Source organism: Haliotis rubra, unplaced genomic scaffold (genome assembly GCF_003918875.1).
Source record: "Haliotis rubra isolate DU_JTF1 unplaced genomic scaffold, ASM391887v1 Scf1085, whole genome shotgun sequence".
Classification (NCBI taxonomy): Eukaryota; Metazoa; Mollusca; class Gastropoda; order Lepetellida; family Haliotidae; genus Haliotis; species Haliotis rubra.
Window position 1 is genome coordinate 114,439 of NW_025764987.1, and position 72,089 is coordinate 186,527.

At 41.6% G+C, this 72,089-nt stretch overlaps 2 protein-coding genes across 2 annotated transcripts; both read right to left on the minus strand.

Annotated features, from left to right (window-relative positions):
• Positions 1–10,838: 10,838 nt before the first annotated feature.
• LOC124282085 (beta-lactamase domain-containing protein 2-like) lies at positions 10,839–46,441 on the minus strand. Its single transcript, XM_046718061.1, has 8 exons — positions 46,180–46,441; positions 38,583–38,774; positions 36,493–36,592; positions 30,210–30,315; positions 29,127–29,249; positions 16,619–16,803; positions 14,764–15,024; positions 10,839–11,606 (listed from the first exon to the last, which is right to left on the minus strand). The coding sequence occupies exons 1-8, from the start codon at positions 46,302–46,304 to the stop codon at positions 11,394–11,396; spliced, it is 1,305 nt and encodes a 434-aa protein (XP_046574017.1). The 5' UTR covers positions 46,305–46,441; the 3' UTR covers positions 10,839–11,393.
• Positions 46,442–56,657: 10,216 nt separating this feature from the next.
• Positions 56,658–64,063, minus strand: LOC124282093. Its single transcript, XM_046718068.1, has 5 exons — positions 63,986–64,063; positions 61,892–62,032; positions 58,655–58,723; positions 57,576–57,777; positions 56,658–57,169 (listed from the first exon to the last, which is right to left on the minus strand). Exons 2-5 carry the CDS (start codon positions 62,010–62,012, stop codon positions 57,139–57,141), a joined length of 423 nt encoding a protein of 140 aa, XP_046574024.1. The 5' UTR covers positions 62,013–62,032; positions 63,986–64,063; the 3' UTR covers positions 56,658–57,138.
• Between the last annotated feature and the right edge of the window lie 8,026 nt (positions 64,064–72,089).

A 72,089-nucleotide genomic window follows, 5' to 3' on the forward strand; every position in this document is an offset into this window, starting at 1 on the left:
CCGTCTCACACTTTGGGTTTAATTTTCTCATAACAAAATACATGTATATATCATATACTGAGAGAAACAATTAAAGCATCACAGGAAAATTCCAGCATTTCTTTATTATTTTCCACTTTTTATCACCACAGCCCTATTCAAAGCTGGTGATAAAAACTGGAAAATATTAAAGGAACGCTTGAATTTTCCTGTGATCCTATATTTGTTTCTCTCAGTATATCAAGAATGTAAAAAACAGAGGAGCAACAAAACCACACAATCATATGACATGAAAATAGCACTCGATAGCACCTGGTGATTGTATGGAAGCATGTCCACTTTACATCCAAGGCTTGCATATTCGTACCTTGTAACTAATACCTTATATATCACAATCTTGAATTACCTGCCCTTGATTTCCATTAGGTGATTTGATTTGCTATTAGTCAGTTTAAGGTTCAAATAATGTGAGTTATAACCAGCTCTAATGTCAGGTTGGGGTAGCTATAACATGATACCAAGATCTACTGGTAAATAGGGATGCCACGATACATTGATACATCGATACTTTTTCTAAGATGATACAGTTATCGATACATTCAAAACCATATTGATATTTAGTTTTGAAAGTATCGGTTTAAATGTGTTTATGTATTGTTTACATTTTGCAATTGTATCATGTTTTTTGATGTTATGATAGTCATAAATGATTAATTTTCATGCACAAAGATGGGAAATTAGAATTTTTAAATCTCTGCGAATTAAAAATGTTGATCTTTTCATGGGCAATTATAAAATATGAAATATTAATGTTCAAAATGTAACTAAATTTACGCAATAATGCCACGGAAATAGGTATTGTGATACGAATCGAATCGTGACATGGGTATCGTGATACGTACCGGTATTGATTAATGATTCATGAAACTTATGTATCAAGACATCCCTACTGGTTCATATCCTTATAACAATAATAACCATTACCACACATTTGTAGATTGGCTAACGTCCACAGTAAAGTGAGTGAGTGACTTTAGTTTTACGCCGCACTCAGCAATATTCCAGCTATATGGCGGCGGTCTGTAAATAATCGAGTCTGGACCAGACAATCCAGTGATCAACAGCATGAGCATCGATCTGCGCAATTGGGAACCGATGACATGTGTCAACCAAGTCAGCGAAACTGACCACCCAATCCGCTTAGTCGCCTCTTACGACAAGATAGTCGCCTTTTTATGGCAAGCACATGGGTTGCTGAAGACCTCCACAGTAAAGAGGCTCAGTGCTTCTATCACAATGTTAAGAGTGAGTGAGTGAGTGAGTTTAGTTTTATGCCGCACTCAGCAATATTCCAGCTATATGGCGGCGGTCTGTAAATAATCGAGTCTGGACCAGACAATCCAGTGATCAACAGCATGAGCATCGATCTGTGCAATTGGGAACTGATGACATGTGTCAACCAAGTCAGCGAGCCTGACCACCCGATCCCGTTAGTCGCCTCATACGACAAGCAAAGTCGCCTTTTATGACAAGAATGGGTTGCTGAAGACCTATTCTACCCCGGATCTTCACGGGTCCACAATGTTAAAGAGTGCTAAAAACATTGTACACCCATTGATTGCTGGCTCAGACCAGTTCTACTGACATGTAGTGTCAAAGAGGTGATACTTTAAGTGGGACTTGAAAGTATCCTTGGAACAAATAGTTCTGATTTCTTTGGGCAGTGAGTTCCAAAGCTTATGGCTACAGAATGATTTGATGATTTTTATGGCAAGGCATGTACAATGTGCATGGCCCCTCCAAAATTTGTGTACAAAGTAAGTGACCCACCCTGCATGTCATGTACGAAATCAATGAATTGTTTTAATCATTTACATTACAACATTAAATAAAAAAGTTTGAATAAATTAATGTAACATTGCTTTAAATCGACTCTGGCGCCCTCTACTGGCCAAAAATTATTTTAAACGAACCCCATAGTTATGCCCGTTGGAGCGCTCTTTACGAATATCCTGTAACCACTAGGCTACCCCGCCACCCGGCATTGATACAAAGCTAAATTGAGTGCAAATGCCCCAATATATATAATACCAGAGGCCCATATAAGCTGCGTATCCGAGTAAAATATGCATAGAAAATTTCCAATTACGCATCAAAAAATAACTGTTGCGTACCAATTACGCATTTAAAATGTCAGATACGCAAAAAGTTTAAAACAAATGCGTACGGAATATATTTATAAAAATCGCTTGGGTAATGAAAAAGACATTGATTGCTATCAAGTTGTACTATATATATGAGTGATTTTTTATGAAATCATTTCCATTATATTTAAGTTGGTTTTCTTCGGTGACATATGGCAGAACATACCTGCTCAACTTACTCAATGACATAATACTTAGGTGAGTAAAATGACTGAAATACGAGAAATATGTGAAATACGCACATATTTGAAAGCAGTGGGTAACGGAAAATGAAATACCCACTCAAAATTCATAATACCCACTCCAAAATAATACAGTGGGTACAGTACCCACATGAGCAAAATCTTAGCTGGAGCGTTGTAATACAGGCCAAAATATTGTAGAAACAAGTGTGAAATTGTGCCTTTAAAAATGGGAAACAACAACTACAAACCCTGAAACAATTTTACCTGCTATGTTCTCATATCACAATCATGCATTTGTGTATTGCCACAAGAACAACTCGTTTGTAAATGTCAATTAAAAACATGAAAACATCAGTTCACCTGATGAAGGGACCTCGAATGGTCTCGAAACGTCGTGAGAGAAATTAAAAAAGAAGTTTAATCCATAAAAAAGATCTTGGACATCAATGTACAACTTCTAAATGCCACTGAAAGACAACATGGCATCAGTTAAAGCTTCACTATTGATATGGTTTAAAGTAACTGTGCAAATATTTTGTGAAAGTAGCATATGACTAGATCTAACTGTGAAAAGAACCAGTCAATCTTTGGTACCGGTATTTGAATCATTTTTGCTTGAATTCAATAGTCTGACAATCTGCCTTCTAATCATGATTTTGTATTTTAGATTTAGATTTTGAGATTTTTTCCCATGTATCTGAAAATAATACTTAGTAACGATATTCATAAACAAGAGTCATCAGAAGATGACATATCCCCCGCCCCCATATCTTTGAAAGAACAAATCATCTGACAGTTACTTAAAGTCCAGCTTGATTTTAGACTAATGCAAATCGCTTCCATGGAAATCATGAAAAAAATAAATGACAAAAATCTGCAAATAGCAAAAGGCACCACTTTGGGATCTGCCTCACATATCTGCCAAGTTTTGCTGAAAGATATTAAGAAGTTTTCGAGTTGTCCTCGAAACAAAACCTACCCCTCCTTTTGAGACTAAGTCCAAATTGTTTTCATGGAAACTGAGAAAATAATAAATCACAAATATCTGCAATAGCAAAAGGCACCACTTTGGCATCTGCCTGACATATCTGCCAAGTTTTGCTGAAAGATATTAAGAAGTTTTCCAGTTGTGTTCGAAACGAAACCCATCCCTTCCTTTTGAGACTAAGTCCGAATCATTTCCATGGAAACCGAGAAAATAATAAATCACAAATATCTGCAAATAGCAAAAGGCACCACTTCAAGATCTGCCTCACATATCTGCCAAGTTTTGTTGAAAGATATAGAGAGGTTTTTGAGTTGTGCTCGAAACTAAGCCCACCCCTCACTTTTGGGATTAAGTCCGAATCGTTTCCATGGAAACCGGAAAAATAAAATGCCAAAAATCTGCAAATAGCAAAAGGCACAACTTTAGGATCTGTTTGATATATCTACCAAGTTTTGTTGAAAAATATTATACGGTTTTTGAGTTGTGCTCCGGAAACGAAAGCAATCCTTACTTTTTGAGACTAAGTCCAAAATGTTTCCATGGAAACCAAGAAAAATAAAAATGCCAAAAATCTGCAAATAGCAAAAGGCACCACTTAAGGTTCTGTTTCATACATCTACCAAGTTTTGTTGAAAAATATTGAACGGTTCTTGAGTTATGCTCCGGAAACGAAGCCCACCCCTCACTTTTGGGATTAAGTCCGAATCGTTTCCATGGAAACCGGGAAAAATAAAAATACCAAAAATCTGCAAATAGCAAAAGGCACCACTTAAGGTTCTGTTTGATATATCTACCAAGTCTTGTTGAAAAATATTGAACGGTTCTTGAGTTATGCTCCGGAAACGAAGCCCACCCCTCACTTTTGGGATTAAGTCCGAATCGTTTCCATGGAAACCGGGAAAAATAAAAATGCCAAAAATCTGCAAATAGCAAAAGGCACAACTTTAGGATCTGTTTGATATATCTACCAAGTTTTGTTGAAAAATATTGAACGGTTTTTGAGTTGTGCTCCGGAAACGAAAGCAATCCTTACTTTTTGAGACTAAGTCCAAAATGTTTCCATGGAAACCAAGAAAAATAAAAATGCCAAAAATCTGCAAATAGCAAAAGGCACCACTTAAGGTTCTGTTTCATACATCTACCAAGTTTTGTTGAAAAATATTGAACGGTTCTTGAGTTATGCTCCGGAAACGAAGCCCACCCCTCACTTTTGGGATTAAGTCCGAATCGTTTCCATGGAAACCGGGAAAAATAAAAATGCCAAAAATCTGCAAATAGCAAAAGGCACAACTTTAGGATCTGTTTGATATATCTACCAAGTTTTGTTGAAAAATATTGAATGGTTTTTGAGTTATGCTCCGGAAACGAAAGCAATCCTTACTTTTTGAGACTAAGTCCAAAATGTTTCCATGGAAACCAAGAAAAATAAAAATGCCAAAAATCTGCAAATAGCAAAAGGCACCACTTAAGGTTCTGTTTCATACATCTACCAAGTTTTGTTGAAAAATATTGAACGGTTCTTGAGTTATGCTCCGGAAACGAAGCCCACCCCTCACTTTTGGGATTAAGTCCGAATCGTTTCCATGGAAACCGGGAAAAATAAAAATGCCAAAAATCTGCAAATAGCAAAAGGCACCACTTAAGGTTCTGTTTGATATATCTACCAAGTCTTGTTGAAAAATATTGAACGGTTCTTGAGTTATGCTCCGGAAACGAAGCCCACCCCTCACTTTTGGGACTAAGTCCGAATCATTTCCATGGAAACCGGGAAAAATAAAAATGCCAAAATCTGTAAATAGCAAAAGGCACAACTTTAGGATCTGTTTGATATATCTACCAAGTTTTGTTGAAAAATATTAATGGTTTTTGAGTTATGCTCCGGAAACGAAAAGCAATCCTTACTTTTGAGACTAAGTCCAAAATGTTTCCATGGAAACCAAGAAAAATAAAATGCCAAAATCTGCAAATAGCAAAAGGCACCACTTAAGGTTCTGTTTCATACATCTACCAAGTTTTGTTGAAAAATATTGAACGGTTCTTGAGTTATGCTCGAAACGGAAGCCCACCCTCACTTTTGGGATTAAGTCCGAATCGTTTCCATGGAAACCGGGAAAAATAAAAATGCCAAAAATCTGTAAATAGCAAAAGGCACAACTTTAGGATCTGTTTGATATATCTACCAAGTTTTGTTGAAAAATATTGAACGGTTTTGAGTTGTGTCTCGGAAACTTAAAAGCAATCCTTACTTTTTGAGACTAAGTCCAAAAATGTTTCCATGGAAACCAAGAAAATAAAATGCCAAAAATCTGCAAATAGCAAAAGGCACCACTTAAGGTTCTGTTTCATATATCTACCAAGTTTTGTTGAAAAATATTGAACGGTTCTTGAGTTATGTTCGAAACGGAAGCCCACCCCTCACTTTTGGGATTAAGTCCGAATCGTTTCCATGGAAACCGGAAAAATAAAAATGCCAAAAATCTGCAAATAGCAAAAGGCACAACTTTAGGATCTGTTTGATATATCTACCAAGTTTTGTTGAAAAATATTGAACGGTTTTTGAGTTATGCCCGAAACGAAAGCAATCCTTACTTTTTTGAGACTAAGTCCAAAATGTTTCCATGGAAACCAAGAAAAATAAAATGCCAAAAATCTGCAAATAGCAAAAGGCACCACTTAAGGTTCTGTTTCATACATCTACCAAGTTTTGTTGAAAAATATTGAACGGTTCTTGAGTTATGTCTCGAAACGGCTTAAACCCCACCCTCACTTTTGGGACTAAGTCCGAATCGTTTCCATGGAAACCGGGAAAAATAAAAATGCCAAAAATCTGCAAATAGCAAAAGGCACCACTTAAGGTTCTGTTTGATATATCTACCAAGTTTTGTTGAAAAATATTGAACGGTTCTTGAGTTATGCTCCGGAAACGAAGCCCACCCCTCACTTTTGGGACTAAGTCCGAATCGTTTCCATGGAAACCGGGAAAAATAAAAATGCCAAAAATCTGCAAATAGCAAAAGGCACAACTTTAGGATCTGTTTGATATATCTACCAAGTTTTGTTGAAAAATATTATACGGTTTTTGAGTTGTGCTCCGGAAACGAAAGCAATCCTTACTTTTTGAGACTAAGTCCAAAATGTTTCCATGGAAACCAAGAAAAATAAAAATGCCAAAAATCTGCAAATAGCAAAAGGCACCACTTAAGGTTCTGTTTGATACATCTACCAAGTTTTGTTGAAAAATATTGAACGGTTCTTGAGTTATGCTCCGGAAACGAAGCCCACCCCTCACTTTTGGGATTAAGTCCGAATCGTTTCCATGGAAACCGGGAAAAATAAAAATGCCAAAAATCTGCAAATAGCAAAAGGCACAACTTTAGGATCTGTTTGATATATCTACCAAGTTTTGTTGAAAAATATTGAATGGTTTTGAGTTGTGTCTCGAAACGAAAGCAATCCTTACTTTTGAGACTAAGTCCAAAATGTTTCCATGGAAACCAAGAAAAATAAAAATGCCAAAAATCTGCAAATAGCAAAAGGCACCACTTAAGGTTCTGTTTCATACATCTACCAAGTTTTGTTGAAAAATATTGAACGGTTCTTGAGTTATGCTCCGGAAACGAAGCCCACCCCTCACTTTTGGGACTAAGTCCGAATCGTTTCCATGGAAAACCGGAAAAATAAAAATGCCAAAAATCTGCAAATAGCAAAAGGCACCACTTTAAGGTTCTGTTTGATATATCTACCAAGTCTTGTTGAAAAATATTGAACGGTTCTTGAGTTATGCTCCGGAAACGAAGCCCACCCCTCACTTTTGGGATTAAGTCCGAATCATTTCCATGGAAACCGGGAAAAATAAAAATGCCAAAAATCTGTAAATAGCAAAAGGCACAACTTTAGGATCTGTTTGATATATCTACCAAGTTTTGTTGAAAAATATTATAATGGTTTTTGAGTTGTGCTCCGGAAACGAAAGCAATCCTTACTTTTTGAGACTAAGTCCAAAATGTTTCCATGGAAACCAAGAAAAATTAAAATGCCAAAAATCTGCAAATAGCAAAAGGCACCACTTAAGGTTCTGTTTCATACATCTACCAAGTTTTGTTGAAAAATATTGAACGGTTCTTGAGTTATGCTCGGAAACGAAGCCCACCCCTCACTTTTGGGACTAAGTCCGAATCGTTTCCATGGAAACCGGGAAAAATAAAAATGCCAAAAATCTGCAAATAGCAAAAGGCACCACTTAAGGTTCTGTTTGATATATCTACCAAGTCTTGTTGAAAAATATTGAACGGTTCTTGAGTTATGCTCCGGAAACGAAGCCCACCCCTCACTTTTGGGACTAAGTCCGAATCGTTTCCATGGAAACCGGGAAAATAAAAATGCCAAAAATCTGTAAATAGCAAAAGGCACAACTTTAGGATCTGTTTGATATATCTACCAAGTTTTGTTGAAAAATATTGAACGGTTTTTGAGTTATGCTCCGAAACGAAAAGCAATCCTTACTTTTTGAGACTAAGTCCAAAATGTTTCCATGGAAACCAAGAAAAATAAAAATGCCAAAAATCTGCAAATAGCAAAAGGCACCACTTAAGGTTCTGTTTCATACATCTACCAAGTTTTGTTGAAAAATATTGAACGGTTCTTGAGTTATGCTCTGGAAACGAAGCCCACCCCTCACTTTTGGGACTAAGTCCGAATCGTTTCCATGGAAACCGGGAAAATAAAAATGCCAAAAATCTGTAAATAGCAAAAGGCACAACTTTAGGATCTGTTTGATATATCTACCAAGTTTTGTTGAAAAATATTGAACGGTTTTTGAGTTATGTCTCGAAACGAAAAGCAATCCTTACTTTTGAGACTAAGTCCAAAATGTTTCCATGGAAACCAAGAAAAATAAAATGCCAAAAATCTGCAAATAGCAAAAGGCACCACTTAAGGTTCTGTTTCATACATCTACCAAGTTTTGTTGAAAAATATTGAACGGTTCTTGAGTTATGTTCGAAACGAAGCCCACCCCTCACTTTTGGGACTAAGTCCAAATCGTTTCCATGGAAACCGGGAAAATAAAAATGCCAAAAATCTGCAAATAGCAAAAGGCACAACTTTAGGATCTGTTTGATATATCTACCAAGTTTTGTTGAAAAATATTGAACGGTTTTTGAGTTATGCCCGAAACGAAAGCAATCCTTACTTTTGAGACTAAGTCCAAAATGTTTCCATGGAAACCAAGAAAAATAAAATGCCAAAAATCTGCAAATAGCAAAAGGCACCACTTAAGGTTCTGTTTCATACATCTACCAAGTTTTGTTGAAAAATATTGAACGGTTCTTGAGTTATGCTCTCGAAACAAGCCCACCCTCACTTTTGGGACTAAGTCCGAATCGTTTCCATGGAAACCGGAAAAATAAAATGCCAAAAATCTGCAAATAGCAAAAGGCACCAACTTAAGGTTCTGTTTGATATATCTACCAAGTTTTGTTGAAAAATATTGAACGGTTCTTGAGTTATGCTCGAAACTAAGCCCACCCTCACTTTTGGGATTAAGTCCGAATCGTTTCCATGGAAACCGGGAAAAATAAAATGCCAAAAATCTGTAAATAGCAAAAGGCACAACTTTAGGATCTGTTTGATATATCTACCAAGTTTTGTTGAAAAATATTGAACGGTTTTTGAGTTATGTCTCGAAACGAAAAGCAATCCTTACTTTTTGAGACTAAGTCCAAAATGTTTCCATGGAAACCGGAAAAATAAAATGCCAAAATCTGCAAATAGCAAAAGGCACCACTTAAGGTTCTGTTTCATACATCTACCAAGTTTTGTTGAAAAATATTGAACGGTTCTTGAGTTATGCTCTGGAAACTAAGCTTCCACCCCTCACTTTTGGGATTAAGTCCGAATCGTTTCCATGGAAACCGGAAAAATAAAATGCCAAAAATCTGCAAATAGCAAAAGGCACAACTTTAGGATCTGTTTGATATATCTACCAAGTTTTGTTGAAAAATATTGAATGGTTTTGAGTTATGTCCGAAACGAAAAGCAATCCTTACTTTTGAGACTAAGTCCAAAATGTTTCCATGGAAACCAAGAAAAATAAAATGCCAAAAATCTGCAAATAGCAAAAGGCACCACTTAAGGTTCTGTTTCATACATCTACCAAGTTTTGTTGAAAAATATTGAACGGTTCTTGAGTTATGCTCCGAAACGAAGCCCACCCTCACTTTTTGGGACTAAGTCCGAATCGTTTCCATGGAAACCGGGAAAAATAAAATGCCAAAAATCTGCAAATAGCAAAAGGCACCACTTTAGGATCTGTTTGATATATCTACCAAGTTTTGTTGAAAAATATTGAACGGTTCTTGAGTTATGTCTCGAAACGAAGCCCACCCTTCTTTAAGACTAAGTCCAAAACGCTTCCATGGAAACCGAGAAAAATAAAATGACAATTATCTGTAAATAGCAAAAGGCACCACCTTAGGTTAGTTTTGACATATCTACCAATTTTGGTTAAAAAATATCGAACGGTCTTTGAGTTATGGTCCGGAAACAAAATGATTACGGACGGACGGACGGACGGACGGGCGGACGGACGGACGGACAGACGGACGTGGCGACGACTATATCCCACCGCATTATATGCCGGTGGGATAAAAAGGAACCATCAAATTAAACATCAGAAAGTATGTTCCTTGTTGTAATGTTTGTCAAATCAAGACATAAACAACTGATGCAGTTTCCTGACTTGTGAAACTATTATGTAAACAATATCCCCACATGCTTGTCTCAAAAGGAAGCATCCTCAATTGTCTTGTTTGTGATATCAATCGATGCCTGTTTTTTTGCACAATGTTATGATTGTGTCCTGTTCTGTGGTGGTGTCTATGATTACAATCGATTATTGATTGACTACAGAGCTCCGATCATTGATCTTCATATTGTGTGTCATAACCAACACTACTGCCCTACAAAGCCTCATATTGGTTTCACAATAGTAATGGAAGGAGGATAAATGGTTCCTGTAATCTAAGATTAGTGACACTTTATTTCTTGTAGTAACTGCCAGTATTTTCCATACTCTATCATCAGGGATGAGAATGGGTGTGAGTGAAAAGGGATGACAATAAGCCGGGGGGTCTTGGGGGCCTCAGGTTTAGACAATTCACAAGAATGACCCCAGCGTGATCAAATCCACGGAATATCGCAAATCGACAGAAAATTCTCAACCCTGTATCATACATATTTTGGTTTTAAAATATATATAACTTGTTTGGGTCCAAAAAGATGCATGAATGGCATATTGTAAAAGAAATAATGAATAGCAATCCTTTCTTAACTTTGTTCACCAAGATAATTTTTTAAAACGTAATAAATTCACCAGATGAAGGGACCTGGAATGGTCTCGAAACGTCGTGAGAGAAATTACAAAGAAGTTTAATCCATAAAAAATATCTTGGACATCAATGTACAACTTCTAAATGCCACTGAAAGACGTAATAAATGATGATCAAAATAAACATGCAAAACATTTTTTCAAGTGATCTCTTTAAACTTTTGTTTGCAATTACTATGCAATTGTCTCCATGACATATTGAAGTTTATTGTCTTAAAGTATGAAATGACCGTAGTAGTATATTCAAGCTGAAATTAGGTCAATGCTCTATGATGAACTAGCACTCAGGCACCGTCCCTGTCATTGCTGTGGTAATAATTAGCAAAATATTAACTAAAACTGATCAATGAACAACACAGCAGGAGCTGGTAGAAAGAAAATATGAAATTTTACAAACACTTGTTAAAAACATTCAAATGCATGTACTTTCCATTCAACTACCTCTAAGTACCACTGAATTTTCAGAAATAGGATTATTAATTCCACAGAAATATACTGAGGAAAAATAATAAGGGATCACATGAAAGCACAAGTGTTCCCTTCTTGTTTCCCAGGTTTCTTCACAAGCATTGCAAGACAAATTTTGTGAAGAGACCTTGGAAAAAAATGGAGGAACAATTGTCCTTTCATGTGATCCCTTATTTTTTCCCTCAGTATATAAAACTCTGCACGATTATTTCAATCCTTGTACATAATCTTCTAGACAGTCGTACACTGCGGCCTCTAGGTCCCAGGAAGCGGGGATCATCCCATATTCCATATTGGGAGTTGTGGTTTGTGATGTAGCCCACAGCCAGCTGGTTGACGTGGTCAAATTGCCCGACTTGACCTCCGTAGCCTGGATGACCGATAATATTCTGACCCTGAAGAACAATCAATCAGTAACTATTTTATCATGAATTTGGAAAAGAATCAACTCTGGACAGAGGTTTCAAATTGCAGTAACCACCTCTGACTGAAACAAGTACATGACTGCATCTCTGATTTATTAAAAGCATTGTTTAAATGTATAAACAAGAAGACCAAGTCATCAATATCCCCCGCAATGACAAAATACTCTTCATGATTATGTCTATGAGTTATGATTATGTCAAATATTTAGGTGTGTATATAGAAAAGTGGAAGGTGAGTACTGAAAGGTTTTTCAAATTCTGCTCCAGAAAGGAGCACTATCACCAATTTCACTCTAAGTCAAACTTGTTGCCATGGAAATGCCAAAAATATTTTATTCAGAATTCCAAAACTACCAAAAGGCACCAGTACACCACCAGATCTATCTATGTGCAAAGTTTGGTGAAGAAATTTTGAACGGTTTTAGAGTTCTGCTCCAGAAAAGAGCACTATCACTAATTTCAGTCAAAGCCAAACTTGTTGCCATGGAAACGCCAAAAATATTTTATTCAGAATTCCAAAACTACCAAAAGGCACCAGTACACCACCAGATCCATGTATGTGCCAAGTTTGGTGAAGAAATATTGAACGGTTTTAGAGTTCTGCTCCGGAAAAGACAAATGTGCACGGACGTTGCGGGGGACGGACGGACACACTGGCGGAGTCCATTTTAATACCCCCCGCAAAACGTGTTGCGGGGAATAAAAACGTATCGATATATTTATCGTTAGATCAATTATCATGATTATCGATACTACAATATATCATTACAGCTCTAATATTTGATAGGAACAACTATTAATGATTACCAATATGAAAATTGTCTCATGTAAAGACAAGAGTCATCAGAAGATGACATATCCCCCCGGCCCCCACATCTTTGGAAGAACAAATCATCTGACAGTTACTTTAAGTCCAGCTTGAGTTTAGACTAAGTGCAAATCGCTTCCATAGAAATCATGAAAAATATAAATGACAAAATCTGCAAATAGCAAAAGGCACCACTTCAAGATCTGCCTCATATATCTGCCAAGTTTTACTGAAAGATATTAAGAAGTTTTCGCGTTGTGCTCCGGAAACAAAACCTACCCCTCCCTTTTGAGACTAAGTCCGAATCGTTTCCATGGAAACCGAGAAAATAATAAATCAGAAAAATCTGTAAACACCACTTAAGGTTCTGTTTGATATATCTACCAAGTCTTGTTAAAAAATATTGAACGGTTCTTGAGTTATGCTCCGGAAACGAAGCCCACCCTCTCACTTTTGGGACTAAGTCTGAATCATTTCCATGGAAACCGGGGAAAAATATAAATGCCAAAAATCTGCAAATAGCAAAAGGCACTACTTTGGGATCTGTTTGATATATCTACCAAGTATTGTTGAAAAATATTGAACGGTTATTGAGTTATGCCCCGGAAACGAAGCCCACCCCTCTTTATGACTAAGTCCAAAATGTTTCCATGGAAACCGAGAAAAATAAAAATGACAATAATCTGTAAATAGCAAAAGGCACCACTCTAGGTTATGTCTGACACATCTACCAATTTTTGTTGAATAATATCGAACGGTCTTTGAGTTATGCTCCGGAAACAAAATGATTATGGACGGACAGACGGACGAGGCGACGACTATATCCCACCGCATTACATGCCGATGGGTTAAAAACTTTAAACTATATACTCTCAAAACAAAGTTGGGGAACCTGTACCTTCGATTTGGATAGGAAGTATGAGCATTAAGAAACTTTTCAAAGACAGACATCTTAGGAACGCATCACCATTTCATTTCTCACCATCCCTAAACACAACACATGGGATGCACGTCCACAATGCAGTAGCCCCATACAAGTGCATGGGGTGTCATTAATGGTTTTGACTGTTTTCAAGAAGGTTGATAAATCACTGAATACCATTCCTTTTGACAAACATCTTGCATCACACAATTGTTAGGGTTTGTTTCTAGCCATTTTCTGTTTGAAAATGTAAATCGTACTTTTCACTGTATGAAGAATAATGTAGGTACGTTTCCTTTATATAGGAAGAAAGTGACTTGGGTTCCGGCATGGTGTTAGAGTATTTATTATGAAGAATACTGTAATTACGTTTCCGTTATATAGGAGGAAAGTGACTTGCGTTCTGGCATGGTGTTGGGGTATTTATTATGAAGAATACTGTAGGTACGTTTTCGTTATATAGGAGGAAAGTGACTTGCATTCGGCATGGTGTTGGGGTATTTATTATGAAGAATACTGTAGGTACGTTTCCTTTATATAGGAGGAAAGTGACTTGGGTTCCGGCATGGTGTTGGGGTATTTATTATGAAGAATACTGTAGGTACGATTCCTTTATATAGGAGGAAAATGACTTGGGTTCCGGCATGGTGTTGGGGTATTTATTATGAAGAATACTGTAGGTACGTTTCCTTTATATAGGAGGAAAGTGACTTGGGTTCCGGCATGGTGTTGGGGTATTTATTATGAAGAATACTGTAGGTACGTTTCCTTTATATAGGAGGAAAGTGACTTGGGTTCCGGCATGGTGTTGGGGTATTTATTATGAAGAATACTGTAGGTACGTTTCCTTTACATAGGAGGAAAGTGACTTGGGTTCCGGCATGGTGTTGGGGTATTTATTATGAAGAATACTGTAGGTACATGTTTCCTTTATATCGGAGGAAAGTGACTTGGGTTCCGGGATGATGTTGGGGTATTTATTATGAAGAATAATGTAGGTACGTTTCCTTTACATAGGAAGAAAGTGACTTGGGTTCCGGCATGGTGTTGGGGTATTTATTATGAAGAATACTGTAGGTACGTTTCCTTTATATAGGAGGAAAGTGACTTGCGTTCCAGCATGGTGTTGGGGTATTTATTATGAAGAATACGGTAGGAACGTTTCCTTTATATAGGAGGAATGTGACTTGGGTTCCGGCATGGTGTTGGGGTATTTATTTTGAAGAATACTGTAGGTACATGTTTCCGTTATATGGGAAGAAAGTGACTTGGGTTCCGACATGGTGTTGGGGTATTTATTATGAAGAATACTGTAGGTACATGTTTCCTTTATATAGGAGGAAAGTGACTTGGGTCTTGGGTCCCATTATGGCGTTAGGATACATGGTATCTCTTACCTTGTACTTCGGGTATGGGAGTTCTCGAAATCCTATTCCCCTGCCCCAAGACAAATTAGCTGAGGTTATAACCAGATCAGGTTCAGTGCGCAATGGGGTTGTCATCAGTTTCCAGATTTCAGGTTTCAGGAGTTGTCTCCCTTTGACAATTCCTTTCATGGCCATATAGCTGTAGAGCTTGGCAATGCCGCGGGCTGTTGCAACACCAATGAATGCCGACTGACCGATGCTCATCACTTCTGGGTCATTCAGGCCACTGTTCTGGTAATCAAATTGACAGTAACATATTACATGCAAACATATCTCCAAGAATAAACAGGATTTGGGGCTAGTCTACTGGTTAAAGCGTTTGCTCGTTAAAGGAATGCCCGGGTTCGAGTACCCACATAGGTAAAATGTGTGAAGCCCATTTACAGTGTCCCTAGCCATGATATTGTTTAAAGGGACATAAAACTAAGCCTACTCATTCATGATCAAACAGGTATTTATTAAGTGTGCCAAACTGCTGCCATTCTCTTCCCACAGAGGTTACTCCTGTCATATCTTCCTACATAACCTCTGTTCTAATACGGCCCTTTCATGGTGTGAGCGTTCAAGACTCGTGATTGGAGACAATCAGATTTAGTTGTGCAATCAGCGACGTTGTTTCAAAAGTGATCATTCGCAAGGCCTCGGTAATTTCCGTATGCTTCGAGAAAACTAAACTTCTTCCCCTGCGCGATGCGCAAAAGTTTCTTCTAGACAGAACTCAGTCATGTTATGGCGGATCAGTGGCGTCTCCATCGCCCTCGTTGACAACGGACAAGCTAGCCATTAAACGTCTTGTGTGTAACATCAACACAAGTCCCCGGCAGATGGGGGATATTTGTGGCCCCACATTTGCTTGTGTTAGTTAAGTTGAATCTAAGTCGATGTAACAGGCTTTCTGATTGGATGGAAAGAAGGGAGATAATTCGTGTTGCGATCTTTTGCCGCTAGGGGATTTTACGAGAACCGGGAAATATGGCCGTATTAGAACAGAGGTTACGTAGGAAGATATGACAGGAGTAACCTCTGTGGGAAGAGAATGAACTGCTGCATGGATTCTGCAACACTAAACATTTTTACAGCGAGGTGTGCTGAATTTATGAAATTCAAAAATACATGGACCATTCTGTTCCCACATGACAACAAAGCATTTTACCATTCAAAGTTGTGAGTGTTTGTTTGTTGTTTAACACTGCACTCAGCAATTTCCAGCTACTTGGCGGCGGTCTGTAAATAATCTGAACCAGAGGCTACAATAGTGAGTGAGTGAGTGACTTTAGTTGTACGCCACACTCAGCAGTATTCCAGCTATATGACGGCAGTCTGTAAATAATCAAGTCTGGACCAGACAATCCAGTGATCAACAGCATGAGCATCGATCTGCGCAATAGGGAACCGATGACATGTGGTCAACCAAGTCAGCGAGCCTGACCACCTGATCCCGTTGAGTCGCCTTTTACGACAAGCATAGTCGCCTTTTATGACAAGAATGGGTTGCTAAAGACCTATTCTACCCTGGATCTTCACGGGTCAGAGGCTACAATAGACAATTCATTGATCAACAAGACGAGCATCGACCTAGGTACCGGTAATAGAGATATGACTAACGGGATCAGGTGGTCAGACTTGCTGACTTTGGTTGACACATCTTATCCTGATTGGTTGGATCGATGCTCATGATGTCAATCACTGGTGTGACTGGTCCAGACTTGATTATTTACGGAAGGTTATCATACAGCTATAATATTGCTGAGTGTGGCATGAAACAATACACAAACCCAAAAATATTTCTAAGAATCCACGAGACGAAAACCAAGAGACTCAGTACCTTCATATCCAGAACAGTCAAGGCTTTGGCAGTGATGGATTCTGGGTAGAACATGAATTTACAAAAGAGGCTCAACTGATTCCAGGAAGTCATGGAGGCCAAGAGGTTCTCAAAATCTGACATGTACTGTCCCCGGGCAGCGTGATAAAACAAGTGCTTCGGGAGGCCCATGTGGATGTCAATACCTGAAACCAACACATGGAGAATGTGCACTTTGGCTTATTGTAAATATCATAATAACAAAAATGTAATTTCTAGGATTTTGGGGGGTCTCTTCATTCTTATGAACAGTACTGGAAATGTCCTGTGCTGTATTGCCCTAGAACACCCAAAATATCTCACCGAAATGCACCCTTGTCTTAGGACGGTGCACATGAGACACATGACCAATCTGGCTGACTCGTCACTTTTTCATTTTATTCTCAGCTTGTTGGGAAATGTTTTATGTGCTTTGCAATCCTAACTATATATCCTATGAAAATTATCCATTTCAACAACTGTTTTGGTTTGGATTATCTGTTGCTTACGTCTAAGCATCATATTCAATGCTTATTTTTTGCTTTTAGCTTTAAATGTTGATAATTTTGGTTCTTGAAATCATCCTACCTACCCCACAGCAGTTTGAGATGATGAAGAGTCAAGCAATTAGTACTAGTCAAGATAAGGAACACTCTCCTACCCAGATTTCGAAATCTAAATATGTACTGTCATAGACCTTACTGTCGCAGTTGTGAAAGAAAATATATGTAACAATGTAAAACATTATGAAGAGAGCGCCGAATAACTTTCGTGAGTCCAGCCTCTTCTTATTATGCATATGCGCGTTTGATTACAAACAAGAGAAAAGTCCGGTCACGTGATATGCAAATTAGCCTGTGGCAGTGATGTTATGTTAGTCATCGCTGTGCCGGAGTGTGGATAAGGAAGAATACTGTATTGTGTTAGCCTTTGGGATCTACAAGCAGCCAATCTTCAGATTTGAGATAACAGCGACGAGAATGACATGTGAGTTTAGTTTTAAGCCACACTCAACAATATTCCAGCTATATGGCAGCAGTCTGTACCTAAATAATCAAGTCAGGACCAGACAATCCTGTGATTAACATCATAAGTATCAATCTACGCCATTTGGACATGATGACATATGTCAACTAAGTCAGCGAATCAGACCCTCTGATACCTGTTACGACAAGCATTGGTTACTGAAGACCAATTCTAACCCGGATCTTCACGGCTAGGGCCAACAATGACTCAAAAATAGTTCCACTGTAGCTCACCTGGACATGTTTGTTTTGTTTGTTTGTTGTTAAAAGCTGCACTAAGCAATGTTCCAGCTATATGGAGGCAGTCTGTAAATAATAGTAGGGACCGGGCATCCCAGTGATCAGCAGCATGACTAGCCAAGCCAGCGAGCCTGACCACCCGGTCTCTCTTACGACAAGCTTGGGTTGCTGAAGACCAATTCTAACCCGGATCGTCATGGCATATGCAGCATTGCACAAAGTCTAGTGTGCGATAGCAGTCAAGACATATTTGAGGACCCAGAAACCAAGAGAATGTTTCGCAGGAACAGCTTGATCTTTACAACCCATTGACACTTTTCATCACAACATGGTAGGGAGCAGTTTCATCAAGGCAGCAAAAACACAAAGCAGGAATACTTGTGGGTCTAACCAAAGCATGTGACAAATATAGTTGCAGGCAACGATGAGGTCTCTTGGCTGTATTTTCTATCTATTGTATCTGAGGACTAGATATCATCGTTCAAAACGGAGCCAGAACACGTGTTTTGACAGGCGAGTGGATCTCCCAAATACAGCCGGGGTCGAGGGGGTCATGTACCTTTATAGAAGTTCCGGAGAAGAAATAGTTCCCTCTTTAAAAGGCTGTATCTCAGTTGTTCTTGGGTCTATGGTCAAAATTAGTGTTCTGGAATCACCAAGACATCATCTACCATACTGGCACTTTTTGTGCAGAATTTTGGAAAGGACAAGGTATGATAAAGGCCCTTATTGGCCCACAAAATTTCATGATATTCAAAGTTCTACAACATGATAATTTTAGCATAAAAAATGCTAAATGAATTGTTGAAATTACCTTCATATGTTTTTTTTATATGTTTTAGTGCTGTTTTTTCCCTCCTTGAAGACCTCAAAGTTAACCTATTTTACAATATCTTCGAAAAACCTGCATTTTCATATTTTCAGAGTGATAAAAAAGTGTGAGCAAAAGCTTGACCCATCCCAATTTTTTCACCACACATGAAGAGAGTAAATTAGAATGCACTCCTAAAAAATTGTGGTGGGTCACGCTTTTGCTCATATCAAAATGTTTAAAAAAGTACATTTTTTCAGTTGTATGAAATTGCCCCATACAACATCTCAAAAATAAACATTGGCGTAAAGTAATATCTCTGAAAACTATCCGTCACATTTACACAACTATACCATGATTCATTACTATTTTGAATGTTTTAGAGCACTAAAATGAACTTATCAAACATGTTTATTAAACAATTTCAATATCGTAAGGGACTCTCGAGGCTGATTACTTTGAGGTAAACAAGGGTAGTTTTTTGGAGACCCTGTTGATCACTGCTGGAAAAATAAGAAGACATCAGAAGATTTTTCAAAATATGATCAGGCAGCATTCTAAAGGTGAGAATCTTTGTAATTATGCTAGAATTTTATCATATTTGTTCTATCATCTGTTTAGCAAACCCCTCTGTGTCACCTGTCACTTAGGAGATAAACCTACTGTGTGGGAAAATCAGAGGTATATAACGAAATTATAATAGCTCTAAATTTCATTTAAAACCCAACGCCAGCAGCGTGAGGTTTTAAATGAACAATTTAGAGCTATTATAATTTCGCTATATACCTCTGATTTTCCCACACAGTAGGTTTATCTCCATTCTACCATGACAATTTTATGAACAATTTCAGGTGGAGCTCTTTCTTTGGTTACGAAGTCAATACAGTTGAAGCGGCCTCAAGATTCCAATCTCAAGTGGTATCAGCCTCAAACGGGTGTTTGGTGGCAAACCGTCAATGACTAACAAACTCCAGATTCAGTAATAACAAATCACGCTTTGTTTTTCAGTGCATCAATCACCAATCATTAACTGATAAGTTGGAAAACATATATCAAATAAGTTTAAAAGCTTGGTTCACATTTGAAAATTCCACCGTAGACCCTTTCCCCACCAGAATAGTGGCAGCAACCTCATGGCCTTGACCTTTTTCTCAAGTCATTGTTTACATTTGGAAAGATGCGACAGGAGAGCCACTGACAGTTTGCGCTAAGGTTAACCTGATTGTATGACTGAGATAGTCTTTGATATCTAATTACTGGTACTGGTACAAAATTTAAGAGTAGGGCTTTTGCTGTAACGAAGTCCGTGGTTAAAATCGAATTTAGATACTGTTGAATTTTGCTCTGTCAACTTGACGATTTCACGCGACCTCTACGCTCGCGGCGACAGCTGTGGTGACTCTTACACACTCATGTGTGTACTTTGTGCTCAAATTCGATTCTCACGGATATTATTTTCTACATTTTGGAAAGTGTTTTGTGACCTAGTGGCTTCAAAGTGTAGTGAATTCAAATTGAATCGGATTCGCTGGCATGTTCAAGCGAAGTCTGTTGACAAAGAGCCAGATTTGTGGTGATTTCAAAAGGATGGATCAGGACATGAGGGTGTACCTCTGGCATAAACACGGTAAGGTAATTAATTATACTTTAATAGACTACTTTAGATTAAGCAATGTAATGGATAAGAGGGATCATGACTAAGCTAAATAACTTTTTCAACGATATTATATACTTTTAGAAAAAAAATATGTTGGGCTAAACAGAACGGTTTGCAGATTCTGTTATTGTGTTTTACTACCTCTAAATTTGAAACAGTACAAATTTCAAAATATCATTTTGTTTGAATTGATAACCCAACTGTTATTTATGTGGACGGAAGGCATTAAAATTTCTTCGCCGCTCGATGTTAATGCATCCTCCGCTACCGGATCAAGATCAGTGGCTTATATCGCTTGACTTAAAGCTGATAATAAATTTAACACGGAAATTATGTAGCAGTCTATTGCTGGATCTATTCTGACATAACATAGAATCAACGTAAACATACATGTATTTGTTTTGCTGAATTTTTATTCGAAAGCAGACGATGTTTTGATCTTGTTCGACTGAATATTTGTTTCCATGCTTTCAAGTACTTTTGTATGTATAAACACCTATTGCTGTGATTTACGCAAGTAGTGAGTCGAGCCCGTCATCGCTAAATCCATCTTTAAAGACAAATGTGTAATTTCCGACAGTAAAATCGCCGCAATTTATCGATGCATCGGTAGGTTGTTTGGTGTCCGCCATGTTAGTGGGCAGACAAAAATAGTGCATTACCGTAAACCATGTATGATTGAGCACGGAAAACAGAGACCTGTATAACGTGATTATATACCTCTGAATGACTTTAATTAACCAATCACAATCCAGTGTTTACTGAAGTCATGGTAGAATGTCAAATAACACTGGCATTCCACTGGATGTAACAGTGTATAAACATACACATTTTAACAAAAATTATGTACCTTGATGTTTTCTAGGATATATCAGGCTACATTTAATATTGTTAGAATAAGAACATTGTATCAAGGTCTAGCAGATTATGAAAAGCAAGCAGTCAAGTGACACATTGTTGCGAAGTGTATATATAAGCTTAAAGTGACAAATAATAACAGTAGAATCTGTAGCCTAGTGTATACAGTGATGGCTTCTCAATTTTTTCTGTTATCAGACATTCAGGTTCAAATCCTAATTGTTTTTTTCTTTTCTTCTTTTTTTCTTCAAAAGTTAAGCTAAACATTGTAAATTGGCTGACAAAACTTGTGCACATGAAATACAAATTTTGTAAAAAAAAATTCTTAAGTTTGGTAATGTAAGTTACACTGTTCAAACAAACTTGAATTAACATCATGTAAATCTTGTTTAAGCCTGAAGACACTGACTTTTCCACTTTGTTCCCACACAATAAAGAATCTGTAGAAGGTAAGCATTGTTTCAAAATGTTAGTATGGTAATTTCTGTAAGTAAATATTTACAAACTGTCCAGAGCTGTTAATTAGTGGTGCACTGATCAAACAAATAATTAGTTTATGGATATTTTGTGGGCTGCCAGTCAATTACCAATAACCAATCACATAATCAATTAAAGCGTTCACTATTTCTTCTTAAAATATGTTTACAGAATCAATGACTATTGGTTTCAATTGTCATATTAAAACTGAGGACTGATTACCTTTGTTTTCATGTGCTCTAACAGTCGTTTTTATGTTATATCTATAATTGATCAAAAAGTGGCCTCAACAAATTGATAATGCTTTTGGAGGTCAATTCCCTTCCCTATATAACTATCCTATTGACATGTTTAGCATTAGAAAATTACAAAGCACCAATTTCTTGAACATAATGATAATTCTTTTATGATTTCAAATATTTGTTTTCAGATAAGAGAAATTTGCTTGGACTGATTTCAGGAGTGTCATTTCATGAAGATGACAACTTAAAACTTGAGGTGGAAGGTAAGAATAATGTGAGTGCTAAAAAATAACCAATATTTTTTTCTTCAATTTTCTTATTTAATGTGACAGAATTTCAGAAATACTGATGTCTCAGTGGTGATTAAATCTGCATAAGCCTTCAAGGCCAGACTACTGACATTTGAAAATAAATAAGTAATGTTACCCTTGTATAGATTTATAATATCAAAGTTTTAAAACAGGATTTTCTTTTGATATAAAGTCATCTGTTTTTCAGTTGAGAGATCTGGGTATGGCAGACACCAAGACAATATGCCTGTTTCCAGCAACTCTAGTGATACATGGTTGAATGCTGCAGTTCTTGACAGTGATTCAGAAACTGATTCTGAGATTGATGACCATGTGGATGAAGAGTGAAAGTGGATGTTTTATATATATTTGCAGTGAATGAGTTGTGAATAATTACTTTTTGAAGATTTTTGAATACTGACTTTTAACACTTACTTGGTGTCAAAATTAAGCTGTGCCAAGAATGTAATTTCACCTGAAATAGGCCCCTTTGAGGTCAAGACCTGTGCTTTTTAGTGCAACATGATTGGTTATTATAACAACATGTTGAGAATGAGATGTTTACTGTATATATTTGCAAGAATGTTGTAAATACTGACTTTTAACACTTACATGGTGTTAAATCAAGCTGTGCCAAGAATGTAATTTCACCTGAAATAGACCCCTTTGAGGTCAAGACCTGTGATTTTTAGTGCAACATGATTGGTTATTGTAATAACATGTTGTGAATGAGATGTTAACTGTATATTTGCTAAAACCGGTTGTGAATACTGACTTTTAACACTTACTTGTTAAAATCAAGCTGTGCCCAAAATGTAATTAGACCTAAAATGGGCCCCTGTGATTTTTCGTGTGGGACATGATTGGTTATCATAAGCACATGTTGTAAAATTGACCTATAGTTTATGTTTGCAAAGAAAGTTGTCAATAATATGCTTTTTGTAATCAATTGGCAAGTAATTGAATTACTGTCCACAATGTATTGAAACCCTAATTGGGCCCCTTGAAGTTAAAACCTTGTGATTGATGTTGACATGTTTCTTCTTCATGAATACCTATTGCAAAACTGATACCGTTTTATATGTAAATAAACTGATAGTTGTATATAAGTCATTATGGCACACTGATATTTCAGATTTCTTGTTATTTTTTCATGGGAACTGATAAAACCCATTTTTGGCCCCTCTGCATTGAAATTATGGCCTCAGATCATTTAAAAAATAGCTTTTTTATGCAAAGCCATCTTGTCTCTAAACAAATAACATGTGTTCAGCCAATTCTGTTTGTGGGCCAAAAATTACCCTTATCATACCTTGTCCTTTTAACTATAAATTGTATATTTATATACTTATCCTATCTCACGACTTGCACCTCTCTCTCTTCATTCGACCATGAGTGGAAACGAATTAAAACTTGCTTCAGGCCTACCTTGCCCCTCTCCCGTGCTGAGCGTGCCTTCCTGTCTCAGTCGTGCTCACTAGTCCATGACAGCACGAGGCATGCGAGTCCTCACCCACGTGATCACCCTCACATACTCATTCTTGATCTTGGAGCCATAAAAGGACAAAACCGAACGGTGGTAATCTATGTAGTGGGAGGTAGGGAGGACTTTATCAGCGTGAGATAGGATAAGTATATAAATATACAATTTATAGTTAAAATTTCCAAATTTTTAAACTTATCCTATCTCACGACTTGCACTTATCCCACGGTAGGAAGGTGGGTCATAGAGTACCCGAAGTTCAAGCGATAACAGCTAAGCGTTATGCCCAAACAACCGTAGGAAGCAACTACAAGGTAGGCCAATAACTACCAAGTTACTACGTGCGAGGGTTAGTGCGAACCCATTGACTTACTAAGCACAAGTGCTCCCAGGGACCGGGATTCCCGAGCAATGTGGTGTTCAGTCACTAACTTCACAAAGTGAAAGGACGTAGCTTAACGAGTGTAATCAGTCACGCCCAGAATTCAGAATTTTATTCAGATTGTACACAAAGCAGAAATGATCGCAACTGGTGATCATCTGCGCTGAAGCTGATGGTTGTCCCAAGTGCCGAACAGGCGATAATGACAGTGCTGAATTCCAATTCGTTGTGATGAAGGGCCCTTTCTCCTGATGACCACTGCTAGGCCACTTGATGGAGAAAGTGAGCGCCCCAGCTTGCATGATGTGCCAACGAATAGGTGTTGAGTCGGTATGAAGGGCACCCTAGAGACTCCAACACAAACATTCCACTTGTTGAGCCACCAACGAAAGACTGAATGTAGTTGTGCGGGAAGACGAATCAACTCCCTGGGGTTGTCGTCCCCGATGTATGGGCACAGAACCATCTGAAGAGGGCAAGCTGCAGCTGGCCCCTGTAAGTCAGCGCTTGTGCCGACGCCAACCACCCTAGTAACTTCTGCCACTGGCGAAAAGGTGTGGGTTGGACCAACACTAGTGGTGCGTTGAACTGAATCTTGTCCCACCTCTCCTGGGGCACAAACATCATGACCTGTCGTGTTAAATATGGTCCCAATAAGAAGAAACAGCGGGTCGGTGTTACCCCTGATTGCTCCGAATTTAGCAGCCATCCTAATTGCGTGAGCAACTTGATGATGAACTGTCTGTGGAAAGGAAGGACGACTGGGATCCTGCTGGGCTTGAACACAGTCGTCGATATTGTTGTCAATTGTCACGCTTCCACAATGCAGGTAGCTTGTTATCAGAATGGGTATCTGAGCAAAAAGCCACGGGGCTGCACATATTCCCATACAGCAGGATCCTCCATTGGTATCAAGGACTCCCCATAAAAGTAAATCGAAGATACTTCCGATAGTCTGGATGTATCCAGGTGTGAAGGTAGGCGTCTCACAGGTCGAGGGACTGACTGACTGACTGACTGAGGTTAGTTTTACACCGCCTTTAGCAATAATCCAGCAAAATCACGGCGGGGGGCACCAGAAATGGGCTTAACACATTGTGCCCATGTGGGGATCGAACCGGGGTCTTGGGCGTGACGAGTCAATGCTTTAACCACTAGGCTACCCCACGGCCATCGCAGGTCGAGGGAAATGAGAGGTCTAACCACTCTTGCCTCTGACAAAAAGATATCTCCTGATATAAGAACGTTCAATAAGTCGAGCAACTACGTCAGCTCTGACGGAGTGCTCGATGTAGTATGTTCGGCGCATGGAGATTGTCAGTCAATCTACAGGAACGTTCACATTATAAACAAATTGTAGAAATTCGTAGGATCGGTGACCTCAGGAACGTTTCTTTTGTCCGAACAAAATAATGGTGCGCCAGGTGGAGTGATATAGGTAGTAGATCACTGCTTGGTGACAGTCCTTGCATAATGCAGTGACCTCTGAACTTAGTGCTTGAACTAGTCAAACCGTTCACGGGTGTTTCTGTCCGTCACCCTCAATAAGCAGTCTCTCTCGACTGGCTGTCAAAATCCCGACACATTCACTCTTACCGGGAAATGGCAGCGTTCGTTGTTACTTGCATTTAAAAGCTGGACTTGGTATCCGATTCATGGGACCAAGAGAATTCTGCAAGGGCACTTCATAGTCACTCTAATCATCAAATTCCGGTAAACAAACAGTAGTCCGCCATTTGCAAACGTTACACACGAGTGACAAAAAATACGGACAACATGGTCTTTGGTTAACCGGGCGAGTCGCAACCCATAAATTCCGGGCTGAGCTATGCTGGCTATTTGACAAAACATTGCTGGTACCATGCGCAAGAACTTCACCCATTTGTTATCTGTCCAGAAACTTGCTTATCATGTAAAACAAAGGGAGCTGAAGATGACGAGCCGTCTGCAACAATTGTACCCAGTGATACACTAACACACTGTTACCAGTAGTCTGTAGTAACAAGACTCATCCGAGCGTCGTAGAGTATTCCTGGCTAGCAAGCGTATCTAGTTATGCCATATCGGGTGGTTGCAGAACTGATATCTACACCGAAGGGAAGAATCGTTGAACGGAATCATTCATCAAAAGTGAAGATCGGATGGTAGATTAAATCTGGAATGAGATTAGCCCCGGTCACGGAGGACGCTTGAGAACTGGGATCGCCAGGCCGCCAAGTGCCGGCGTGATATCTCGAGATGATGACCGCTTACTAACATCACATGTAAATCAAATCGCATGGTGAAGCACATAGCTACTACCTCTGTACATTAATCTTGAACGGCCAGGTGAACTGGTTCGACGATAGGGAGCTATCGACCTGGTGAAAAGGTACGAGCCGGCTGGTAAATCAGTTCAGGGTGGTGAGCCGGAAAGTTGACGTGATCTGAATCAGTCCGATGTGATCTGAATCGTGACTGATCTGGATCGGTTCGCTAATCCGAAACGGTTAACTGATCTCAGCTGATGGAGAGATCTAGAACGTTCAGATGAACCGGTGAGGTGAGGTGAAATGTTCCGGCCGAGGTGAATCGTTTCGGTGCTGAATTGAATCGATGATGTGAACTGTTTCGGCGATAAGAAACAGTCTTAATATTATGGCGAACAGAGTCGATGTCGTCAGTCTTAATATTATGGCGAACTGAGTCGATGTCGTATTCACATGCAGCGTGGCGAAAACGGTTCGGTCTGGTGAATCCATTTGGTATGGCGAACCGATTCAGTGTGGTGAATCGGTTCGGCAATTTGACGGTACGGTCTGGTGAAACCATTCGGTATGGCGAGCCGATTGGGTGTGGTGAATCCATTCGGTATGGCGAACCGATTCGGTGTCGTGAATCCATTCGGTATGGCGAACCGATTGGGTGTGGTGAATCCAATTGGTATGGCGAACCGATTCAGTGTGGTGAATCGGTTCGGCGATTTGACGATGTAGATCGGATGTGTGAGTCAACTGGCAGCACAGAGCGTTTTGATGAGGTGGAACCACGAGAAGACATCTAATGATGCGCCCATAAAAAAATGACCGTCCGACATGGGAATCTGCGGACGACGAGCAGTTAATCCCGGTCGTTAAAAGCGGGGGTTTGTCAGGTGATCAACTGTTGAAGTATAACGAGCTCTATCTGCCAGCCATCGGGAGCAAACATGTCTACATGCTCTAAAAACGTCCTTAATAAGGGAGCACATTCCCGACAACGTTTGCTCCAGAAACATGACGATTGGGGATCCGAGGAAGTAAATTTTGTTACAGTGTGCGCAAAATTACGCTACTGAGTCTAGACTGACAAGATGGGATATCCTGATTCACCTGAAGTGAATGAGACCGACTACGAGAATCACTCTGACGAAAACACACCGTACGGCTAGGTGAACCGGATCGAAATGGCCAACCACCTCGACCAGGTGAGACTGAACGACTACGGGAATCAAAATGCTGTGGTGAATTGATTCGACTATGAGATGGTGTGTCGAACTGAAACCTATGTTGAGGTGAACTGAGTCGGGACTGTGAACCCGTTCGTCCTGGTGAACCCCTTCGATCACGTGAATCAGTTCGGTCAGGTGAACCCATTTGATTACGTGAATCAGTTCGGTCAGGTGAACCCCTACGAGTATGTGAATCAGTTCGGTCAGGTGAACCCATTCGAACATGTACTGGTGAGCCGGTTCGGTAGGGTAAGCCGGTTCGGCATGGTGAACCGGCTCGGCCGTGTGAGCCGGCTCGGGAATGAATTAATTGGAACTGGTACGTTAGAAGGCCGACAAGAGCAACTCCTCCCAGCCGTGGAAGAACGCATTCGAACTTTCGCACCAGATGGTGACTCAACTCGTGTGGGTGAATTGTTCCGGTGAGATGAAACCGTGGAAATAGGAGAGCGGGTACGTTCCAACCGCGCCGATCCCCGCTTCGACGATGAATGCTTAGAAGTTCTCGAAGTCTGTGATCGTTCCGAAGAAACAGACCTACGAGATAATGTAGATTGCAGGTCTGGCGTAGAAGAAATATCGGTCATTACCACCTGGTATGCTCATGAGAACTTAAACTGGGTGAGGGAAGCTCCCCTAAAAGCCTTCTAACGTTCTCAGATAAATAGGAATCCGACGAAGCGTCCATAAATCTTCGTCAGGAGAGACGGGCGATTTAGAACGGTGAGCAGTGAGGGTGGGGCAATCTAAGCATTGTTTCTTAGCGGGAGATGGACCAGACCCCGCAGAATTAGTCCTAGCCCTATCTGCCAAACGTCTGGCACAAGCACGTTTGTAAGATTTAAACGCCTGATTAGACAGTCCGGAACACTTAGGACAGCGTGTGTCCCAGTCACAAAAACCCACACAATCAACACACGATGTGTGTGGGTCCCATGCAGACAATACTTTATTACAACGGGCGCAAAACTTCCGTTTACTGGCCTGAACAGACTTAACCATTTTGAGCAATTCTCAGACGAAAAAATTTCACGTCCACTCAGTGGAGTGACAAGAAAGAGAATGAGTATGTGAGGTGATCACGTGGGTGAGGACTGCGCATGCCTCGTGCTGTCATGGACTAGTGAGCACGACTGAGACAGGAAGGCACGCTCAGCACGGGAGAGGGGCAAGGTAGGCCTGAAGCAAGTTTTAATTCGTTTCCACTCATGGTCGAATGAAGTCGTGAGATAGGATAAGTTTAAAAATTGCACATTTTGGCAGCCAACTACTCAGAAAACTGCTGAAAAACATGGCCAAAAACTGAAAACAAAAATAACTGCCAAACGGTACGTTTTAGCGACTTGACCCGTCCAGGCAAAATTGTTGGGAATTCGATTGTGCATCTGTACAAGAAATTTGGAAGTGTTGGAACAATTAGTTCTTGAGATATTTGCTATTTGAGTTATGTTTGGTACAAAAATCAGCGGAATAATAAATAATAATAATAATCCGAACGATTACAATAGGTCTCCTGCCTAGAGGCAAGGAGCCCTAAATATATTTTCATCACTCACCAAATGGCTCGGCGATCTCCTCCCTGAATAGCTGCGTCATGTTTCTGTGTTTTGGGTCAGCCATCCTCACCAGTGTGTCCAGATAGAAACCATACGTGATGGCATGGTAACCATGACGGGTGCCTGAACAAAGAGAGAGTGAGTGAGTTCGGTTTTAAATTTATGCTATTTTGAACCTTTTATCAGCTATATCATGGCAAACCAACTTGGTTTGGGGGGATAGCCTAAAGTGATGCCGGTTTTTGACATTTTCCAGTAACCCTTGGGTGAAACCCACAAGCTGATGATCTTAAAATATAATCAGGTGAGCGTGGGAGTGATTGAGTTTGTTTTACACCATTTTTAGCAATATTCCAGCAATATTCCAGCGGGGCGACACCAGAAATGGGCTTCACACGTCGTACCTATGTGGGGAATCGAACCCAGGTCTTCGTCGTGAGGAGATAACTCTTTAACCACTTGGCTACCCCACCGTCCCCTGATCAGGCCAAGTTGGGAATCAAACACATGATCACTGTATCCTGACAAGGGATGTAACTCTGCGCAGACAACTGTGGCCCTTCAGATGCGTGGCTTACCAGCTACCATTGAACAAAGAATATAACCCAGTCACTGATTCGGTTATTATGCTAGAATCAGGTGTACAGATGATTGGAAGATAGGAATCCCTTTGGATCCTGACATTCTTAAGGGATGTAACTCTGCACACAGAACTGGGGAATTAAGATGACTGGCTTACAAGCACACCCTGAACAAAGTATATATGTATATATGCTAGTTAGTTGTTCAGTCACTAAGCTAGACCAAGGTACCCAGATCCTTTGAAAATAGGAATCTCTGCAGGGGAAATTTGGAAAGTGAGCTGAAGTAGGTTGGGAAACGGGCCAGGGATCTGGAGATAACCTTAAACTTTAATCATCTATTATATTATAACTATGACAAAGAACTTGACAGAGTTTCAAACACTGAAGCCCATTTCTGGTGTCCTCTGCCGTGATATTGCTGGAAAATTGCTAAAATCGGAATAAAACCAAACTCATTCACTCACTCAAACACTGAAATAAATGGTGACAAGATGGAGACCTGGTTTCCAGATGGGCGTCACTTTCTCCAGTCGGCGGGTGAACTCTTCCTGGTTGTCACGGTAATCGAACAGACTTGTCTTGTTGCCGAGGGACACCAAGCCACCCTGAGAACACACACTTTAACTATAACAACACTTCACATGTTGCATAATAAATGTCACTGTATTCATAAAACTATCCGAGGCATCCAATGAGGGACACCTTGCCACCCTGATAACACACACTTTAACTATAACAACACTTCACATGTTGCACAATAAATGTCACTGTATTCATAAAACTATCCGAGGCATCCAATATGAGTATGTGCAATAATGCTTAATGACAAAAACGAAAATGACTGTTAGCAGCAAGTAGATATTCACTAAATTTATACAAACCTGTAGAGGTTATGAATTCTTTGAAGAAAGTCCTCCTTGGGGTACATATATGCATCTAAATGTCCATTTTAAATCCTACGACAGTTGTAACTATTTTTTTTAATAAAATATTTACAAAACAAAAAACTTGTTTTGTCTTGGGAGACCACCCATACAGGGCCCCCCTACAGCCAAGAGCAGGTAACTCTCGCCGTCTACCTCGTACCTCACTTTTCATGCTGAACGTGTCAGACAGAATGAGGGGAGGCGGGTGGCCGTACCCCAAGGAGGACTTTCTTCAAAGAATTCATAACCTCTACAGGTTTGTATAATTCTTTTTCAGAAGAAGTCCTCATTGGGGTACATATAAGCATATGACAGACTCCCAAAGATATTTGAGAAGGGAGTGGCATTCTGTCTGGCAACAACTAAACCCGTGGTGAAGTGAAATCTACAACCGATACGGAAATAAAAAACAACACTTACCGAACCACCTGACCGCTGATGTCAATCAGACGGGAGCGTGAACAAGAGAGCCCAAACTTTTATGTCAATTGGCTCAAATCAATGACATAAAACCCCACCCCCAACCATTACAATGGAAAGGAATGTATGGGGACATGCCGAAACAACTCCCAACCCTAATATAGCCCCAGCCAGAGAAGCGTGGCGAGAGGTATAAGGGTAGGGAAAGCGTAAAAATTTAAACGCTAAAAAGCCAATAACCAAGGAGTCGAGCTAATAAGTACTGCAAACTAATGCTCGAATGCACCCCTCCTGTTTGGAAGAGGGCTTGCCGAGACCTCGATAAAACCCAGAGAAATTATTAGCCTCGCTAAAAACTTTCTGAGGAAATCAAAAGAGTACAAACAGCATGCATTGTACGAGTGAAAAACAGGATAAAACATCCCCACCAAACACTCTGGGCGTGAGGAGGGTGAGTGTAGACCACCATCCCACAAAGCTGATTAACACAGACTCCCAAATACCGCAGTCTCCGGCAGAGGGAAAAAACTGTAAGTGTACAAAAATTCCCTGAATAGCTAAAAGCCTAGCCAAACGTGTTGGCTCACCATTACACTAACCTGGTCACGTGACATGCTCGAAGAGAGGCATACCAAACAGTGACCCATGGGGGGTTCGTACCCAATTCCATCGCAAGACGGATTAATAGCATATGACTGGTTAAAGTGTTCAAAACCGACCCCGCCCTCTTGCCTTTAAGTGAAGAGGACGTAAGGGATGAATGTACACCCAAACCCAACCCATCCCGAAAGGGTGGTAAGGCTAATTAGATGTAGCGATATGAACCATATCGACATTGAACACAGAACTGATACCAATGACCAGTTAATAACTTGGTCAGGGTGGCAGGACACTCACCACTGGAGAGAACCGAAAGACTGAACCGAGCACGATCCTTAGAATGCGTGTCAAGTCGGTAATGGCGAATGAAGGCGTTCTGCCGGCTCCAGATAGCGACAGAACCGATCTCTTCATTGAGCAGTGCCGCTGTGTATTGCCAACAAAGCGGCATCTGCCCTACCCAGTCTGCGTTCAACCCCTGGGGGGAAGGTAAACCTTAGCATTGTAATCAAACAATTACGGAAACAAGACAACGAGATAAAGTCCGCTTGCTAGCAGACTCCCCAGTCTTCCCGCCACCAAACAGAACACATGGGTACCCATACGGATCCCTTTTGTTCGTTCGTTACAGTCACGGGTGAGCAATCGAAAGATTGGTCCCCGGTGTGGAAGGCTGGGTAAGGGGTGGAAGTTCGATATGAGCAGCCACGTGGAAAGCAATATCGAACTGAGAGTGTGGTAGGTATCCGGGAGGCGAATACGGACATGATCAGTATAAAATACTGTCAGTGTCGGGTCAGTGGGTATCGCATGGATGTACCTGACCCTTCTACCAGAGCTCACCTAAAAAAGTAAAGCCGTCTTCCACGTCAACAAGTGAAGTGAGAGAGACGATATACTTGAAAAGTCAGGGCCAGACAGCCAATTTGAGAATAATTGGCAATTTTAAGGTGGGCTGGGTCGCCGCCGCGGCGGTCGACCCCTGTTCATGCCAGCTACAAAGCACTGTACGAGAGGGTGCTGCCTAGGCAGAGCACCATTGAATGAGGTGTGAAATGTAGAAATAGCCATGGAGTACCCGGGAATGGTGGAGGTCATAAGGCTCTCAACCAAAAAGAGGTTATAGTAACTCCAATATCCGAACTAAATCCGCAGAATATGGATTATGAAATCTGCACACCAGCGCACCCCACCTATCAACACCCTGAACGGGTGTCGAATCCCGCCTCGAAGCCAGAATTGTGTCTGCAACGGTTGCAGGAATTCCGCGTTTCTGGGGGTTAGACCCGACAGAGGCCAAGCCACCCTGTGAATCCGAGGATTCGGGTGTGGCGCCCTGTTCAGAGTGAGACTGTCTGGACGAAAAGGTAATTCGAATCCCGGCGTGCGGGATCGAACACCAACCTGACTGCTGTCAATTCCAGCACATTGATGTGCAGGTTGTGACTTTGTCGTCAAGAGACCGCAGGTCGCCCAGAACATCGCCCTGACCTGGGAGGGATGTATCTGGCTGGACTGAGAACGACGCTGTCTCCAAGGGAGCCCCTCAGAGAGATGCCTGACGTCTGTCCACCTGACTGCGTGAGGTTGACAATTCAGCCAAGGTGAGGTCCCCAGACTCAACAGTTATTCTAAAACCACGATGAGCCAGTCGCCTGGGTACGGGTGACAACACCTGCACTGCGATCTGGCTATCTGGGCTGTAATAAACCTCAATTTGGTGAACACCCTTGGCGCCGTAATGTAGCCTAAGGGGAGCACACGAAACTGGTAGCACGTCCCGTCAAACAAGAACTGAAGGTAAATCTTGAAATCAGGGTGCAATGGAACAAGGAGGTACACGACCTCGAGGTCGATTGACGTGCACCAATCCCCTGTCTCGACAGATGAGATCACTAAGCACGGTGTCTCCATCTTGAAGGACAGTACCTCTATTATTAACTTGTTCAGCTCTCAGATGAGAATGGGTCTGAACATTCCATTCTTAATGGCAACGAGGAAATAAATGGAGACAAACCCCACATTTTTCTGACCATTGGAAACCACCACGCTGGTTGCCTTGCCCAGCAGAGATTGGATCTTGCCACAGAGTCATTTCGCCGTCTCTCGGGAAGCTGACACTGGCGTGTATCGATCCGACCGGGGTTTGTGGCAGAATACAGTAAACCCCTGCAGTCGGCAACTTAACGTTTGCAGGTGCCTGGGCACCTGAGGAATTAACGAGAAGCTCGACAGACTTCCGTATTCCTCGAACAGTCCGAGGCGCCATAGGCCCATAACCGCACTCATCATTTGGCTGGCACAGCTACAATGCAGTCCCTAGCCAGATGAGAGTTGACCTCCGTGTGATGCCGCCCAGAGTCGCCGACAAAAAATCACAGGCGCTCTTTCCCCTTTCCACCAGCTCCCTCAGCAGAGCAGAGAGATGCGCCGAGTGGAGCATACAGCGTTGAGCTGTTAAGGGGAAAGAACGACAGACTGACGGTAGAGTGTGAGGCCTTGTCCCGGATGCCTTGCTGGAAGCAGGCTTCACTCAGGGAGGCGAACTCCAACGGTTCGGGTATTCGACGTGGACAACACCCGAGGCAACACAGCCGTGATTTTATCTCGCACTTGCCTCAGGTACAAACCTACTCAGTGGCAAGTTTAAAGTAGCGAAATGAGCCGAAGCTCAAATTGACTTGTCCACTGTACGAGGCACATGTGAGAAGCCTGATAAATCAAGGTTTCCCAAGCACAGACCTCGGAGCGTCGAGGTAACCGACACACCCAGCACACTCGATAGTATCTTGGTCAAGACGTCGATAGACATCAGGCCGAGACCCGAACTACCGGCGAAGGGAATCTGCGCCCTACCAGTGCCGAAGCCTGGGTCGGTGCTTCTCATGGGGTTCAGAGCATCCGCAGAGCCGTAGCTCAGCGGTTCTAGACCGAACCCCGATCCCGAGACACGTAGGAGTAGCTAGCCTGATAAATCAGGGTTCCCCCAGTACTCTCCAAAAGCGCACTGAGCATATGGTCAAACTTAGCCTATAGCGCTATATAAATACCCATATATATATATATATATATGCGCTCGGGTCGGCGGTTCGAGTTCGAACTCTGATCCTGAAACACCTGGGAGTAGCCTGACAATGCAGGGTTCCCCTGGTGTACACAGGTAGACCTTGGTGCGTCGAGGTGATCGGTAGCTCCGTTACACTCAACGGCCTCTTGGCCAGGGCATCGATAGACATCAGGCCGAGACCTCAGCTAACAGTGGTGGGGATCTGCTCCATACCGGGGCCGAAGCCCAGGTTGGTGCTAGTCCAATCCCCGGTCCCAAGACACCTGGGAGTAGCCTGGCAATGCAGGGTTCCCCTGGTGTACACGGTAGAACCCAGACCGGAGAGGAACCTGCCGCTACAGGTTTCCCGGGCAACCCCGACTGACCACTAGGCGACGAGGTGACCGCCAGTCAGTGCAACAACCGAAGACAGGGTGAAACCTGCATCGCTGGCACCAGGCGCCTGTGAATAACCTGAGCCCGAAGCTAGGTCGCCACAAGGCGCGCCAAAGGCACACCATCACCTGAGCCGAAGCCAGGATCAAGCTGCCTGGGAGCAGGCGCGTTCCCCGCAGCCAACCCCCCCAGATGCGTCCGATCCACCCCCGACGACAAGCATGCTGAGCTCCTTGCGGAACCCAGACAGCACCGTGTCAACAAGGGATTTCACGGACGACAACTTTACCATCGAGATAAACACGTTGCGAGCCGAGCTCATAACTGAGCCCAGACATCGCACTGTCAATCATCGACTTCACATTAGTCATCTGCTGCAGCATATGTTGCTGAAATAGTGAAGCAATTGAGTCAATATTTAAGGCAGCAACATTGTTTGTGGGGGAACGATAAAGGGATTTCCTTAGAAACCTTCCATCAAATATTATCCCCCACCTGAAGCAGATTAGTGAAAAACATAAAATCTGCGTGCCTGAAAGAATGCGTGTGAGACGCAGAAACCCAGACAAAAAAACACAACCTCGGCCACTATGAGCCACGTTGAGTGTAAATGTATGAAATATGTATATGTGTAACATAACACAACATAGTGTAACAGGAATATTGACGCAAGGGCGTTTATTATGAACATCCTTGATCGTCGTGAGCGTCCTCGGCTAAACACCGGAGGCACACTTTATGACCATCCTGTGGCGGTAGTGCGCACAGCACAACGCACAGGGCTTAAACTGCAACAAACAGAACCATGCAAGTGTTACTAGCAGGAACTGTGAAGCAGCGCATGCCGTGACTGTAAACTGTCCAGGAAAGGAATAATTCCAACGGAATTTTACAGCCAAACAAAGGTAAAAAGTGGAATTTTATGCACTACAAGCAACCTCTGAAGAAATCACTTACTCCCGGAAATTGCTACGTAAAACTTCCCACTAAATTACAAACCAACTAGCGTGAACAAACCCAATAGCGTGAAAAATAACATTTACTCCCAAAGAAAAACCCATTTTCCTACACAGCAATATCGAAGCGGGGGGAGACCAGAAAAGGCTTCACACATTGTATACATGTGGGGAATAGAACCCAGGTATTTTCTGAGACAAGTGACCGCTTTAACCACAAGGGTACCATGCCACAAAAAACATAATCAAGGTGATTCTAATGTTTGCGAAATAAACTCGAACACTCTTATCCTGCGATCAACATGTTAGAATTCCGACAAAAAAGGGAGGAAAATTGAAAATACCTGAACTGCAAAATGCATAGGATTAAAACTTAACTTATATAAACAGGTTATCCAGAAAGTTCAAGAACAGATTGTGATGAAACAAATCACCAACCTGATGTCCTAACAGCTGTTCCACAGTTATCTCCCCTTTTCCATTCTGGGCAAACCCTGGCCAATAATGGGCCACAGGTTTCTTGTAGTCCAACCATCCCCTGGTAATAATATGAGAACAACACAATCAAAGCGGTTAGCAGTTAATAATAATTTTGGTTTTGTTAGCATTAAAGATCTCAATAAAACAACTCTTTTGTTAGGATGCAAAGGATGAAGGGCTAAAAACTAATGTTACATTGGCAAAGTGAATCCATATAGGTCTGGAACCAAAGTTTATTTATGAGACAGATGAACTTACAAACCCGTGCCAGTTATATTAAGACACTTGACGTAATTTCGATAGACTTACATGTAAATTTAGTGTAGCATAAATTTATTTTTTGTAAGATCCAAGTCAAATTTTGCACATTTGTGAGGAATCTTCTTACCTACAATAAAACAATGTCTGTTTCATTTTCCGTTGCTTATTTATCGAATCAACAGAATAACAGTTGAATCAACGTATGTACAGTGCCGTGAACTCCTTTAACATGGCGGCCTATGGGATTGTCTGCCTGACTGACTGACTGAGTTTAGTTTTATGCCGCTTTTAGCAATATTCCAGCAATATCACGGCGGGGGACACCAGAAATGGGCTTAACACATTGTGCCCATGTGGGGAATCGAACCCGGATCCTCGGCGTGACGAGCCAACGCTTTAACCACTAGGCTACCCCACCGCCCGCCTATGGGATTGTGCATTGTATAGCCATACCTATGTTGATAAATGTGATGTCATTAGTTAAATAGTGGTCGGAAAATTGAACTGAAATTGTGTGCGCAGAGCAGAGATGATTTCACATTTGCCTGTCATATTTTACAAAGATCTATCCTAAACTCACTTTACGAAAATTATTTATGCTTCACTGAAATAACATGTAAGTCTATGGAACTTACGTCAAGTGTCTGACTGACTGACTGAGTTTGGTTTTACGCCGCTTTTAGCAATATTCCAGCAATATCACGGCGGGGGACACCAGAAATGGGCTTCACTCATTGTACCCATGTGGGGATTCGAACCCGGGTCTCCGGTGACGAATAGCGCTTTAACCACTAGGCTACCCCCCCGGCCCGTCAAGTGTCTGAATGTAACTGGAATGAGTCTGTAGCAAACAAACAAACAAACATTGGCAGCTGCTATATTTTTAGCTATTGGTTGTTTCATGCCGAACTCGGCATTATTCCAGTTAATATATGTACAACCTGTTTGGGTTCAAATGAGAATGATGAATGACTAAATAAGTCGAAATAGGGGTGACAAATGGCTTGTGGAACAGCACCACCATACACTTCAGATGCAGCTCAGCACAGCCAGGTGAGATGACATCTACTTGTCAGGAAACAGCGGTGCTGTTCCACCAGCCGTTAATCACCCTCTATGTGAAGCGTGAAAATGGAACAATATTACATGATAGTTTCTTAAACAACTTATTCCATGATCGATCATAAAATGTCAGATTTCAGATCCTGTTGGGTACAGAGGTTTCAGGACCATGTGTCTTATTTATGTTTTGTTTTGAGATATTAATCATTCATTGTTCTCATTTGAACCCAAACGGACTGTAGTGGCCTGTTAATAATAACTTTTTGAACTTGACAAGTCAGTAAGTGATATTATGAGCATATTGAGTGTATTGGTTTTGTTGTTTAACGCCGCACTCAGCAATATTCCAGCTATATCATGGCATGGTCTGTAAATAATCCATTCTGGACCAGACAATCCAGTGATAAACAGCATGAACATTGATCTACGCAATGGGATACAATGCATGTCAGTGGACGAGCCTGACAACCCGATTTATGTTAGTCGCCTTTTATGAAAGCATGGGTTGTTAAAGACCAATTCTAACCCAGATCTACGTGTGTGTGTGTGTGTGTGTGTGCATGTGCGTGTGCGTGCGCGCGTGCTTGTGTCTGTGTGCACACCCCTTTTGTCCTGAAAATTTATTAAATGACCATTGCAAATGAACTGTGCACCCTTCCTTTCTCAGAAAAGCTGTAACTGCTCCTGCATTACATTCTCTGGACCTGTAGAGTTTGTTAACTCACCTGTCTACCATCCTGGCCACAGTTATAGCAGCAATGCCCTTTGTAGTGGAGAAGGCAACAGACATGGTGTCACTGGCCCATCGTCTTCCAGCTTCCGGATCTGCATAGCCTGCCCACATGTCAACCACCACCTCACCACGGTGATATACAACAAAAGCTCCGCCCCTTTCTTTGCCACTTTCGACATTTTCTCTGAAATACAAGGAAATGTTTCACTAACCAGGAAAACTGCACACAGAAAACAAGAGGTCAATAAGGATTTATGTTTAGAGCAAGCATTATGACAGAGCAATTCTTTGCTTGTTGTTTAACGCTGCACTTAGCAATATTCCAGCTATATGGCAGTGGTCCGTAAATAAACCAGTCTGGAACAGACAATCCAGTGATCAACAATATTCCAGCTATATGGCAGTGGTCCGTAAATAATCCAGTCTGGAACAGACAATCCAGTGATCAACAATATTCGAGCTATATGGCAGTGGTCCGTAAATAATCCAGTCTGGAACAGACAATCCACTGATCAACAATATTCCAGCTATATGGCGGTGGTCCAGTAAATATCCACCAGTCTGGAACAGACAATCCAGTGATCAACAATATTCCAGCTATATGGCAGTGGTCCGTAAATAATCCAGTCTGGAACAGACAATCCAGTGATCAACAATATTCCAGCTATATGGCAGTGGTCCGTAAATAATCCAGTCTGGAACAGACAATCCACTGATCAACAATATTCCAGCTTTATGGCAGTGGTCCGTAAATAATCCAGTCTGGAACAGACAATCCAGTGATCAACAATATTCCAGCTATATGGCAGTGGTCCGTAAATAATCCAGTCTGGAACAGACAATCCAGTGATCAACAATATTCCAGCTATATGGCAGTGGTCCGTAAATAATCCAGTCTGGAACAGACAATCCAGTGATCAACAATTTTCCAGCTATATGGCAGTGGTCCTTAAATAAACCAGTCTGGAACAGACAATCCAGTGATCAACAATATTCCAGCTATATGGCAGTGGGTGGTCCGTAAATAATCCAGTCTGGAACAGACAATCCAGTGATCAACAATATTCCAGCTATATGGCAGTGGTCCGTAAATAATCCAGTCTGGAACAGACAATCCAGTGATCAACAATATTCCAGCTATATGGCAGTGGTCCTTAAATAATCCAGTCTGGAACAGACAATCCAGTGATCAACAATATTCCAGCTATATGGCAGTGGTCCGTAAATAATCCAGTCTGGAACAGACAATCCAGTGATCAACAATTTTCCAGCTATATGGCGGTGGTCGTAAATAAACCAGTCTGGAACAGACAATCCAGTGATCAACAATATTCCAGCTATATGGCGGTGGTCAGTAAAATAATCCAGTCTGGAACAGACAATCCAGTGATCAACAATATTCCAGCTATATGGCAGTGGTCCGTAAATAATCCAGTCTGGAACAGACAATCCAGTGATCAACAATATTCCAGCTATATGGCAGTGGTCTGTAAATAATCCAGTCTGGAACAGACAATCCACTGATCAACAATATTCCAGCTATATGGCAGTGGTCCGTAAATAATCCAGTCTGGAACAGACAATCCAGTGATCAACAATATTCCAGCTATATGGCAGTGGTCCTTAAATAATCCAGTCTGGAACAGACAATCCAGTGATCAACAATATTCCAGCTATATGGTAGTGGTCGTAAAATAATCCAGTCTGGAACAGACAATCCACTGATCAACAATATTCCAGCTTTATGGCAGTGGTCCGTAAATAATCCAGTCTGGAACAGACAATCCAGTGATCAACAATATTCCAGCTATATGGCAGTGGTCCAGTAAATAATCCAGTCTGGAACAGACAATCCACTGATCAACAATATTCCAGCTATATGGCAGTGGTCCGTAAATAATCCAGTCTGGAACAGACAATCCAGTGATCAACAATATTCCAGCTATATGGCAGTGGTCCTTAAATAAACCAGTCTGGAACAGACAATCCAGTGATCAACAATATTCCAGCTATATGGCAGTGGTCCGTAAATAATCCAGTCTGGAACAGACAATCCAGTGATCAACAATATTCCAGCTATATGGCAGTGGTCCGTAAATAATCCAGTCTGGAACAGACAATCCAGTGATCAACAATATTCCAGCTATATGGCAGTGGTCCTTAAATAATCCAGTCTGGAACAGACAATCCAGTGATCAACAATATTCCAGCTATATGGCAGTGGTCCGTAAATAATCCAGTCTGGAACAGACAATCCAGTGATCAACAATTTTCCAGCTATATGGCAGTGGTCCTTAAATAAACCAGTCTGGAACAGACAATCCAGTGATCAACAATATTCCAGCTATATGGCAGTGGTCCGTAAATAATCCAGTCTGGAACAGACAATCCACTGATCAACAATATTCCAGCTATATGGCAGTGGTCCGTAAATAATCCAGTCTGGAACAGACAATCCAGTGATCAACAATATTCCAGCTATATGGCAGTGGTCCGTAAATAATCCAGTCTGGAACAGACAATCCACTGATCAACAATATTCCAGCTATATGGCAGTGGTCCGTAAATAATCCAGTCTGGAACAGACAATCCAGTGATCAACAATATTCCAGCTATATGGCAGTGGTCCGTAAATAAACCAGTCTGGAAAAGACAATCCAGTGATCAACAGCATGAGTATCCATCTAAGCAGTTAGGAAATGACGTGTGTCAGCAAGCCTAACCGACTGATCCAATTAGTTGCCTCCTACAACAAGCATGGGTTGCTGACGATCAATTCAAACCCGGATCTTCAAGGGTCTTTGTGTAATTAACGGGGTGGTGGGGTAGCCTAGCCTAGTGGTTAAAGTGTTGGCTCGTCACGCCGAAGACCCGGGTTCGAATCCCCACATGGGTACAATGTGTGAAGCCCATTTCTGGTGTCCCCCGCCGTGATGTTGCTGGAATATTTCTAAAAGCGGCGTAAAACCAAAACTCAGTCAGTCAGTCAGTGTAATTAACCTTTTCATGATCCAGGTAAAGTTAAACTCACTTGTCATTTCAATTTATTGTTTAATAAACAGTAAACATTACATAAACCTGTAAACTTGAGATCTGGATTTTTCGAACACTATCATGACTGCAAGAACAGTTCAGCTTCACTTGTCCTGGACACATACACTAACCAAAAAACTAATACTGTTATCTTTCAAAACAGGATTTCCTGTTGTGCACAAATTTGAAAAGCATTCAAAATGGCCATGCCCATGTTAAGCTGTGAGATTGAGAGTGCTACTGATAAACAGTGTGATGGGGCGCAAGAACAGGTTTTGAATAATTTACGTTGGTCAAATTTATTGGATTTTCCATTAAATAGATCATGGTGAGTATTATTTTTACAATTTTAGTCGTCCCGCCATGGCACACTAAAAATATTTCATCCGTGCCAGTTCAAAATTTACCATGCCATGGAATGCAAACTAAGCACTATTTCGATCTCTGCATTCATGATGCCAGTGACAATATCTTTGCTGTTTTAGGTCGGAGGACAAACACGCATCGTACAAGCACGAGACAACTGAAAGAAGCCAGCCTTAACCAGCACAGATGCTAATTGACGGAAAACTAAGTACCGGTAAGCCTTTACTGGTGCAGCAATGGAATGAGTAAAGTTTCTTTTTGCAATCGGACATGATCAGATTGCATAGGCGGATCCAGAGTGTGTGTGTGTGCGCGCGCCTTTTGTCCTGAAACTTTATTAAATGACCATTGAAACTCTTGTGAAAATGAAGTGTGCACCCCTCCTTTCTCAATAGTGTGCACCCCTCCTTTCTCAAAAAGCTGTATCTGCCCCTGGATTGTCTTGACCATTCACTGTCATTAAGTTGGAAGCAAATGCAAGCTATATGGTAGGTGGAATCTGATTGGTCAATAGGGAGAACATGATTTGTATTGGGTGCCATAGCAACCTGGTTACCATAATGATGTCAAGTAATGACGTCATGCTGATACTCCCACCATGTGCTAAACAAGTTAAACAAACCAACATACTTTTTACCTAGAACCTGTTTCTATATGATCCCCAGTGTAAACAACTTGAGGGCAGAAGTAGAAAGTCAACAGAATAGACGAAGCATGTACTACAGCATTCTCTTCCCACAGAGGTTACTTGTCATATTTTCCTACAAACCTCTGTTCTAATACGACCCTTTCATGGTGCGAGTGTTCAGGATTCTTGATTGGTTTCAATCAGATTTAGTCGTGCAATCAGCAAAGTTGTCTCAAAAGTGCTCATTCGCAAGGCCTCAGTAATTTCGGTATGCTTCAGGAAAACTAGAACCTCTTTCCCTGCACGATGCGCGCAAACGCTTCTTCCAGACAGAACTCAGTCATGTAAATGACGGATCAATGGCGTCTCCATCCACCTCGTTGACAACGGACAAGCTAGCCATTTAATGTCTTGTGTGTCACATCAACACAAGTCCCTGGCAGGGTGTGTGTGTATGTGTGTGTGTGTATTTGTGGCCCCACCTTTGCTTGTATTAGTCAAGTTGGATCTAAGTTGATGTAACACGTGTTCATAGCATGATGTAACGATCGACATACTGTTCCACTTACCAATCTTACCCAAGTCAATCGTAAAGTTAAGATCCAAAGTCTTAAGTTGCTCATGACCAACTTAGGATCGCTAAAGTCAATCGTAGAAACCAAAATGGTGGCTTTCATATTCTACATGAAGAAGAAGAGCGAACATTTCACTGTGAACTTCCCTTAAAACCCCCGTGAAATGAATTTGTTTATTTCTGTGATGTATACAAACACTGCAAAGAAGCCTTACAAATGTGAGGCCAGTGTCACCACTGTCGTCATGGGAACACAGCCTAGGGAGTCGGTGTAATACATTTGTACAACAATATTGCAAGGTCATGGTTAATAATAAGGTCCTGAAGTGAACAATGTTCTGAAACAAAAAGATACAAATATGTTTGATTTCATGTGTGCTTATGTGGTGGTGGATTCTAAAGGCAGGACCCATGTTTTCAAGACTGCTGACAGATTCTAGATATGCTACCAGATGATGTGCTTGTGGTGAGGTCAGTATTACCCACCAGCGATTAGACGTGGCCGTTACCATTTGCTATGTACAGAGTAACGGCTTGCAACAGCTGATTAACACTGGTGACAGGTATATTTTATTACATTTATACTAGTGCCTCCGTGGTGTAGTGGTTAGAGCATCCGCCCGGAGAGTGGAAGGTCGTGGGTTTGATCCCCGACTGCCTCATAACAAAAGATGTTAAAATATGGTACTTGTTGGTCCCTGCCTGGAGCTCGGCATTAATGGGTACAACAAGAACTGGTAGGCTCGGAGTCAGTATAATGTGTCTGAATGGGGTATTCATGCTTCACTGTGGCATGGTATCTCAGTGAGCTAGCACTATAAAACCAGCTTCAGTCTGGGCTAGTACAAGCAGCTGCACATACACACACACACGCATGAATGTCGTCATAATGAGCGAAATATTCTCAAGCACGACGTTAAACCCAATTTCACCTCACCTCACATTTAATACGCTATGTAGTAAAAATCTTGTCAATCATAGATAGTCAGTGTTTAGATGAAGTATTTGAAAATTAGAATGTGTTCAAAGGAAATGTGAATTTACGAATTTATGAGCGTTTGATTCCAAACAGAGTTGATGCTTTCGATTTCATTTGTTTATTGTTACCTTAAGTTGTCGCAAAGAGTAATTCAACTTGTATATTTTTTTATAGTGGCAATTTTGAGACTTTTGGTCACATTTTGCAATTTGCCCGTCAGTGGTGACAAACGTATGACTCTAATTTTAGTTCATTCTCTGGATGGGTGTTACAAAAATGTTCGATAATTTTGTCAAATAGGTCACCTGTTACATCGAAGTCATGACACCTGTACTTCATGGACCTGGAAGACCAAAAAACGGCAAACCGCATAAACAAAATCAATGCTAGCAAACCATATCAACGAAAACCATTGCCACTAGCAAACGTGGTGTCTCCACATGTAGAAAGCCATAGCCTCTCAAATTAGAAATTCGTGAGTAACTTCACTATTGATTGAAATTATCCACACCCAGCTACACACATACATATCGTAATACTTGTCACCTGTACCACATTGGTTTTGTGAAATGTATGTTATTTTGACAAATATAACCAGACATTATTTCCATTTGCTGCCAAAACATACTAACTAACATGGAATTTTCATTCAATTCTTGTAATATTTGGTCCAAGTTTAACAAGTCGTTATCAAAATACGATAAATTTGCCCCCCAAAAGCATAACGTTTGACTTTACTTACACAATTTGTGTGGCAAGACTACATGGTGAAAAGTAGTTTCAGCCGTGAGTGATCCGATTACTCTGTACATAGCAAACCGCAACGGCCACTAGCAAGCAGTGCGTATTACAGGGTGTGACACTGTAGAGGATAGAGGTAGAGGATGCCTCGTCAGGCCTGGTTTATTCTGATCGACAAGGTTCAGCCACATATTATGCTTGATACCCAGTGTTCACACGCACTTGCCCCTGAAACCAAGGTGCTCACTACCCTCATATTTTTCTCGCGGTATTTTCTCCACATTTTCACTTGGTTCCAAAACTACTTCCATCGTCTTCTACACTATGCAAAAGGAGATAACTTGTGCCTCGCATTTCTCTATCTCTCTCATGAAAGAGTCACGATCTAGGCTTAGATCGGATCGTAAGATCGGGACCAGCTATGATCGGCCTAAGATCGGTTAGTGGAACGGGTGTAACTTTTAGCTAAGACGATTGCAAAATTGGCGTAACTTGCTAACATTGATCGTAAATAATTAAGATCAGTTAGTGGAACGACACCCATGTTAGAATTGGTCAACAGTAACCCATGCTTATTATAAGCAGCAACTAGAGGGATTGGGTGGTCAAGCTTGCTGACATGGTTGACACCCCATTGTATCCCAACTGCCTTGGACCCGTGAAGATCCGGGGTAGAATAGGTCTTCAGCAACCCATGTGCTTGCCATAAAACGGCGACTATCTTGTCGTAAGAGGCGACTAACGGGATCGGGTGGTCAGTTTCGCTGACTTGGTTGACAAATCGGTTCCCAATTGCGCAGATCGATGCTCATGCTGTTGATCACTGGATTGTCTGGTCCAGACTCGATTATTTACAGACCGCCACCATATAGCTGGAATATTGCTGAGTGCGTCGTAAAACTCAACTCACTCACTCACCCAACTGCCTTGATCGATGCTCATAATGTTGATCACTGGATTGTCTGGTCAGGATTATTTTTTAGATCATTGCCATATATCTGTAATATTCCTGATTGTGGCGTTAAATTAAAACAGTGTCCCTTCAAGGCCACAAGAGCGTAACTGCCGTAAACAAGGCCAGCGATATAGCGAGATGACGGGAGCGTTATTGCGCGGGGATTGCTCGCCTGAGTCTGAGACCGAGTTTCCCCAACTCAGGCTGCGCAGTGGCGACTCTCCCAAGCCTCTACCTATCGTTATACCCCGAATAGTACACCGCACTTGGACCGAGAACAAGGTAAACAAATAGTGAATAGCTGAAGACATACCTGAGCGTCTCGGCCACTTTGCGAAATTTCGTGGAAATACCCTCAACGATTGGAGGCAGCTTTGTGCGAAAAGTCTGGGTACATAGGTGAACGCCAGAGTGAAGAGTATGAGTGTAATCCCCCATCGTAATAGCCCCATTGTCACCTGACAAATCTTTCAGGTATTCACAAAAAAAGCTTAGCAAACTTCTGTCATGTACCCTGCTGAACGCAGACTTTGCACCGGTCTCCCTGCGCTCTGCTTCGACAGACTATAAGCTGGGCCCCGTCTCGCATATCGCAAGGTGCCGCGCGCACAGGGAACCGGGAACCAGCTTACGACGCACAACAGTGTCGCTGACGTCGGCAACCAGGTTGTGAAATTTCTCGAAAACAAGGAAACCAGGAACATTATTTCTCGAGACAAATTTTTTAAGCCGGTTTCACAAATCAGTCTCAACTCAAACTGAACTCAATTCCTGCTTCGCGTCCATGGGTCTTTGTGAGTGTCTGTGTTGTAAGCGGCATCATGTGCTAGCCATTTCCGTTTCCAGCGTAAACAACACACTCCGACGCCGTGATGATTTTGCATAGCTTTAATCTTTAACATATTAGGCTTATATGTCACATCTCTGGGGATATTTTAGTCTTACCCTTTTGGGGTCATTCATATTTTTTTCAGCGTATTCATTTTAAAATTCCACCAGGGGTATGGCAGCAATAATTTTAAGATTAGATCTACACATATGTAATCATCGTAATAATATTGTTGTGATTATATATCATTTAGTATCTGCTTTTGGATTTAATGTAGCTGAAAAAAATATTATTTTATTTGCATATTCAACGAAACCTATCCCACTTGTGATTCTAAAAACCTATATTAAGAAATAGACATTTGGAAATAAAAGAGAGCGATCGTAATTTATCTGTACCCTGTGTTGCCCTACATGAGGTGTTGTTTACCCTGTCTTGCCCTTCATGAGGGGTTATGTGTAGTGTGTACCCTGTCTTGCCCTCCATGAGGTGTTATGTGTATTGTGTACCCTGTCTTGCCCTTCATGAGGTGTTCTTTGTAGTGTGTACCCTGTCTTGCTCTTCATGAGGTTTTCTGTGTAGTGTGTACCCTGTCTTCTCCTTCATGAGGTGTTGTGTAGTGTGTACCCTGTCTTGTCCTCCATGAGGTGTTCTGTATAGTGTGCACCCTGTCTTGCCCTTCATGAGGTGTTCTCTTTTGTGTGTACCCTGTCTTGCCCTTCATGAGGTGTTCTGTGTTGTGTGTACCCTGTCTTGCCCCTTGATGAGGTGTTCTGTGTAGTGTGTACCCTGTCTTGTCCTCCATGAGGTGTTCTGTGTAGTGTGTACCCTGTCTTGTCCTTCATGAGGTGTTCTGTGTTGTGTGTACCCTGTCTTGTCCTCCATGAGGTGTTCTGTGTAGTGTGTACCCTGTCTTGTCCTTCATGTGGTGTTGTGTGTTGTGTGTACCCTGTCTTGTCCTTCATGAGGTGTTCTGTTTTGTGTGTACCCTGTCTTGCCCTCCATGAGGTGTTATGTGTATTGTGTACCCTGTCTTGCCCTTCATGAGGTGTTCTGTGTAGTGTGCATCCTGTCTTGCCCTTCATGAGGTGTTCTCTTTTGTGTGTACCCTGTCTTGCCCTTCATGAGGTGTTCTGTGTTGTGTGTACCCTGTCTTGCCCTTGATGAGGTGTTCTGTGTAGTGTGTACCCTGTCTTGTCCTCCATGAGGTGTTCTGTGTTGTGTGTACCCTGTCTTGTCCTCCATGAGGTGTTCTGTGTAGTGTGTACCCTGTCTTGTCCTTCATGTGGTGTTCCAGTGTAGTGTGTACCCTGTCTTGTCCTTCATGTGGTGTTCTGTGTAGTGTGTACCCTGTCTTGTCCTTCATGTGGTGTTGTGTGTTGTGTGTACCCTGTCTTGTCCTTCATGAGGTGTTCTGTTTTGTGTGTACCCTGTCTTGCCCTCCATGAGGTGTTATGTGTATTGTGTACCCTGTCTTGCCCTTCATGAGGTGTTCTGTGTAGTGTGCATCCTGTCTTGCCCTTCATGAGGTGTTCTGTGTAGTGTGTACCCTGTCTTGTCCTTCATGAGGTGTTCTGTTTTGTGTGTACCCTGTCTTGCCCTCCATGAGGTGTTATGTGTATTGTGTACCATGTCTTGCCCTTCATGAGTAGTTCTTTGTAGTGTGCACCCTGTCTTGCCCTTCATGAGGTGTTCTGTGTAGTGTGTACCCTGTCTTGTCCTCCATGAGGTGAACTGTGTAGTGTGTACCCTGTCTTGTCCTTCATGAGGTGTTCTTTGTAGTGTGTACCCTGTCTTGTCCTCCATTAGGTGTTTTTTGTCGTGTGCACCCTGTCTTGCCCTTCATGAGGTGTTCTTTGTAGTGTGTATGCTGTCTTGTCCTTCATGAGGTGTTCTGTGTAGTGTATACCCTGTCTTGCGCTTCATGAAGTGTTCTGTGTAGTGTGTACCCTTTCTTCTCCTTCATGAGGTGTTCTTTGTAGTGTGCACCCTGTCTTGTCCTCCATGAGGTGTTCTTTGCAGTGTGTATGCTGTCTTGTCCTTCATGAAGTGTTCTGTGTAGTGTGTACCCTTTCTTGTCCTTCATGAGGTGTTCTTTGTAGTGTGTACCCTGTTTTGTCCTTCATGAGGTGTTGTGTAGTGTGTACCCTGTCTTGTCCTCCATGAGGTGTTCTGTGTAGTGTGCACCCTGTCTTGCCCTTCATGAGGTGTTCTGTTTTGTGTGTACCCTGTCTTGCCCTTCATGAGGTGTTCTGTGTAGTGTGTACCCTGTCTTGTCCTGCATGAGGTGTTCTGTGTAGTGTGTACCCTGTCTTGTCCTTCATGAGGTGTTCTGTGTTGTATGTACCCTGTTTTGTCCTTCATGAGGTGTTCTCTGTAGTGTGCACTCTGTCTTGCCCTTCATGAGGTGTTCTTTGTAGTGTGCACCCTGTCTTGTCCTTCATGAGGTGTTCTGTGTAGTGTGTACCCTGTCTTGTCCCTTCATGAGGTGTTCTGTGTAGTGTGTACCCTGTCTTGCCCTTCATGAGGTGTTCTGTGTAGTGTGTACCCTGTCTTGTCCTTCATGGGGTGTTCTGTGTAGTGTGTACCCTGTCTTGCCCTTCATGAGGTGTTCTGTGTAGTGTGTACCCTGTCTTGCCCTTTGATGAGGGTGTTCTGTGTAGTGTGTACCCTGTCTTGTCCTTCATGAGGTGTTCTGTGTAGTGTGCACCCTGTCTTGTCCTTCATGAGGTGTTCTGTGTAGTGTGTACCCTGTCTTGTCCTTCATGAGGTGTTCTGTGTAGTGTGTACCCTGTCTTGTCCTCCATGAGGTGTTCTGTGTAGTGTGTACCCTGTCTTGTACCCCCTTCATGAGGTGTTCTGTGTAGTGTGTACCCTGTCTTGCCCTTCATGAGGTGTTCTGTGTAGTGTGTACCCTGTCTTGTCCTCCATGAGGTGTTCTGTGTAGTGTGTACCCTGTCTTGTCCTTCATGAGGAGGTGTTCTGTGTAGTGTGTACCCTGTCTTGTCCTTCATGAGGTGTTCTGTGTAGTGTGTACCCTGTCTTGCCCTTCATGAGGTGTTCTGTGTAGTGTGTACCCTGTCTTGTCCTTCATGTGGTGTTCTGTGTAGTGTGTACCCTGTCTTGTCCTTCATGAGGTGTTCTGTGTAGTGTGTACCCTGTCTTGTCCTTCATGAGGTGTTCTGTGTAGTGTGTACCCTGTCTTGTCCTCCATGAGGTGTTCTGTGTAGTGTGTACCCTGTCTTGTCCTTCATGAGGTGTTCTGTGTAGTGTGTACCCTGTCTTGTCCTTCATGAGGTGTTCTGTGTAAGTGTGTACCCTGTCTTGTCCTCCATGAGGTGTTCTGTGTAGTGTGTACCGTCTTGCCCTTCGTGAGGTGTTCTGTGTAGTGTGTACCCTGTCTTGTCCTTCTCATGAGGTGTTCTGTGTAGTGTGTACCCTGTCTTGTCCTTCATGAGGTGTTCTGTGTAGTAGTGTGTACCCTGTCTTGTCCCTTCATGAGGTGTTCTGTGTAGTGTGTACCCTGTCTTGCTCCTTCATGAGGTGTTCTGTGTAGTGTGTACCCTGTCTTGTCCCTCCATGAGGTGTTCTGTGTAGTGTGTACCCTGTCTTGTCCTCCATGAGGTGTTCTGTGTAGTGTGTACCCTGTCTTGTCCTTCATGAGGTGTTCTGTGTAGTGTGTACCCTGTCTTGTCCTCCATGAGGTGTTCTGTGTAGTGTGTACCCTGTCTTGTCCTTCATGAGGTGTTCTGTGTAGTGTGTACCCTGTCTTGTCCTTCATGAGGTGTTCTGTGTAGTGTGTACCCTGTCTTGTCCTTCATGAGGTGTTCTGTGTAGTGTGTACCCTGTCTTGTCCTCCATGAGGTGTTCTGTGTAGTGTGTACCCTGTCTTGTCCTTCATGAGGTGTTCTGTGTAGTGTGTACCCTGTCTTGTCCTCCATGAGGTGTTCTGTGTAGTGTGTACCCTGTCTTGTCCTTCATGAGGTGTTCTGTGTAGTGTGTACCCTGTCTTGCCCTTCATGAGGTGTTCTGTGTAGTGTGTACCCTGTCTTGTCCTTCATGAGGTGTTCTGTTGTGTGTGTGTACCCTGTCTTGCCCTTCATGAGGTGTTCTGTGTAGTGTGTACCCTGTCTTGCCCTTCATGAGGTGTTCTGTGTAGTGTGTACCCTGTCTTGCCCCTTCATGAGGTGTTCTGTGTAGTGTGTACCCTGTCTTGCCCTCCATGAGGTGTTCTGTGTGTGTGTGTACCCTGTCTTGCCCTTCATGAGGTGTTCTTGTGTAGTGTGTACCCTGTCTTGTCCTCCATGAGGTGTTCTGTGTAGTGTGTACCCTGTCTTGTCCTTCATGAGGTGTTCTTGTGTAGTGTGTACCCTGTCTTGTCCTCCATGAGGTGTTCTGTGTAGTGTGCACCCTGTCTTGTCCTTCATGAGGTGTTCTTTGTAGTGTGTACCCTGTCTTGTCCTTCATGAGGTGTTCTGTGTAGTGTGTACCCTGTCTTGCCCTTCATGAGGTGTTCTGTGTAGTGTGCATCCTGTCTTGTCCTTCATGAGGTGTTCTGTTTTAGTGTGTACCCTGTCTTGCCCCTCCATGAGGTGTTCTGTGTGTAGTGTGTACCCTGTCTTGCCCTTCATGAGGTGTTCTGTGTAGTGTGTACCCTGTCTTGTCCTCCATGAGGTGTTCTGTGTAGTGTGTACCCTGTCTTGTCCCCTTCATGAGGTGTTCTGTGTAGTGTGTACCCTGTCTTGTCCTCCATGAGGGTGTTCTGTGTAGTGTGTACCCTGTCTTGCCCTTCATGAGGTGTTCTTTGTAGTGTGTATGCTGTCTTGTCCTTCATGAGGGTGTTCTGTGTAGTGTGTACCCTGTCTTGCCCTTCATGAGGTGTTCTGTGTAGTGTGTACCCTGTCTTCTCCTTCATGAGGTGTTCTGTGTAGTGTGCACCCTGTCTTGTCCTCCATGAGGTGTTCTTTGCAGTGTGTACCCTGTCTTGTCCTTCATGAGGGTGTTCTGTGTAGTGTGTACCCTGTCTTGTCCTTCATGAGGTGTTCTGTGTAGTGTGTACCCTGTCTTGTCCTTCATGAGGTGTTTGTGTAGTGTGTACCCTGTCTTGTCCTCCATGAGGTGTTCTGTGTAGTGTGCACCCTGTCTTGCCCTTCATGAGGTGTTCTGTTTGTGTGTGTACCCTGTCTTGCCCTTCATGAGGTGTTCTGTGTAGTGTGTACCCTGTCTTGTCCTGCATGAGGTGTTCTGTGTAGTGTGTACCCTGTCTTGTCCTTCATGAGGTGTTCTGTGTTGTATGTACCCTGTCTTGTCCTTCATGAGGTGTTCTGTGTAGTGTGTACCCTGTCTTGCCCTTGATGAGGTGTTCTGTGTAGTGTGTACCCTGTCTTGCCCTTCATGAGGTGTTCTGTGTAGTGTGTACCCTGTCTTGTCCTCCATGAGGTGTTCTGTGTAGCGTGCACCCTGTCATGCCCTTCATGGAGTGTTAAATTGTCCTCTCTTTCCCATCACGGGGGATTTGTTTACCCAGTCCTACACTCACGGAGAGTTATGTTTACCCTGTTTTATCCTGACTTGCACTTCTTGTGGTGTTCTGTTTATCCTGTTCTGTTTATCTCCATATGATTAAAGTTATGTTCGAAAACATGCCAAGTCAATCAACATACGCGTATGACTGCAAGTAATTCGGCCAAAGAATTTTCCAGGAATATTTTGTTCTTTATATACGCCTTGTATTGAAAAATATACCCAAGATCCAGTTCATTAGTTTTCACTCATACTGTACACACGTTTAAGCTCGATGTGTTGTAAACAGCAATACATGCGAGTCATGGAGTAGATATATGTGAATCATTACAGCAAGATGCTGGTCCCACCACCTGGCCACAGTCCCAACAAGAAGGATTTCCTTTAGATATGCACGCTTGTGCTTAGACGGAACCAAGTCAGAAATACGGCCACGACACGAGTCATCAGCTTGACCCGGAATAGCACGAGGCTCCTGTCACTACCTAAATAATACGATATTTCTCGAACGCAGCTATTGGACGAAAGTAACGGTAGCACCCATTGGTGCTTAATATCAAATGAAAATATGCAGCATAGTAGTATAAACTTGCTCTCATCATAATTAACAATTAACAGAGCCGTTTGTGATATTTGTCCACACACACACACACACACACACACACAACAGAAACTTTTGAGGTTCCGATAGGTCCCCATTTTATTTACTACGGGTGGGTATTGCAGAGAATTTTCATATTGCGATATTGTGCGATGCAAAAGCGTATATTGCGATATGTATTGCAAGATATTGCAAGAAGTATTTTTCAACAAAAAACTACATATAATCGAGTTAATGCTTGATTTATAAAGCAAAAACACAACAAAATCACTATTCTTGATTAAGATTTAATAAAAACTTTTAATCATGACAAAAAACAAATGTAAATCATATTTGGCACAAATAAAAAATGGAAAGGAACAACTTAAAAAACGGAAATATCCGAAGATTTCCGAGTGTAACGAAGTTTTCCGAATGCATGTCAAAATACAGGTTATCAATCAGCGTATCGCAATACGTATCGTTTTCATGTCTGAACCGGTAAACCGGTTATATTGCGCAGCACTATTATTTACATTCGTAATTAAGATCGCACTTATGATACCCTTAAGTACACCTAACCAGACGTGGTACATATTTGTGTAGGGGCAGTGGGGTAGGAAAGTGGTTAAAGCGTTCGCTCATCACGCTGAAGACCAGCGTTCGATGCCCCACATGGGTAAAATGTGTGAAGCCCATTTCAGGTGTTTCCCGCCATGATATTGCTGGATTATTGCTGAAAGCGGCGTAAAACCATACACATTCATACCACAACAAACATTAGCTGCAGGTAGATGCGCCCACCCAATCCCTCAAAAGGATTACCATAAAAAGGAGGCACCCACTCCATCCCCAAAAGATGCTCGCAAGAGGAAGTACCCATGCAAGCATTAGCGAAATCGGACGACAATCAGTAATATATATAATACATCTACGATATCGAAATTTTCTACAATGCCATTTCATACGTCTTGCCCTTCATGAGGTGTTCTGTGTAATGTGTACCCTGTCTTGTCCTCCATGAGGTGTTCTGTGTAGTGTGTACCGTCTTGTCCTTCGTGAGGTGTTCTGTGTAGTGTGTACCCTGTCTTGTCCTTCATGAGGTGTTGTGTGTAGTGTGTACCCTGTCTTGTCCTTCATGAGGTGTTCTGTGTAGTGTGTACCCTGTCTTGCCCTTCATGAGGTGTTCTGTGTAGTGTGTACCCTGTCTTGTCCTTCATGAGGTGTTCTGTGTAGTGTGTACCCTGTCTTGCCCTTGATGAGGTGTTCTGTGTAGTGTGTACCCTGTCTTGCCCTTGATGAGGTGTTCTGTGAAGTGTGTACCCTGTCTTGCCCTTCATGAGGTGTTCTTTGTAGTGTGCACCCAGTCTTGTCCTTTGTGAGGTGTTCTGTGTAGTGTGTACCCTGTCTTGCCCTTGATGAGGTGTTCTGTGTAGTGTGTACCCTGTCTTGCCCTTGATGAGGTGTTCTGTGAAGTGTGTACCCTGTCTTGCCCTTCATGAGGTGTTCTTTGTAGTGTGCACCCAGTCTTGTCCTTTGTGAGGTGTTCTGTGTAGTGTGTACCCTGTCTTGCCCTTGATGAGGTGTTCTGTGTAGTGTGTACCCTGTCTTGCCCTTGATGAGGTGTTCTGTGAAGTGTGTACCCTGTCTTGCCCTTCATGAGGTGTTCTTTGTAGTGTGCACCCAGTCTTGTCCTTTGTGAGGTGTTCTGTGTAGTGTGTACCCTGTCTTGTCCTTCATGAGGTGTTCTGTGTAGTGTGTACCCTGTCTTGCCCTTCATGAGGTGTTCTGTGTAGTGTGTACCCTGTCTTGCCCTTCATGAGGTGTTCTGTGTAGTGTGTACCCTGTCTTGCCCTTCATGAGGTGTTCTGTGTAGTGTGTACCCTGTCTTGTCCTTCATGGGGTGTTCTGTGTAGTGTGTACCCTGTCTTGCCCTTCATGAGGTGTTCTGTGTAGTGTGTACCCTGTCTTGCTCTTGATGAGGTGTTCTGTGTAGTGTGTACCCTGTCTTGCCCTTCATGAGGTGTTCTTTGTAGTGTGCACCCAGTTTTGTCCTTCATGATGTGTTCTGTGTAGCGTGCACCCTGTCATGCCCTTCATGGAGTGTTAAATTGTCCTATCTTTCCCATCACGGGGGATTTGTTTACCCAGTCCTACACTCACGGAGAGTTATGTTTACCCTGTTTTATCCTGACTTGCACTTCTTGTGGTGTTCTGTTTATCCTGTTCTGTTTATCTCCATATGATTAAAGTTATGTTCGAAAACATGCCAAGTCAATCAACATACGCGTATGACTGCAAGTAATTCGGCCAAAGAATTTTCCAGGAATATTTTGTTCTTTATATACGCCTTGTATTGAAAAATATACCCAAGATCCAGTTCATTAGTTTTCACTCATACTGTACACACGTTTAAGCTCGATGTGTTGTAAACAGCAATACATGCGAGTCATGGAGTAGATATATGTGAATCATTACAGCAAGATGCTGGTCCCACCACCTGGCCACAGTCCCAACAAGAAGGATTTCCTTTAGATATGCACGCTTGTGCTTAGACGGAACCAAGTCAGAAATACGGCCACGACACGAGTCATCAGCTTGACCCGGAATAGCACGAGGCTCCTGTCACTACCTAAATAATACGATATTTCTCGAACGCAGCTATTGGACGAAAGTAACGGTAGCACCCATTGGTGCTTAATATCAAATGAAAATATGCAGCATAGTAGTATAAACTTGCTCTCATCATAATTAACAATTAACAGAGCCGTTTGTGATATTTGTCCACACACACACACACACACACACACACACACACAACAGAAACTTTTGAGGTTCCGATAGGTCCCATTTTATTTACTACGGGTGGGTATTGCAGAGAATTTTCATATTGCGATATTGTGCGATGCAAAAGCGTATATTGCGATATGTATTGCAAGATATTGCAAGAAGTATTTTTCAACAAAAAACTACATATAATCGAGTTAATGCTTGATTTATAAAGCAAAAACACAACAAAATCACTATTCTTGATTAAGATTTAATAAAAACTTTTAATCATGACAAAAACAAATGTAAATCATCATATTTGGCACAAATAAAAATGGAAAGGAACAACTTAAAAACGGAAATATCCGAAGGATTTCCGAGTGTAACGAAGTTTTCCGAATGCATGTCAAAATACAGGTTATCAATCAGCGTATCGCAATACGTATCGTTTTCATGTCTGAACCGGTAAACCGGTTATATTGCGCAGCACTATTATTTACATTCGTAATTAAGATCGCACTTATGATACCCTTAAGTACACCTAACCAGACGTGGTACATATTTGTGTAGGGGCAGTGGGTAGGAAAGTGGTTAAAGCGTTCGCTCATCACGCTGAAGACCAGCGTTCGATGCCCCACATGGGTAAAATGTGTGAAGCCCATTTCAGGTGTTTCCCGCCATGATATTGCTGGATTATTGCTGAAAGCGGCGTAAAACCATACACATTCATACCACAACAAACATTAGCTGCAGGTAGATGCGCCCACCCAATCCCTCAAAAGGATTACCATAAAAAGGAGGCACCCACTCCATCCCCAAAAGATGCTCGCAAGAGGAAGTACCCATGCAAGCATTAGCGAAATCGGACGACAATCAGTAATATATATAATACATCTACGATATCGAAATTTTCTACAATGCCATTTCATACGGACGACAAAAATATTTCAGCCATTGATACGACCCGTGAAGGTCCGGGTTAGAATGAACCATCAGTAACCCATGCATGTCGTAAGAGGCGACTAATGGGATCGGGTGTCAGACTCGCTGGCTTGGTAGGCACATGTCATCGGTTCCCATTGCGTAGATCGATGCTCATGCTGTTGATCACTGGATTGTCTAGTCCAGACTCGATTATTTACAGACCGCCGCCATATAGCTGGAATATTGCTAAAAGCGGCGTAAAACTAAACTCAGTCAGTCAGTCAGTCCATTGATACAATCTGTAAAGGTCTTAGGGTTTACAGCCTTGAGTCGGTTTCAGTCCGTCATCGTTAATTTCATTGTGTTTGTTAACGTATAATTACATTTATCACATTTCAAGCAGTATTCACTCGTTATTCATTGCAAGACATGTACGTCCAAAGCATAATGCACAGCTGTAGATGAATATAAACAAAAACAACGTTCCCAACAAGCACCATTCTGTGATAACTATGCCATAAGCAAAATTCAGCAGGGTCTCATTACAGGAGGGACAAGGGTTTGCGGGCGTTGACGTTGAAGTGGCATTGAAGTCGGGGATTGCCGTTGACGTCGTCGTTGGAAGTGTCGCTTGGCAGGTTTCTATTTCATTTGAAGTGCGAATGACATACACAGTACCTGCAAGAGAAATGAAACGAACTGTATTGTGGCATGGGTTGATAGACATGGTCAACATAATTACTTAAAAAGTAAACGTTCTGCATTTCCAAACTTAATTTTATGAAAAGTATTGAAAATCAAAATGAGATTGTAGTTATGGTAAGCTAGATATGGTTTCGTATTGAAAACACACACACACACACACACACACACACACACACACACACACACACACACACACTGTTCCTACGCCCCTGAACTGGGATATGATGACATGTGTCAACCAAGCCAGCGAGTCTTACACCCCGATCCTTTTAGTCGGCTCTTACGACAAGCATGGGTGAGTGAAGATAAATTCTAACCCGGACCTTCACGGTTTGGTTTGGTGAGATATCACATATGGGCCACACCAAGAAATACCTACCCACGATCAACCAGCAAAAGCTGAAGACCGCAACGATCAACCCAACCAACTGCGCCACAACCATCACAGGCCATTTTAACCTCGCCCGACTCGTCTTTGGAAGGCCGACATGTACAGTTGACAGCGAGAGTGATGACTCCGCCCACAATGAGGAAGATGGGCACCAGGGACTGGGCTGGACATTCATGGAAGTAGTACGCACCTGTGGAGAAAGTACGTATGAATAAACTGAACGTTAAATATGTTAATACAATGTCTTAGAACTTCATTCCCTTACTACATATGCCTCTGTTCATCTAGAGTTCCCGTGAAGATCCGGGTTAGAATTTGTCTATAGCAAGCCATGCTTGTCTTAAGAGGCTACAAACGGGATCGGGTAGTCAGGCTCGCCGACTAGGTTGACACATGTCATCGTATCCAAACTGCGTAGGTCAATGCTCATGCTGTTGATCACTGTATTGTCTGGTCCAGAATATTGCCGTGTATGGCGTGAAGTACCAATCAAATCAAGCCAATCACGGCTCATGGGTAAAGGCTCCCCTGGATCGGAGAATGAATATCCAGGGCACATTGATCCGATGACCCTATGCCTCATTTCTTGCGTAAATGATGTGTACCTTTTCTTATAAAGGAGTGAGTGAGTATGGTTTTACGCCGCTTTTAGCAATATTCCAGCAATATCACGGCGGGGGATACCAGAAATGGGCTTCACACATTGTACCCGTGTTGGGAATCGAACCCAGGTCTACAGCGGGACGAGCGAACACTTTAACCGTTGGGATACCCAACCGCCACTCTCGTAAGGAAAGTTGATATTTTAGAGTGTAACAGTCATACATGTGAATCTACTTCATGCATTGGGAAAAGGCAGGGTTGTGTTAATGCTTAAAGAATCATGTCATTTCATTCCAAACTGGCCGAATCTACACTCTACAGTGTAAAGGTCTCTTCCACCTCTTCGTTATTTTAGTACAAACGTCATGGTAATTTGGAAATACAGTTCGATACAGCTGCAAATATACATTTGTTTACAGTTCCCACAAGTCCGTGCTGGTTAGAGTACATCTGTTGATACTTACCCACAGAAATCTTGGCAATGTTGAGGGCAAATCCAGCAACGCATAACACAATGACTATGCAAAATATGGCTGTAATATAAAGAAAGCAAATCAGCTGTTAGTGACCAGTGTTTTCATTTTCTGTTAGTCAACTTTCGCGTTGATGTCCACAATTCACAACATTTTAGGTACAACAAGCATGCGCTTTCTCCGAAACTTCAAGGAGGGCCATGCCTTGCTGAAACGATGTTTGATCAACGTTACATTCAAGGCTTCAGGAAAGCTTTCGGAATGCTTGTGGCTGACAGGTGGAAGATGCTAGCTAATTTGTGGCATCAGTGAACAATATCAGTTATGGAGTTCCTGATTTTGCCCTGTACTATATGTTACCGTTTTTTCGTTTTTTTTATTTTTTAATTTTTATAAATAATAATCAGGTGAACAAGGATTGTATCGTGAGTCACCGATGGGACAAGATAAGCTCAATCTTTCGTCAGCACTGTGTATCATCATCATTTGATAGTGTTTCATAAACTCTTATGGATAGTTGAATCGTACAAGCTGCTCTCTCCAGCGATTTCTGACGATGAAGAAAATGGCTTTGTCGCTTTAATTAATTTGACAAACACATGCACATTTTATCTGGATACTGATTAAAACATTATGTCAACCGGTTGCCGGAAGAAGCACATCCATTGCAGAATGCATTATTGTCATCGTATATTTACACGTACAATACAAGCGCCTAAATCCATATCAAAATACATGTTTGTTTTCGAGCTCCATGAAAGAGGTCTGTAAATAATCGAATTTGGATCAGACAATCTAGTGATTAACATCATGAGCATCGATCTACCCAGCTGGGACAAGATGACATGTATCAACCAAGTCAGCGAGCCTGACCACCCGATTCCCCTAGCCTCCTCTAACGGTAGGCATGGATTGTCTAATACCAGTTGTAGCCTGGATCTTCACGGATTATAACATAGACGTATTTCACTTTCTACCGATGTTTGATGATCTTTGGAATTAAGTATGACTGACGAAAAAAAAAGGAAAAAAAATGTCCTGAAGTTGAAAAAACAACAACAATTTGTTTCTACACATGCGTACTGGTGGTACGAGGGTCGGTCAAAAAGTACGTAGCCTAACTATATTCTCGATGTCCAATGTTTGAAAAGCTTCCATTTTAGTTTGTAGGAATCATTAGTAAAGTCGTATAAAAAAAATTCACATATGTGGGTAATGTGATTAACGAGATATTAGTCATCACAACACATTGGGGTATACTATTTCTAGAAAAAGTGTAGAAAATGGAAAACGATCCGTCATTTAGTACCTCTTGGATAATGGTATGCCCTCAGATAATGTCATATAAAATATATGTTAGTAAAGTATTGGATGACTTCCCGTCATAATCAACATTCAAAGATTTGGATTGCTTGATTTATGTTTAGACAGGGCTGTTTTTTAAGGACACACCCATTTTAGTCTTTCAAAAACATTGTGTCCAGATATTCAAGCTGGCCCTGTTTACAATATACTGAGAGTTGACACTTGTGTGACCATTCAGTATTTACTTTGAACCTTTAGCATCATGTGTGAAAAAGTGAAAACATTAGAATAAGTTATGTCCTTATGAATTCGTCGTCTGAACGGGGGCGGGTAGTGTCTCCAAAACAAGCTGTTTCAGTAAACATGAAAGGGGAATCACTTTAACAAGCGATTGTACTTTCAAATTGCTTTTTTATCCACTTTAATATCTAAGTTTGATTCTAGCGGACGTCTACCTATCTCAAACACATAAAATGTTTCTTGCATATTTTGTTACCTGAAGTTTGTGGTGCATTTATTGCAGATTTTGCGCTTTTGGGGGGTACCAAGATAAAATTTCAAACAAAATGGGGATCGTAAGGCTGGAACGTAGCAAAACCAATTTGCTTGAAGTTGACAGATAATATGTAGAAAAATAAAACATAAAAACAGCTGCATTTGTATCATTTACTAGGTCAGGCTCACTACTTTTTGACTGTCCCTCGTACAAGATCATTGTAGGCTGGAGCTTTGGTTAGGACGGAACACCCTATTGATCGCTGCATCAAAACATATAATTCTTTTCTTTGCAACACATTTTCTTTAGGATAGAAAAATACACAGCTTACATTTTATAAAACTGGATGCATCGCTAATGTTCAAACATAAATATAACTGATAACAGCATAGTCATTATTAATATAGAATGTTACATAAATTTCACATTTAAAGTGCGACAAAGTCATTTTTATGATCATAGTACATCTTTACTCAAAGTCTATTTATGATTCCGTCATATGCCAGCATGCAGTAGTTAGTGATATTGAGTTACGCATGACCGATGAGTTGTCTCCCCTGGTCATGTGTTTATAAATATCAAATAGTGATGACAGTAGTGAAAAGATCACTGACTCCATCGGTGACACCCGCAAATGCAAAATTTTATTTAACAGTTAGCCTGGAAAAAAACAACAACGCGGTTGTGATACAACTCAAAATGAGGAACAAACAGTAATTTTTAAAAGGTTCCCGATGTTTCTCGCTGAAATTCATTGCGACATATGACTTGACTTCACCTATAGCATCACCCGGAAGCACTTACGCCAGAGCGATTACTTCCTGTGATGACCTTCAAGGCGGTCATGCCCAAGTATCAACTTCCGACAACGAGGTCGTAACAGAACTTGAAAAAGAAGGTTAGGTGAGCAAGGTTTGTTTCATCCTCGATCATCTCCAGGGTATATGTTCCGATAAATCTCTACTAGTGAACATTTATCTTATTATATACCCTGGAGATGATCGAAGATGAGTTTGTCTAGCCTGACTTGTCAACTTCACAGGTAAATCAGCAGAGAGTACACAGAAGGAATACACAGGGACCAAACTAAATACTTCGAGTTATCCGTAGCTCGAAATGGATGATGATTAAAAGAAGGAATACACAGGGACCAAACTAAATACTTCGAATTATCCGTAGCACAACATAGATGATGATTAAAAGAAGGAATAAACAGGGACCAAACTAATACTTCGAGTTATCCGTAGCTAGAAATGGATGATGATTAAAAGAAGGAATACACAGGGACCAAACTAAATACTTCGAGTTATCCGTAGCACAACATGGATGATGATTAACAGAAGGATTACACAGGGACCAAACTAAATACTTGGACTCAACCGATTGTTCGACAGCGCAAAGTTCGACACAACAGTGTATTTACATACCACATGTGCAACTTCCGATCAGACAGGCACATAGTTTTTGCGAGAAACTGAGTGCTCCAGTTGACTCTTTGTGCATCTCTTGCAACTTTCTGACACTCTCCAGACGCTTGAGACTCGCCATGGTCGCGGACAACAGGACACCTGCTCAACACACAGACAAACCATTTTAGCCTAACTCTCTTTCTGCGAAAGACTTCATAATACATTTTCCGCGGATTTCCGTGATTTACATATCAATTTGGGCCATTTTTTAGATTTTAAGGGGGGCCGATGGCACTTGTAATACATTTCCTCCAAGACTGAAATTGGCTCTTCTCATGCCTGGTTAATACAAACTCAAAAACTTAAATGCCTCTTTGTATTCTCAAAATTCATGCTCAAACTTAACATGGACTTTTGGTTGGTATGATTGAAAAGCGGAAACGCAATTTCCGAAACAGGATCGAACTGTCCTGATACCTTAACTTGGATAAATAATAATAATAATAATAATAATAATAATATGTACATTTATAATGCGCCAAATCCAGACACAAAGTGTATGCTCATAGCACTATTATACAATTAGAGACTCTTGTAGAGGTCGATATCGGTTTTATTGACCTGAGTAAAACGATATCGACTGAGCTTCTAAAGGTCGATATTGTTTTTCTCAGGTCAATAAAACCGATATCGACCTCTACAAGAGTCTATAATTGTTTTATTATATAATGAAAGAGAAACGGGTTTTAACATAAACTTTTTAATGCACACATTGTGCCATCTATCCGAGTGATCTGATTGGCTGAAAAGCGGGGGAAGCCCCTTCGTACGGGATTCCTTGTCTATTTTAGTAACCCAAGTCAATATCGTAATTTATCAGAAAACTCAAGTCAATATCGTGTTTTGTAGTCAATCATGTGACGGTCTTTTGACCAATCGTGGTACAGGAAAAATACTACCTATAAGTAATAATCATGGATATCGGAAATACAGACATAACGAGTGCATGAGTATGGATTACGCCGCTTTTAGCAATATTCCTGCATTGTTCCTGCTGATATTATTTACCTCTGAACCTCTAGGCTTAGACGTAGTAAAGACAGACAATGGAACATGGTTTGTTTACGAGAGTGTGTGAATGAAAATGGTTTTATACCTAACTTAGCAACATTCCAGTAATATCACTTCGTGGACACCAAAACAGACACACATTGTACCAGTGTTGGAATCGAACTTGGACCTTTATCAGGATGGACTAACCCTACATGAGACGTGTGCAGAGTGATTAAGTTTAGCTAAAAAAGCACTAAACAAACGTATGCTAACATTAACATTCCTACTCTGAAGCAGTTCTACGTTTAGTAGAAGAAAATATACAGCCATATTTAACCCATGAGACACCCTTGTTGAAACAGCTAAAGTATGAAATAAAATACAATATGAATATGATAAAAAAATCAAAATCAAAACAGTTCTGTACGAATATTCCGTAAAACTGCATCTTGTATACAACTATTAATGTATTTGAAGTTAATGTCATTTCTCTAAAACAGTGTCCACCAAAACTCCATGAAAACAGCATATTATGTATATCACTTTATAATGGCATGTATTTCATTAAAACAGTGTGATACTCATTTGAAATGTACAATTCTCAAGTGTCTTATAACTGTCATCTATTTCCCTAAAACAGTGTCCACTAAAACTCCATTAAGACAGCATGGTATATATACCACTCTTAAATCTTTTTATAATGGCATGTGTTACATTAAAACAGTGTCATACTCCATCTGATATTTACAACTCCCAAATGTCTTATAAATGTCATCCATTTCTCTAAAACAGTGTTCACTAAAACTCTACAAAAACAGCATGTATTATATATCACTTTTAAATCTTTTTGTAATGTAATGTAGTACATTAAAACAGTGTAATACTCTATCTGATATGTACGACTTTTAAAAGTACTTTTTTAATGTCACCACTTATTATACTAACATGGCGCTAAGCGTGTGCTGAAACTCCATCAACAGTATAATATATACACCACTTTAAAATGTCTTCATGATTAATATCATTATCAATCTCACTAAACACGAAAATTACACTTACTGTGAAGAATACGATTCAGCAAAGATGAGGTGCCCTCGGGATGACACAAGTACTTGAGGACGAGCTGTTATAAACACTAACCCCATGACCCATGCTGACGTCCAGGAAGAGGCTTGTGGACACTCTAAGATTGATGCAGCCAATCAGATTCCTCCTCGCAAGCGTTTCGCTATTTTATTGGTCACCTGTACGTGACTGTCTCAACGCAGTGTTTGTAAACAAGGTGTTGTTCGCACTGAACGTTTATGCGTACATATTCCGAGAATTGACTTTTTTCGCTTTTATTGATTACTATTAAACTGTATTTTCAAACACGACTCATTTATTATATTATTTTTTATTTTATTTTATCCCTCTTATTCCGTGGTATTAACCCGTGAAGATCCGGGCTAGATTTGTTCAAGTCTTACCTGACGATGGGGCCAGAACAAGCCCTGAAACGTTGCATTCAAGAATAAAAAGAAGATGTAACCCAGAAAATCTCTATGTTCATCAAATAGCATCATCTAAAATGCCAATCAAGCATCTAATTCTGACAGTACATTTGTATTTGAAGTGGCTTGCCTTTTCCATTCTCCCTCGAATATGTTCAGAATACTTAAAATGCAGTAAGAATACTTAGAAAGCAGTTAGAATGCACTTCAAATGCCGGGTTTTTGTGTTCGATATTTTTCCACTTCGAATGTACCCCGAAAGTCTTAAACATGTTCATTCCGACAGTATTCCGGCTCGTTCTGCCTCCAGTGTAATTTGGATACCGGTGAGTGATGTCATATGGCTAAAATATTGCCGATGGGACTTAAAATCTTAACTGATTGACCGACTGACTGACTGACTGACCGACTGACCCACTCACTCGCTCGCGCACTCACTTAGTCAAGCCGCCCGATCATCCACATACCCGCCCGATCATCCACATACCCGCCCGCCCGATCACTCGCCCACCTTCCTGCCCGCCCGATCACCCACCCTACCGATCACCCGCCCACCTTCCTGCCCGCCCGATCACCCCCACCCACCCACCCGCTCGATCACCTTCCTGCCCGCCCGATCACCCACCCATCCGATCACCCGCCCACCTTCCTGCCCGCCCGATCACCCACCCACCCATCCGCCCGCCCGATCACCTTCCTGCCCGCCCGATCACCCACCCATCCGATCACCCGCCCGATCACCTTCCTGCCCGCCCGATACCACCCACCCCACCCGCCCGCCCGATCACCACCCGCCCGCCCGATCACCCACCCATCCGATCACCCGCCCACCTTCCTGCCCGCCCGATCACCCTCCCACCCCGCCCGCCCGATCACCTTCCTGCCCGCCCGATCACTCGCCCACCTTCCTGCCAGCCCGATCACCTTCCTGCCCGCCCGATCACCCACCCACCCGATCACCCGCCCACCTTCCTGCCTGCCCGATCATCCACCCACCCACCCACCCGACCGATCACCTTCCTGCCCGCCCGATCACCCGCCCACCTCCCTGCCCGCCCGATCACCCGCCCCACCTTTCTGCCCGCCAGATCACCCACCCCCAGATCACCCACCCCCCATCCGCCCGCCCGATCACCTTCCTGCCCGCCCGATCACCCGCCCACCTTCCCGCCCGGCCGATCACCCACCCACCCATCCGCCCGCCCAATCACCTTCCTGCCCGCCCGATCACCCACCTGCCCGATCACCCACCCACCCGCTCGATCACCTTCCTGCAGGCCCGATCACCCACCCACCCATCCGCCCGCCCAATCACCTTCCTGCCCGCCCGATCACCCACCCGCCCGATCACCCACCCACCCACCCGCTCGATCACCTTCCTGCCGGCCCGATCACCCACCCACCCGATCACCCGCCCACCTTCCTGCCCCGATCACCCACCCACCCATCCGCCCGCCCGATCACTCCACCCACCCACCCGCCCGCCAGTAAAGGTCATGGTTCACCGATGTACTGGTGCATCACCTTTCACGAGAACGATACGATGCCCGATTCATTCGTTTGTTTTATTATCGATTCAGAATGATTATGTTAATGATTCACATTTCTTGTTTTGTCAAATACAAACAGTACAGATTATAAAACAGTGAGCTATCACATTGTCTCTTGTAATTTTCTTACAAAGAACAAACATTACTTGACATGGTGTGTGTGGTTGATTGGTACTTGGCTGATGGTCAGTTGTCCTTTCTCTGGTAATCCCTATAAAATATGAGTTAGGTTAACTGTTAACAGGTATTTGGGGACTGGTGAGTGAGCTATAGTGAGGTAATATTTGACATCACATCGGCAATGTTTCAGCCATACCGTGACTATTTGTACACTGATAAGCTATGGTATGAGCCTGCCATCCAGGTAATGGCTGCTTGTTGCTTATCTCACAGTACCTGAACCACATTATTTTCCCGACTGCCTGGTCCTCCCTGCAATACGAAAGCTCTAAATGAAGCAAGTCTAGATTTCCCCTGGTTCAGGAATCCCCCCGCTCACTGGGGCTCCTTTTCAATTGAACTGGGTTTATTTGTTACTATCAAAATCATTATATTCAGAGACTAAGCATTAGTCTATGGCTGCTTGTTACGCGCAAAATGTCGTAAATGCAGTATCGCGATAGTAACATGTCGTTACCTCAGTATCGAGATGAGTATCGCATCGTGAAACACCTGTGATCTATCGTGGCATACCTAGTGATTTTGTTCAATCGCACTTGCATACCAACCGTGTATAACACAGTCGACAGACATTGTTAGTGCTATACCTGTTAAAGGCACTCGTCAAAATACCAAGGTTATCAGCAGCGGAGCGAGAACGAGCCATTGGAATATCGTGGATGGGGTACAGAACATCATCGGACCAGGCTGGCTATACATCGGACGGTCCCAGAACCGGAATACCAAGAACGACCACCCTTCAAGATGACCATCATCTGTGCATACTCCATCGACACAGCCGGATGTTCACATTGACGTCAACAGCATCAACAGCGTTGCGTCACCGCATCAGCAGCAACACAGGACAAGGATGAGAGGACTGCGTACTGTCGGCATCCGGGCCTATCGATCCTTTAGGGGCACACTTACGGTTTTGTGTTTCTCGGAAAATAACCAGATGTGTACTTACTTTTGTACTTCAGTATGTTTATACGTTTTAGGTTCAAACCCACAGTGCATGTATTCAAATCGCAGTGTTTAAAGCAACGAGACCATTGTCACATCATCCGATCCGAAATATTCACTAACAGTCCATTGGAAGATTATTAATGTATAAGATAATCTTGTGTTTATGAATTCCTATTCAATAGTAACAATAATAGGAATTTAATAATCATTGTTTATTTTTTCACTTTCAGATATTTTTTTATTGATTAATTTCAAGAATTCCAAGAAAATAGTTTTCCCCAATTATCTTGTTCACCGGTTATCATTGTGAATTAGCTAGTTTAATCTTTGAATGTGAAACAAATCAAAAGTTAAATTGGAAGGTCCACAAATGACATTGAATGATGTAGTTTTAAAAACCATTATTAGTAAATAATTACAAACAAAGACAGCCCGTTTATAAATCATGATCTACATCAAACAATGATCACTGTTATTTACACCCGACATACCTCTGAATAGATCTCTGAGACAGACATCTGAACAAATCACTGCACAAGATATCTAAAATGATCTCTGAGTATATCAATCAGTCGATCATTGCTACAGATATCTGAATAAAGCACTGCACAAAATATCTGAATTGATCTCTGAGTATATCAATCAGTCGATCATTGCTGCAGATATCTGAATTAAGCACTGCACAAAATATCTGAATTGATCTCTGAGTATATCAATCAGTCGATCATTGCTGCAGATATCTGAATTAAGCACTGCACAAAATATCTGAATTGATCTCTGAGTATATCAATCAGTCGATCATTGCTACAGATATCTGAATAAAGCACTGCACAAAATATCTGAATTGATCTCTGAGTATATCAATCAGTCGATCATTGCTGCAGATATCTGAATTAAGCACTGCACAAAATATCTGAATTGATCTCTGAGTATATCAATCAGTCGATCATTGCTACAGATATCTGAATAAAGCGCTGCACAAGATATCTAAAATGATCTCTGAGTATATCAATCAGTCGATCATTGCTGCAGATATCTGAATTAAGCACTGCAAAAAATATCTGAATTGATCTCTGAGTATATCAATCAGTCGATCATTGCTACAGATATCTGAATAAATCACTGCACAAAATATCTGAATTGATCTCTGAGTATATCAATCAGTCGATCATTGCTACAGACATCTGAATAAATCACTGCACAAGATATCTGAATTGATCTCTGAGTATATCAATCAGTCGATCATTGCTGCAGATATCTGAATTAAGCACTGCACAAAATATCTGAATTGATCTCTGAGTATATCAATCAGTCGATCATTGCTACAGATATCTGAATAAAGCGCTGCACAAGATATCTAAAATGATCTCTGAGTATATCAATCAGTCGATCATTGCTGCAGATATCTGAATTAAGCACTGCAAAAAATATCTGAATTGATCTCTGAGTATATCAATCAGTCGATCATTGCTACAGATATCTGAATAAATCACTGCACAAAATATCTGAATTGATCTCTGAGTATATCAATCAGTCGATCATTGCTACAGACATCTGAATAAATCACTGCACAAGATATCTGAATTGATCTCTGAGTATATCAATCAGTCGATCATTGCTACAGATATCTGAATAAATCACTGCACAAGATATCTGAATGATCTCTGAGTATATCAATCAGTCGATCATTGCTACATATATCTGAATAAATCAATGGGCTATTTGATTATTAATCTCTTTTGCTCACATTATTCATTATTATGGTCACTGCTACATATATTTGGATAAACCTCTAAATAAACCACTGCACAGGGCATCTGCATAGATCAATGGATATATCCAAACTGATCACTGTGGTCGATATCTGTGCTCTGCACATCTGAATGTATCTCTGAGCAAATCTATGAATAGAACGTTGCTACATGTATAGATGAATAAATCAATACCTTATTTGGGTTGTGACACGTATTTTGATCAACGTAAATAGGAATTCAGTCCAATGGGTACCAGTGAAGTGAGTGAGTTTAGTTTTACGCCGCTTTAGTAACATTCCAGCAATATTTTTGACCTGTCATAAGAAGATGGATTGAAGTTTTTTATAAGGATATTAAACCTTGTGTTACTATAAATGGCAAAATGTCCTCCTTTGAAGTTCTAAGGGGCTGTAGGCAGGGAGACCCCTTGTCGCCGTACATATTTTTGCTGTGTGTGGAAATATTGGCAGATATGGTGCGTAAAAACAAGGATATAAAAGGCATACATGTGAGCGATACAGAATATTTAATTTCACAGTATGCAGATGATACTGATTTTCTTCTTGACGGGGAGCAAACGTTTCTTTGAAGGTGTTGTTGAATCGCTGGTAACTTTGCAAGGACGCCAGGTTTGAAGATTAATTATGATTATAATTATTAATTATAATTATGATATATCCCAGGTGATATGCATTGGCAGTATGAAAAACAGTACCAAAAAGATATTTATCTCATTTAAAACTCCAACGGAATCCCTCAGCATTCATTGTTCAAGTCAATTTTAGCTCATAACCTTTTGAATTAAAACAGCTGATGAATAAGTAGATAAACAGAATCTTAACCCCACTTGGAAAGATTGCTTTGATTAAATCGTTACTTATATCTAAACTTAATTATCTTTTTCTAACTCTACCTAATCCTCCTGGTGTTTTTCTTAAGGAACTTAACAAAATGTTATTTAATTTTGTATGGAATTAAAAACCTGACAAAATAAAGAGAGAAACAACGTGTAGACCGGTTAAGGAGGGTGGATTGGGTATGATTAATATATTTGAATATGTCAAAGCTTTGAAGCTTTTTGGGGTGAGAAAACTAGTTACTAAAGACCCAAGTGGAAATATATATTAAATGCTAGTTATTGTAAATGTAGTGAATTTGATAAGCATGGCAAAGAATTGTTTAAAAACATTGTCAGAAATCTGAAAAATCCCTTCTGGATTGATTGTTTCAATGCTTTTTGTGATTTTTGAAGTAAAATTAAACCTGATAATTTTGAAGATTTCTTGTCTGATCATATATTTTATCATAGCACTATTGTTATTGATAAGAAAACTATATTTTATGAAGGGTGGTTTCAAAGGGGTATCTCTCACATTTGTGATCTTGTTGATAAAAATAGCAGTTCTCTGTCTCTGGTTGATTTCAATGAAAAGTATCAACTGAATGTATATTTTTAGAATACTATGGTGTCATTAGCTCTATAAGAAATTATTTTGCTGGCTTGTCAATTATGAAAGAAAACACTGGACAATGTGCAGGAATTACACCAATTACTCGGTTGTTACTTTCAATTAATAAAGGCTCCAAAGCCTATCACTATATCCTCTGTTCTTCAAATAGGACACCAAGAGCACAGTTAAAGTGGCAAGAGGATTTTCAGTGTGGTCTTGGTGGTGGGGTGGTGGTGTTATCGACCCCGGGTTTGGGGAGTGATGTGACGAGCGAATGCTTTAACCATTAGACTACCCCATCGTCCCTAGGGATTAAGTAAGACAGCATGATGGTATGTTTTAGGGGATAACAACAGCAACAACAACGGATATAGGCAATAATGCACTAACAATAGGAGGAAGCTGACTGTTTAAGAGGCGGAACTAAATTAACATGATAGCAATCATTCATACAATCAGTCCGGAGCAATGTCGAACACGTTTCCTGTCAATTGTTTTCTTTATCCAATCAGGAAATGTGACACAGACGGAACCAATATACGTTTTCAGCTATGAATGCAAGATAAGCGAAGTAAACCGAATACTAATGCACAAAATAATCTGGTTGTTTTCGTAGAGGTAAACTTTTCAAATCCCTGTACCTTGAAAGGAGTGATACCCGTTAAGGTCCGGGTTAGAATTGGTCTTCAGAAACCCATGCTTGTCGTATTAGGCGACTAACGGAATCGGGTTGACAGGCTCGCTGACTTGGTTGACACATGTCATCGTGTCCCAATTGCGTAGAACGTTGCTCATGATGTTGATCACTGGATTGTCTGGTCCAGCCTCGATTATTTACAGACCGCCGCCATACAGCTGGAATATTGCTGAGTGCGGCGTTAAACAACAAACCAACCAACCAAAGGAGTGAGTAACATATACTGCTCACACAAAAAAGTTAAGCAACACAAATTCGTAGACTCATTACATTTTCATTTATTGAAATAGCAAATCATTGAATAATGCAATAGAAAGGTGAAACATATGTACACACGACTGACAAAATGAAATGAAATGGTATTGAAGAATAATAGACTTACAAGTCATCAAAAGCATGTGGCCGAGAAACAGTCGTGCAAAACGTGCTGCATTGATGGAGCAAAATGTTAACATTAAGGTTCAAGTCAGTTTTGGACAGTGAAGCAGTGTTCAGTAACGCGTATGATCACCATGAGCACAAATGGAAGCTTCACGTCTTTGCATTGACCAAATGAGCCTTTAAAGTTGGTGTTGTTGAATGTTCTGCCATTCTCTTTGCAACGCCTGGTTAAGGTCATCCAGAGTGAACATGGAGACCGTAAACACGACTTCCAATAATGTCCCAAGCATGTTCAATAGGATTAAGATTAAGTGAACTTGCAGGCCAGTCCATATGTGTGATGTTGATCTAAACAACATCGTTAACAACTCTTTCTCAGGCATTATCATCCATGGAGGGGCATTATAAACCATGGACGAGCATTATCATCCATGGAGGGGCATTATCATCCATAAGAATGAAGTTAGGACCCGCTTGTTGTGCCAGAGGAATGATTACAGGTAGGTTTACACCGATCAGGGTGTATGTGTCAAGAGCGGAGCACATTCATACCACACATTTTGCATGTTGTTTCTGAGGGTGGTTGTGTGGGGTGATGTTGTCAATATTATCAGATAAATCAATTTGACAGTCACTAAAGGTTATGTATTCTTCGAATAACACTTTCAGTAACACGTCGGCAAACATCGCTATCGAGATTGGTAAAGAT

Excerpts from the sequence above, each read along its gene's own strand:
- LOC124282085 (XM_046718061.1), bottom strand. The coding sequence starts at position 46,304 with ATGGGGGATTACACTCATACTCTTCACTCTGGCGTTCACCTATGTACC. Across the intron at positions 30,316-36,492 it reads AACAGCTGTTAGGACATCAG|GGTGGCTTGGTGTCCCTCGG; the intron begins GTTGGTGATTTG and ends GTGTGTTCTCAG. Across the intron at positions 15,025-16,618 it reads TGACTGTTCTGGATATGAAG|AACAGTGGCCTGAATGACCC; the intron begins GTACTGAGTCTC and ends TTTGATTACCAG.
- LOC124282093 (XM_046718068.1), bottom strand. The coding sequence starts at position 62,012 with ATGGCGAGTCTCAAGCGTCTGGAGAGTGTCAGAAAGTTGCAAGAGATG. Across the intron at positions 58,724-61,891 it reads GATCGGAAGTTGCACATGTG|CCATATTTTGCATAGTCATT; the intron begins GTATGTAAATAC and ends TTTATATTACAG. Across the intron at positions 57,170-57,575 it reads CTTTTGCTGGTTGATCGTGG|GTACTGTGTATGTCATTCGC; the intron begins GTAGGTATTTCT and ends TTTCTCTTGCAG.